The sequence below is a fragment of the Lolium perenne genome, chromosome 2, assembly GCF_019359855.2.
Source record: "Lolium perenne isolate Kyuss_39 chromosome 2, Kyuss_2.0, whole genome shotgun sequence".
In the NCBI taxonomy this organism is placed as follows: domain Eukaryota; kingdom Viridiplantae; phylum Streptophyta; class Magnoliopsida; order Poales; family Poaceae; genus Lolium; species Lolium perenne.
In genome coordinates, this window is record NC_067245.2 from 130164570 (window position 1) to 130236658 (window position 72089).

At 45.1% G+C, this 72089-nt stretch overlaps 1 protein-coding gene and 3 long non-coding RNA genes across 5 annotated transcripts; all 4 read right to left on the minus strand.

Moving 5' to 3' along the window:
- Positions 1–4279: 4279 nt before the first annotated feature.
- Positions 4280–33473, minus strand: LOC127328778 (uncharacterized). Its single transcript, XM_071825463.1, has 4 exons — positions 32503–33473; positions 21963–22126; positions 5432–5485; positions 4280–4565 (listed from the first exon to the last, which is right to left on the minus strand). Exons 1-4 carry the CDS (start codon positions 33471–33473, stop codon positions 4555–4557), a joined length of 1200 nt encoding a protein of 399 aa, XP_071681564.1. The 3' UTR covers positions 4280–4554.
- On the minus strand, positions 9198–10543 carry LOC139835209 (uncharacterized). Its single transcript, XR_011750965.1, has 3 exons — positions 10299–10543; positions 9950–10210; positions 9198–9216 (listed from the first exon to the last, which is right to left on the minus strand). It is a non-coding gene; the product is annotated as an uncharacterized lncRNA (long non-coding RNA).
- Positions 12942–14343, minus strand: LOC127333455 (uncharacterized). The gene is made up of 3 exons (XR_011750966.1): positions 14065–14343; positions 13716–13976; positions 12942–12982 (listed from the first exon to the last, which is right to left on the minus strand). It is a non-coding gene; the product is annotated as an uncharacterized lncRNA (long non-coding RNA).
- Positions 33474–34193: 720 nt separating the features above from the next.
- LOC127333456 (uncharacterized) lies at positions 34194–37884 on the minus strand. Of its 2 annotated transcripts, none has more exons than XR_011751962.1 (4): positions 37231–37884; positions 36118–36378; positions 35332–35385; positions 34194–34465 (listed from the first exon to the last, which is right to left on the minus strand). It is a non-coding gene; the product is annotated as an uncharacterized lncRNA (long non-coding RNA). The 2 variants fall into 2 exon arrangements; XR_007871156.2 differs by lacking the exon at positions 37231–37884 and adding an exon at positions 36467–36711.
- Positions 37885–72089: the final 34205 nt, after the last annotated feature.

The following is a 72089-nucleotide window of genomic DNA, read 5'->3' on the forward strand; positions in this document are numbered from 1 at the left end:
GGGCATTTGCAGATAGTAATAAAACGGTATCCAAGTACTAAGCAATCCATAGGCATGTGTTCCATATTTAGTCGTACGTGCTCGCAATGAGAAACTTGCACGACATCTTTTGTCCTACCAGCCGGTGGCAGCCGGGCCTCTAGGGAATCTACTGGAAATTAAGGTACTCCTTTTAATAGAGCACCAGAGCAAAGCAGTAACACTCCGTGAACACATGTGATCCTCACATCACTGCCTTCCCCTCCGGTTGTCCCAATTTCTGTCACTTTGGGGCCTCGGGTTCCGGACAGCGACATGTGTATACAACTTGCACGTAAGATCATAAAACAATGAATATCATCATGAAACAATAACATGTTCAGATCTGAGATCATGGAACTCGGGCCCTAGTGACAAGCATTAAGCATAACAAGTTGCAACAATATCATCAAAGTACCAATTACGGACACTAGGCACTATGCCCTAACAATCTTATGCTATTACATGACCAATCTCATCCAATCCCTACCATCCCCTTCAGCCTACAGCGGGGGAATTACTCACACATGGATGGGGGAAACATGGCTGGTCGATGGAGAGGCGTTGGTGGTGATGATGGCGATGATCTCCTCCAATTCCCCGTCCCGGCGGAGTGCCAGAACGGAGTTTCTGGTCCCGAGACGGAGTTTCGCGATGGTGGCGGCGCTCTGGATGGTTTCTGGCAACTTCGACTTCCCCCCTCGCGTTTTTAGATCGAAACCCTTAAATAGTCCAGAGGGGGGCGTCAGAGGCTGGCCGAGGCGGCCTCACAGTAGGGCGGCGCCCCCCCCCCCCCCAGGCCGCGCCGGCCTAGTGTGTGGGGTCCTGGGCCTCCCCCAGGCCTGCCCTTCTGGCTCCGTGAATCTTCTGAAAAATAAGCCCTTTGACATAAATTCCGAGGATTTTCCTGAAAGTTGAATTCCTGCACAAAAACGAGACACCAGGGCAATTCTGCTGAAAACAGCGTTAGTCCGTGTTAGTTGTATCCAAAATACACAAATTAGAGGCAAAACAATAGCAAAAGTGTTCGGGAAAGTAGATACGTTTTGGACGTATCATATATCGTCCCAAATAGGCGATTTGAGGCACGCGTAAAGGAGAAGATTCACCTTAGCGTGCCGTCTTGGCGATGAAGCACATGATGCGGTGAAGACCGAAGGTCGCCCCGTATCATCTCCCCCACTTGAAAAAGAGTTGTTCTCGACGATAGCTCTTCATGAACTTGTATAGGAGGTAGATGACAACCACGCTTGAATGTCGCTTCACTTGTCAAGAGCCCTATCAATAGCACAAGAAAAGCCAAGCAACACTAAAAGCATAGCCAATGTTCCACGGGTTTAGCAAGATAGCTCAAGTAGAAGGAGGTCACCTTAGCAAGATGTCGGTGTGCTCTCATTGAGAGATCTTGTGTAGTAGATGTATGGGGTTGAACCCATTCGTTGACGCTCATCCATATGTCACATGTACCTTCACACAACAAAGACCAAGCAAAGTATATGTGTGCGTGATAGAGGAGCATATCATCAACGACATGTCCATTCATGTTCACAACACCATTAGCACAACACAAATTTATCAAGAATAATGCATGTGCAAGGTCAATATGTAAGAACTCCATATGAACATCTTCCAAATGTGGAAACACAAAAACTCCAAATTGTGAGACGACTATGATGTCCATCTCATGTATAAACTCATGTGCATTATTGCACTCAAGGCATCGGAAAGAGAAATTGTTCAACATCCTCGAAGCAATAAGAGGAGAATTTGGCAAAAACACATACGGAAAAGTGTCCAAAATATCATCAACATGTGTGCACACAAACCATTGGAAAGATAAATTGGTCCCTATATTTGGTACAACACACAACATATCATCCAAAAAGTTCACCAAAACAACATTTACACAACCGTGTGTGCCAACAAACCAAATGAAATAGGAATTGGTCAACTTGTTTGAGGCAACACCAACGGTAAGAATCACATCATCATGCTTGCAAAAGAACCAAGAGAAAGAGAAATTGTTCGGCATGTTCAATGCAAAGCATGGGAAAGGTATTAGAGCCGGGTTCGATCTTGAACTCACTTGTATTAAGCTCTCTAGAGCTCTCTTTGTCAACTCGTGCTCAATCGAGGTTGACATTGGCATTCTTGTACCTACACACACAATAGGCAAAGCAAAGAACGTGTGTGCATGGTATATGAACACATCATCCATCGTGATGGTCCATTTCTTTTGCACATCACCAATAGCGTTAAGCAAAGCATCATAATAGATATGGTGAATATGCGGAGTAAACATGGGAACTTGGTCAACATGGATATATGCAAAGTCTCCAAAATTTGAGAGAGCTATGGGGGCAATCTCATTTACAAGCATATTAACATTATTGCAAACCAAGCATTGGAAAGAGCAAGTGTTCAACATTTTGGTTGCATTAATGGGAGAGTATTGCAAACATTTTTCACAAAACATGTTCAAGATTCTATCATTGTTGTCGACAAACCTAGGGAAAGAGCAATTGTTCGGCAAGGTTGTCACAACACAAGCATCATTATCATTATCATTGCAAGCAATACATGGGAAAGAGCAATTGTTCGACATATTGCAAGCAATAGGAGAGAAAGTGAAACTCGCATAGCATGGGATGACCATATTGTCACAAGCAAGTAATTCCACATGATCAACAATGTTATCAAGCAAAGCATTACATGGGAAAACGAAAGAAGCATATGACATAGCAATTGTATCATCAAGATCATGCATGCACTCATAAGTCATCATGTCCACTAGTGGGATCATGGCATCATCAACACCCATATAGGTACCTTTGTAGTCCGACTCATTTGAAGTGGGTGTTGTGGAAGAGGTAGGCTCCATGTGGCCTCCATGTTCATCTTCAATCAAGCATGGTGTGATAGCATCATCTTCATGCACCATGTACATCTTCTTTTCCGTGATCGACGTCTCATCATCCAAGGGACCTAATGAGACACAAGGAAACACACTAGAGGTAGAGGGTAAGTTGTTAGAATTCGAATTGGCCTCACATGACCTATCAACTACCACTCTCATCTCACATGGTGTATCACTCATGCTCTCGAAGTGTATGCACTCAAGCTCACATATAGTGGATGCACTCATCTCACATATAGTGGAGTCGCTCGTCTCACATATATTGGAGTCGCTCATCTCACATATAGTGGAGTCCCTCATGTCACATATAGTGGAGTCCCTCATCTCCATAGCAATGACGTCGTCGTTGTCCGAGCAACCTAGCAAAGAGGAAGACAACACAAGAGGAGTAGAGGTTAATGTGTTAGAAATCAAAGCGTCCTCACTCAACTCATGTGGTGTGTCACTCTTGCTTTCAACGTGTTTGAAGTAGGATTTGCACTCGACTTTGTCTTGGGAGGTCATCTTGGCTTCTCGAGCCTCTAAATTGGCGAAGTAGGCTCTCATCTCGGCCTTTTCTTGTGGGGTCATATTGGATAGCTCTCACTAGGAAGGGTGTGTATGTATGTGGTGGAAGGAAAACTACCAAAAGGTCAAAGCTAGCAACAAAATCGAGAAAATGGTTCAAGTTAGAGAATAACCGATATGTACTCACACACACACTCAAAGCACACGCAAAAGGCTAAGAAATCTATATGGTGGTAGGTGCGGATGTGGATAGCAAACGAAAAGAACCAAAGAAAATGTCTATTGTCAAATGTGGGTAAGATCCAAAGTCAAATATCAAAAGCGGTGATCTATGTCAAGGAAACACGGAAACACACACAAGGAAGAACAATGGGGTTAGCGCGACCAAGGAAGTGAGCAAGTAACAAAGATGGTCCTAACGAAGACTATAAGCTCGGTGTCGCGCCAACACAAGAGAGACCGTAGCTTGGTTGCATATGAGAGAAGAAACTAGATTTGCACAAATGCCACTCTTCTCTTTTCTCTCTTAGTGCTTCAAGCTTTGCACTCTTTTGTATCGGTGGACACACACTCTTTTTGTATTTCTTTTCTTTTTCTCTTTTTTTCTATATGCTTAGAAGCTTTCTTTTTCTCTATGTCACACTTTTTCTTTTTCTCTATGTCACACTTTTCTTCTTTTGTGTATCTTTCTCACCGAGCGTGCTTCGGAGCTTTGCTCAACACAACGCACACACACACACCCTCTCACAGTCGTGACACTTGTGCAATGCTTCGCAACACTCAGAAAGCCACTCCCAATGGGATAGGTACGCAAAGGAAGAAAGGGGCTACATGAAGCGACACAACCTGAATACAGATTGAATCTCTGTGCTTTTCTGTGCTAGTCCCTTGGATCAATCGCTAGCACACACAGTTCGATGAATAACCAGAATAGCAAATGCGTCAATTATTACAACGTATGATCCATGGTATAATTATTACAAAGTGCATAGCTCAAGGCTAGCTGAAAATAAGATAGTTCAAGCAGCAAATAAATAAACGAAGAGCTCCATCACGCCACAGGCGAACATGTTGGGTGTAATCTCGCAACCTACGGTATCTCTTACTCGTCTTCAGAAAAAACCTGCAACATAAAAACGTTGCAGCCCCGAAGGGTCATTACACTTGGAATGGAAATGGCAAGATGTCACTATGGTGGCTTTTTATGGCGCCTATCGCTACATGATATTTGGCAGGTGGAGTTCATATTTGCGTAAAGCCAGTTTTGTTTTCCCTACTCTCAAAACATTTATTTAAAACATAGTATATCAATAAGACTAATTACTACCCATAATCCACCTGGTGCATTAATATTCAGAAATTCGACTGACGAGATCATCCAACAGTTTCAAGCTCTAATTGCTCATAGATGTCCGTAACCGGGGACACGGCTAAGTACTTAGTTTTGACACTCTCGAGAGGCTGTACACATTCCCCACATGACCTAGTCTGTTCTTCTTCCATGATGCGCATTTTGCTCAAATGGACAGATGTCGACTAGGACAAGACCTTTCAGAAGCAATACCTCAACCACAATGGACGCGCTCCGTCCTACCAAAATCTACCACCCTCTGTACATTGGGTCGAGTTCTCGCAACCTATTCAATCTAGCCAGAGCCCATATAGCATGTGGTTGTACTGGAAGCTACTAAAACAAGAAAACCGGGCTAATCTCTTTGTTCCTGGGTGGCCAACCTCAAGTGTGATGCACACGGTGCTGCCATAGAAATGACCCCGGTGCAACCACTCAACATAAACCAAGCATTACCACTTACCACCCAGGGGTGTATTAATTTGACATGGTTGTTTTCATTAAGAGAATAAAACATTTATCTCTCGCAACCTCTCCACTTTGATAATATCCCAGGGCCAGCAATTTGAAAACAGTATGCACATAAAACAGCTACCAATGCATAGAAAACAGTAGGATATTGAGTTTGTGACACTTGCCTTGGTCGGTGTTCAGACAGTCGTCGCAATCACACTCGTTGCAATCCGGGCAATCTAACGCATGCTCTGAAAAGAAATTTGATATCAAACATTTTTATAAACAATTACTTTATGCAGTAAAGGTTTCAAATAGTCATTTAACCATGAACAAAATATATATGTATAAAAATAGTTTCTAATATCTCTTGCAGGCATACTGGTGGATAGGCAATTTAAGTATCTGCAATTTGGCGTTGGATTCATATTAAAATAGTTTACAGAATTTAAAATATACTAAAAATAGTATATACACGATTTTAAATTGCAAAATTCGCAAGTTTCGTAACAGTACAAACTAATAGTACCAAAGTATTCTTCTCATTTTTCTGAATCCAACGATATATTATTTGTTCAAAACCGAGCTACGAAAATATGTTTATGATTTTTCCAAGATTAAACGTTTCGCGGTCTTTTAATAATTTGCTCCGAAAAGTTGTCAGAAAAAGTTTCTCGGATGGAGAAACTTTGTACACGAAAGTTGCAGGGAATTTAATTTCGAACTCAATGCAAAAAAGAATCACCTAAAACGGAGCTATAGATTATTTGATATGGAATTTAGAAGTTAGATTTTAGCTAGCACACATATGAACCGATCGATCGCATGTGCGCGAGGTGAGAAAAGAAAAATACGGTAGACGTGGCCATATGTGATACGATTGTTCTGGTTTAGTGCATTACCCTGCTGCTGCTGGTGATGGTCGATTTGGATGAACCAGACGGCGTGGTGGTCAGGCGTGGACGGCGACGTCGTCCCGGCGTCTCTGGTAGTCCTTGGCGATGGAGACTCGGACGACGAGATGCAGCAGACAACAGCGGTCACAGTAATGTCTCTCCCGTCGTGTCCCTCTCTCTCGGGTGGCAGCTACGGGCGGATGGAGCTCCGGACGATGGTGAACTCCGGCGAAAGCTCCGGCGACCTCTCCCAAGCGTTTCCGTGCACTGCAGTTAGGGAAAAAAGGTTGAGACGAATCGGTCGAGGAAGGGGAACAACATGAAGTGAAGGAGGGGCTCTCTGGGCGACGGGAACCTCCGGTTCTGAGCTTCAATGGCGGCGGCAGATCGGAACTCCGGCGAGAAATTCGCGCAGCCTGGCGGCGCAAAATTTAGGGATTTTAAGAAGCAAAAACGGAGGAGTTTATGCGGTATTTATAGAGGGATTTTCGTGGCAAGGGGGCAAAGAAATCTGAGCGGAATCGAGCGAGAAAACTGGGATATTTCGCAGCCGGTACCAACTCGTACGCGAAACAGACTCCACGCAGAGGTAGAAGATGATTGTGGGTCCCAGCAGCCATTAGTGGAGAAAAAAAAAATGAAAGAATAAGGTGGACGGATACGGAGCTGCTGGCTGCTCGCATGTGCCGGCTGCGCGCGGCCGTACGCGAGTCAGCGTGTACGCATGCTGCCTGCTCGATGGTGAGCTGATTGGTTGCCTTGCCAATCTATTTTTTTTTCTTTATTTCTTTTCTTCTCTATTTTTTCTGAAAACCGAATTAGCTGTAGGTTGCAAAATCTGATGTAAATAAAAATACGAAAATTTGTAAATACTCCCAGTACAGTATCTGGACTTAATGAGCACAGCTCCAATCCAGTAAAACACTTGGATAAATATAGTATGCATATAGATTTAAACAACAAGGTGCAAAACTAGCAATATAAATCACTTTTATGCAAGAACAAGTAAAACATTTTCTAAAACTGAAACTTTGACATGCTGATATGAAGCAATGCAAGAATTTGAAAATGCATAGTTTTTAGGATGTTACACTACAAGGGGGGCAAGTTGTACCTATTGATGTTAGGCGGTGTCAAGCACACGAACTTGCGATGATCGAAGTGGTATCGATGATGGTGTCGAAGTTGCGCCGGAATCCGGGGTGCCAAAGGTATCGTCGCGGTGTTGGTGTAGGCGCGGAAGCGAAATAGACAACCAATGCACTCCACAAAGAAATCCGATCAAATTAAGTCAATGCCCGAAAAGTTGGGTCAAAACGAGCGGTCAAAAGTTAGGCTCAAAAAATCGTCAAAAATTAGATGTGGTCTATGTGGAGTAGTTGGAGGATGTTGTTAAAGTTTGGGGTCAAACGGGCTCCAGAAAGTTGTCAAAATTTGGGGCAAAAAGAGGAGTCAAAACTGGACGAAATTTGAGCCAAAATTGCGCGCCGGGGCGGAACTTCCGGTCTAGTTCCAGTCTTGTTCGAGAAATATCTCCAAACAAACCAGGGACGTTACTGCGAGCTAATTGCGATTTCCGGAACAAAGGCGGATGTTGGGCGGAACTTCCGGCCGACCGGATGTACCGCTGATACTGATCGGAAGTTCCGGTTTGGGAAATTCTGGTGATTTTTCAGCGCGGAATCGGAACAGAAATTAGATGATGGCTTTGGCAATTGGCCTTGGCTGTGCTGCGCACAAATTGATTGGATGCGGCGGCCAGATGGAGCGCGAGCGAGGCAAGTGGAGGCGTGAGCAGCAGCTGCTGCTGTCGGCTTGGAGGAACGCGTGCTGGTTGCAGCTGATTGAGGCGGTGGTTGGCTCGCGCGGGCAGGGGCGTGCGGGCGAGCGCCGCAGATCGAGGCGCGGGGCGAGCGCGGCTGCAGGCCTAGAGTGGTGGGCCTGGCGTGGGGCGTGCTTGGCGGCGGGCTGCAGGAGCCTGTTGGTTGTATGGCGGAGCGTGCGTGGAGCTAGCGAGCGTCTGGTGGTGCACGGCCTGGGCGGGCAGGCGGTTTGCGCGCGAGCGGGTGGCGTGGCTGTGGCGCGAGCTGGCGCTGGTGGTATCGATGCTATGCGGCGTGCGTGGGGCCAGGCGGGGGCGGGCGCTCAAGGTGAATTTCTTTTTTTTTTTTGAAATGGCTCAAGGTGAATTACACTTGGAATGGAAATGGCAAGATGTCACTATGGTGGCTTTTTATGGCGCCTATCGCTACATGATATTTGGCAGGTGGAGTTCATATTTGTGTAAAGCCAGTTTTGTTTTCCCTACTCTCAAAACATTTATTTAAAACATAGTATATCAATAAGACTAATTACTACCCATAATCCACCTGGTGCATTAATATTCAGAAATTCGACTGACGAGATCATCCAACAGTTTCAAGCTCTAATTGCTCATAGATGTCCGTAACCGGGGACACGGCTAAGTACTTAGTTTTGACACTCTCGAGAGGCTGTACACATTCCCCACATGACCTAGTCTGTTCTTCTTCCATGATACGCATTTTGCTCAAATGGACAGATGTCGACTAGGACAAGACCTTTCAGAAGCAATACCTCAACCACAATGGACGCGCTCCGTCCTACCAAAATCTACCACCATCTGTACATTGGGTCGAGTTCTCGCAACCTATTCAATCTAGCCAGAGCCCATATAGCATGTGGTTGTACTGGAAGCTACTAAAACAAGAAAACCGGGCTAATCTCTTTGTTCCTGGGTGGCCAACCTCAAGTGTGATGCACACGGTGCTGCCATAGAAATGACCCCGGTGTAACCACTCAACATAAACCAAGCATTACCACTTACCACCCAGGGGTGTATTAATTTGACATGGTTGTTTTCATTAAGAGAATAAAACATTTATCTCTCGTAACCTCTCCACTTTGATAATATCCCAGGGCCAGCAATTTGAAAACAGTATGCACATAAAACAGCTACCAATGCATAGAAAACAGTAGGATATTGAGTTTGTGACACTTGCCTTGGTCGGTGTTCAGACAGTCGTCGCAATCACACTCGTTGCAATCCGGACAATCTAACGCAAGCAAAACAATTCACAATCAAACACCAAACAACACAAACAGGTATAACACATAATGAAATTATGCATGCATGCTCTGAAAAGAAATTTGATATCAAACATTTTTATAAACAATTACTTTATGCGGTAAAGGTTTCAAATAGTCATTTAACCATGAACAAAATATATATGTATAAAAATAGTTTCTAATATCTCTTACAGGCATACTGGTGGATAGGCAATTTAAGTATCTGCAATTTGGCGTTGGATTCATATTAAAATAGTTTACAGAATTTAAAATATACTAAAAATACTATATACACGATTTTAAATTGCAAAATTCGCAAGTTTCGTAACAGTACAAACTAACAGTACCAAAGTATTCTTCTCATTTTTCTGAATCCAACGATATATTATTTGTTCAAAACCGAGCTACGAAAATATGTTTATGATTTTTCCAAGATTAAACGTTTCGCGGTCTTTTAATAATTTGCTCCGAAAAGTTGTCAGAAAAAGTTTCTCGGATGGAGAAACTTTGTACACGAAAGTTGCAGGGAATTTAATTTCGAACTCAATGCAAAAAAGAATCACCTAAAACGGAGCTATAGATTATTTGATATGGAATTTAGAAGTTAGATTGTAGCTAGCACACATATGAACCGATCGATCGCATGTGCGCGAGGTGAGAAAAGAAAAATACGGTAGACGTGGCCATATGTGATACGATTGTTCTGGTTTAGTGCATTACCCTGCTGCTGCTGGTGATGGTCGATTTGGATGAACCAGACGGCGTGGTGGTCAGGCGTGGACGGCGACGTCGTCCCGGCGTCTCTGGTAGTCCTTGGCGATGGAGACTCGGACGACGAGATGCAGCAGACAACAGCGGTCACAGTAATGTCTCTCCCGTCGTGTCCCTCTCTCTCGGGTGGCAGCTACGGGCGGATGGAGCTCCGGACGATGGTGAACTCCGGCGAAAGCTCCGGCGACCTCTCCCAAGCGTTTCCGTGCACTGCAGTTAGGGAAAAAAGGTTGAGACGAATCGGTCGAGGAAGGGGAACAACATAAAGTGAAGGAGGGGCTCTCTGGGCGACGGGAACCTCCGGTTCTGAGCTTCAATGGCGGCGGCAGATCGGAACTTCGGCGAGAAATTCGCGCAGCCTGGCGGCGCAAAATTTAGGGATTTTAAGGAGCAAAAACGGAGGAGTTTATGCGGTATTTATAGAGGGATTTTCGTGTCAAGGGGGCAAAGAAATCTGAGCGGAATCGAGCGAGAAAACTGGGATATTTCGCAGCCGGTACCAACTCGTACGCGAAACAGACTCCACGCAGAGGTAGAAGATGATTGTGGGTCCCAGCAGCCATTAGTGGAGAAAAAAAAAATGAAAGAATAAGGTGGACGGATACGGAGCTGCTGGCTGCTCGCATGTGCGAGTCAGCGTGTACGCATGCTGCCTGCTCGATGGTGAGCTGATTGGTTGCCTTGCCAATCTATTTTTTTTTCTTTATTTCTTTTCTTCTCTATTTTTTCTGAAAACCGAATTAGCTGTAGGTTGCAAAATCTGATGTAAATAAAAATACGAAAATTTGTAAATACTCCCAGTACAGTATCTGGACTTAATGAGCACAGCTCCAATCCAGTAAAACACTTGGATAAATATAGTATGCATATAGATTTAAACAACAAGGTGCAAAACTAGCAATATAAATCACTTTTATGCAAGAACAAGTAAAACATTTTCTAAAACTGAAACTTTGACATGCTGATATGAAGCAATGCAAGAATTTGAAAATGCATAGTTTTTAGGATGTTACACTACAAGGGGGGCAAGTTGTACCTATTGATGTTAGGCGGTGTCAAGCACACGAACTTGCGATGATCGAAGTGGTATCGATGATGGTGTCGAAGTTGCGCCGGAATCCGGGGTGCCAAAGGTATCGTCGCGGTGTTGGTGTAGGCGCGGAAGCGAAATAGACAACCAATGCACTCCACAAAGAAATCCGATCAAATTAAGTCAATGCCCGAAAAGTTGGGTCAAAACGAGCGGTCAAAAGTTAGGCTCAAAAAATCGTCAAAAATTAGATGTGGTCTATGTGGAGTAGTTGGAGGATGTTGTTAAAGTTTGGGGTCAAACGGGCTCCAGAAAGTTGTCAAAATTTGGGGCAAAAAGAGGAGTCAAAACTGGACGAAATTTGAGCCAAAATTGCGCGCCGGAGCGGAACTTCCGGTCTAGTTCCAGTCTTGTTCGAGAAATATCTCCAAACAAACCAGGGACGTTACTGCGAGCTAATTGCGATTTCCGGAACAAAGGCGGATGTTGGGCGGAACTTCCGGCCGACCGGATGTACCGCTGATACTGATCGGAAGTTCCGGTTTGGGAAATTCTGGTGATTTTTCAGCGGAATCGGAACAGAAATTAGATGATGGCTTTGGCAATTGGCCTTGGCTGTGCTGCGCACAAATTGATTGGATGCGGCGGCCAGATGGAGCGCGAGCGAGGCAAGTGGAGGCGTGAGCAGCAGCTGCTGCTGTCGGCTTGGAGCAACGCGTGCTGGTTGCAGCTGATTGAGGCGGTGGTTGGCTCGCGCGGGCAGGGGCGTGCGGGCGAGCGCCGCAGATCGAGGCGCGGGGCGAGCGCGGCTGCAGGCCTAGAGTGGTGGGCCTGGCGTGGGGCGTGCTTGGCGGCGGGCTGCAGGAGCCTGTTGGTTGTATGGCGGAGCGTGCGTGGAGCTAGCGAGCGTCTGGTGGTGCACGGCCTGGGCGGGCAGGCGGTTTGCGCGCGAGCGGGTGGCGTGGCTGTGGCGCGAGCTGGCGCTGGTGGTATCGATGCTATGCGGCGTGCGTGGGGCCAGGCGGGGGCGGGCGCTCAAGGTGAATTTCTTTTTTTTTTTTTGAAATGGCTCAAGGTGAATTACACTTGGAATGGAAATGGCAAGATGTCACTATGGTGGCTTTTTATGGCGCCTATCGCTACATGATATTTGGCAGGTGGAGTTCATATTTGTGTAAAGCCAGTTTTGTTTTCCCTACTCTCAAAACATTTATTTAAAACATAGTATATCAATAAGACTAATTACTACCCATAATCCACCTGGTGCATTAATATTCAGAAATTCGACTGACGAGATCATCCAACAGTTTCAAGCTCTAATTGCTCATAGATGTCCGTAACCGGGGACACGGCTAAGTACTTAGTTTTGACACTCTCGAGAGGCTGTACACATTCCCCACATGACCTAGTCTGTTCTTCTTCCATGATACGCATTTTGCTCAAATGGACAGATGTCGACTAGGACAAGACCTTTCAGAAGCAATACCTCAACCACAATGGACGCGCTCCGTCCTACCAAAATCTACCACCATCTGTACATTGGGTCGAGTTCTCGCAACCTATTCAATCTAGCCAGAGCCCATATAGCATGTGGTTGTACTGGAAGCTACTAAAACAAGAAAACCGGGCTAATCTCTTTGTTCCTGGGTGGCCAACCTCAAGTGTGATGCACACGGTGCTGCCATAGAAATGACCCCGGTGAAACCACTCAACATAAACCAAGCATTACCACTTACCACCCAGGGGTGTATTAATTTGACATGGTTGTTTTCATTAAGAGAATAAAACATTTATCTCTCGCAACCTCTCCACTTTGATAATATCCCAGGGCCAGCAATTTGAAAACAGTATGCACATAAAATAGCTACCAATGCATAGAAAACAGTAGGATATTGAGTTTGTGACACTTGCCAGACAGTCGTCGCAATCACACTCGTTGCAATCCGGGCAATCTAACGCAAGCAAAACAATTCACAATCAAACACCAAACAACACAAACAGGTATAACACATAATGAAATTATGCATGCATGCTCTGAAAAGAAATTTGATATCAAACATTTTTATAAACAATTACTTTATGCGGTAAAGGTTTCAAATAGTCATTTAACCATGAACAAAATATATATGTATAAAAATAGTTTCTAATATCTCTTACAGGCATACTGGTGGATAGGCAATTTAAGTATCTGCAATTTGGCGTTGGATTCATATTAAAATAGTTTACAGAATTTAAAATATACTAAAAATACTATATACACGATTTTAAATTGCAAAATTCGCAAGTTTCGTAACAGTACAAACTAACAGTACCAAAGTATTCTTCTCATTTTTCTGAATCCAACGATATATTATTTGTTCAAAACCGAGCTACGAAAATATGTTTATGATTTTTCCAAGATTAAACGTTTCGCGGTCTTTTAATAATTTGCTCCGAAAAGTTGTCAGAAAAAGTTTCTCGGATGGAGAAACTTTGTACACGAAAGTTGCAGGGAATTTAATTTCGAACTCAATGCAAAAAAGAATGACCTAAAACGGAGCTATAGATTATTTGATATGGAATTTAGAAGTTAGATTGTAGCTAGCACACATATGAACCGATCGATCGCATGTGCGCGAGGTGAGAAAAGAAAAATACGGTAGACGTGGCCATATGTGATACGATTGTTCTGGTTTAGTGCATTACCCTGCTGCTGCTGGTGATGGTCGATTTGGATGAACCAGACGGCGTGGTGGTCAGGCGTGGACGGCGACGTCGTCCCGGCGTCTCTGGTAGTCCTTGGCGATGGAGACTCGGACGACGAGATGCAGCAGACAACAGCGGTCACAGTAATGTCTCTCCCGTCGTGTCCCTCTCTCTCGGGTGGCAGCTACGGGCGGATGGAGCTCCGGACGATGGTGAACTCCGGCGAAAGCTCCGGCGACCTCTCCCAAGCGTTTCCGTGCACTGCAGTTAGGGAAAAAAGGTTGAGACGAATCGGTCGAGGAAGGGGAACAACATGAAGTGAAGGAGGGGCTCTCTGGGCGACGGGAACCTCCGGTTCTGAGCTTCAATGGCGGCGGCAGATCGGAACTCCGGCGAGAAATTCGCGCAGCCTGGCGGCGCAAAATTTAGGGATTTTAAGAAGCAAAAACGGAGGAGTTTATGCGGTATTTATAGAGGGATTTTCGTGGCAAGGGGGCAAAGAAATCTGAGCGGAATCGAGCGAGAAAACTGGGATATTTCGCAGCCGGTACCAACTCGTACGCGAAACAGACTCCACGCAGAGGTAGAAGATGATTGTGGGTCCCAGCAGCCATTAGTGGAGAAAAAAAAAATGAAAGAATAAGGTGGACGGATACGGAGCTGCTGGCTGCTCGCATGTGCCGGCTGCGCGCGGCCGTACGCGAGTCAGCGTGTACGCATGCTGCCTGCTCGATGGTGAGCTGATTGGTTGCCTTGCCAATCTATTTTTTTTTCTTTATTTCTTTTCTTCTCTATTTTTTCTGAAAACCGAATTAGCTGTAGGTTGCAAAATCTGATGTAAATAAAAATACGAAAATTTGTAAATACTCCCAGTACAGTATCTGGACTTAATGAGCACAGCTCCAATCCAGTAAAACACTTGGATAAATATAGTATGCATATAGATTTAAACAACAAGGTGCAAAACTAGCAATATAAATCACTTTTATGCAAGAACAAGTAAAACATTTTCTAAAACTGAAACTTTGACATGCTGATATGAAGCAATGCAAGAATTTGAAAATGCATAGTTTTTAGGATGTTACACTACAAGGGGGGCAAGTTGTACCTATTGATGTTAGGCGGTGTCAAGCACACGAACTTGCGATGATCGAAGTGGTATCGATGATGGTGTCGAAGTTGCGCCAGAATCCGGGGTGCCAAAGGTGTCGTCGCGGTGTTGGTGTAGGCGCGGAAGCGAAATAGACAACCAATGCACTCCACAAAGAAATCCGATCAAATTAAGTCAATGCCCGAAAAGTTGGGTCAAAACGAGCGGTCAAAAGTTAGGCTCAAAAAATCGTCAAAAATTAGATGTGGTCTATGTGGAGTAGTTGGAGGATGTTGTTAAAGTTTGGGGTCAAACGGGCTCCAGAAAGTTGTCAAAATTTGGGGCAAAAAGATGAGTCAAAACTGGACGAAATTTGAGCCAAAATTGCGCGCCGGAGCGGAACTTCCGGTCTAGTTCCAGTCTTGTTCCAGAAATATCTCCAAACAAACCAGGGACGTTACTGCGAGCTGATTGCGATTTCCGGAACAAAGGCGGATGTTGGGCGGAACTTCCGGCCGACCGGATGTACCGCTGATACTGATCGGAAGTTCCGGTTTGGGAAATTCTGGTGATTTTTCAGCGCGGAATCGGAACAGAAATTAGATGATGGCTTTGGCAATTGGCCTTGGCTGTGCTGCGCACAAATTGATTGGATGCGGCGGCCAGATGGAGCGCGAGCGAGGCAAGTGGAGGCGTGAGCAGCAGCTGCTGCTGTCGGCTTGGAGCAACGCGTGCTGGTTGCAGCTGATTGAGGCGGTGGTTGGCTCGCGCGGGCAGGGGCGTGCGGGCGAGCGCCGCAGATCGAGGCGCGGGGCGAGCGCGGCTGCAGGCCTAGAGTGGTGGGCCTGGCGTGGGGCGTGCTTGGCGGCGGGCTGCAGGAGCCTGTTGGTTGTATGGCGGCGCGTGCGTGGAGCTAGCGAGCGTCTGGTGGTGCACGGCCTGGGCGGGCAGGCGGTTTGCGCGCGAGCGGGTGGCATGGCTGTGGCGCGAGCTGGCGCTGGTGGTATCGATGCTATGCGGCGTGCGTGGGGCCAGGCGGGGGCGGGCGCTCAAGGTGAATTTCTTTTTTTTTTTTGAAATGGCTCAAGGTGAATTACACTTGGAATGGAAATGGCAAGATGTCACTATGGTGGCTTTTTATGGCGCCTATCGCTACATGATATTTGGCAGGTGGAGTTCATATTTGCGTAAAGCCAGTTTTGTTTTCCCTACTCTCAAAACATTTATTTAAAACATAGTATATCAATAAGACTAATTACTACCCATAATCCACCTGGTGCATTAATATTCAGAAATTCGACTGACGAGATCATCCAACAGTTTCAAGCTCTAATTGCTCATAGATGTCCGTAACCGGGGACACGGCTAAGTACTTAGTTTTGACACTCTCGAGAGGCTGTACACATTCCCCACATGACCTAGTCTGTTCTTCTTCCATGATACGCATTTTGCTCAAATGGACAGATGTCGACTAGGACAAGACCTTTCAGAAGCAATACCTCAACCACAATGGACGCGCTCCGTCCTACCAAAATCTACCACCCTCTGTACATTGGGTCGAGTTCTCGCAACCTATTCAATCTAGCCAGAGCCCATATAGCATGTGGTTGTACTGGAAGCTACTAAAACAAGAAAACCGGGCTAATCTCTTTGTTCCTGGGTGGCCAACCTCAAGTGTGATGCACACGGTGCTGCCATAGAAATGACCCTGGTGCAACCACTCAACATAAACCAAGCATTACCACTTACCACCCAGGGGTGTATTAATTTGACATGGTTGTTTTCATTAAGAGAATAAAACATTTATCTCTCGCAACCTCTCCACTTTGATAATATCCCAGGGCCAGCAATTTGAAAACAGTATGCACATAAAACAGCTACCAATGCATAGAAAACAGTAGGATATTGAGTTTGTGACACTTGCCTTGGTCGGTGTTCGAACAAATCGTCGCAATCACACTCGTTGCAATCCGGGCAATCTAACGCAAGCAAAACAATTCACAATCAAACACCAAACAACACAAACAGGTATAACACATAATGAAATTATGCATGCATGCTCTGAAAAGAAATTTGATATCAAACATTTTTATAAACAATTACTTTATGCGTTAAAGATTTCAAATAGTCATTTAACCATGAACAAAATATATATGTATAAAAATAGTTTCTAATATCTCTTACAGGCATACTGGTGGATAGGAAATTTAAGTATCTGCAATTTGGCGTTGGATTCATATTAAAATAGTTTACAGAATTTAAAATATACTAAAAATACTATATACACGATTTTAAATTGCAAAATTCGCAAGTTTCGTAACAGTACAAACTAACAGTACCAAAGTATTCTTCTCATTTTTCTAAATCCAACGATATATTATTTGTTCAAAACCGAGCTACGAAAATATGTTTATGATTTTTCCAAGATTAAACGTTTCGCGGTCTTTTAATAATTTGCTCCGAAAAGTTGTCAGAAAAAGTTTCTCGGATGGAGAAACTTTGTACACGAAAGTTGCAGGGAATTTAATTTCGAACTCAATGCAAAAAGAATCACCTAAAACGGAGCTATAGATTATTTGATATGGAATTTAGAAGTTAGATTGTAGCTAGCACACATATGAACCGATCGATCGCATGTGCGCGAGGTGAGAAAAGAAAAATACGGTAGACGTGGCCATATGTGATACGATTGTTCTGGTTTAGTGCATTACCCTGCTGCTGCTGGTGATGGTCGATTTGGATGAACCAGACGGCGTGGTGGTCAGGCGTGGACGGCGACATCGTCCCGGCGTCTCTGGTAGTCCTTGGCGATGGAGACTCGGACGACGAGATGCAGCAGATAACAGCGGTCACAGTAATGTCTCTCCCGTCGTGTCCCTCTCTCTCGGGTGGCAGCTACGGGCGGATGGAGCTCCGGACGATGGTGAACTCCGGCGAAAGCTCCGGCGACCTCTCCCAAGCGTTTCCGTGCACTGCAGTTAGGGAAAAAAGGTTGAGACGAATCGGTCGAGGAAGGGGAACAACATGAAGTGAAGGAGGGGCTCTCTGGGCGACGGGAACCTCCGGTTCTGAGCTTCAATGGCGGCGGCAGATCGGAACTCCGGCGAGAAATTCGCGCAGCCTGGCGGCGCAAAATTTAGGGATTTTAATGAGCAAAAACGGAGGAGTTTATGCGGTATTTATAGAGGGATTTTCGTGGCAAGGGGGCAAAGAAATCTGAGCGGAATCGAGCGAGAAAACTGGGATATTTCGCAGCCGGTACCAACTCGTACGCGAAACAGACTCCACGCAGAGGTAGAAGATGATTGTGGGTCCCAGCAGCCATTAGTGGAGAAAAAAAAAATGAAAGAATAAGGTGGACGGATACGGAGCTGCTGGCTTCTCGCATGTGCCGGCTGCGCGCGGCCGTACGCGAGTCAGCGTGTACGCATGCTGCCTGCTCGATGGTGAGCTGATTGGTTGCCTTGCCAATCTATTTTTTTTTTCTTTATTTCTTTTCTTCTCTATTTTTTCTGAAAACCGAATTAGCTGTAGGTTGCAAAATCTGATGTAAATAAAAATACGAAAATTTGTAAATACTCCCAGTACAGTATCTGGACTTAATGAGCACAGCTCCAATCCAGTAAAACACTTGGACAAATATAGTATGCATATAGATTTAAATAACAAGGTGCAAAACTAGCAATATAAATCACTTTTATGCAAGAACAAGTAAAACATTTTCTAAAACTGAAACTTTGACATGCTGATATGAAGCAATGCATGAATTTGAAAATGCATAGTTTTTAGGATGTTACAAACCTAACCCCCTTAAGATGAATCTCGCCCTCGAGATTCGAAGTGGCTAGCAAATAGGTGTGGGTGGTCTTCTCGAAGATCATCCTCTCTCTCCCAAGTTGCTTCCTCCTCTAAATGATGATTCCACTGAACCTTGCAAAATCTGATCGTCTTGGTGCGAGTAAACCTCTCTGCTGTATCAAGAATCTTGACAGGCTTCTCCTCATATGTAAGATCACTTTCTAGTTGAACCTCATCCAATGGAATGGTGTCTCTCAACGGTGTGTCTGCCATCTCCGGATGACACTTCTTCAACTGGGATACATGAAACACGTTATGAACTGCTGATAGTGCATCTGGTAATTCTAGCTCATATGCAACCTCTCCTTTGCGTGATAGAATTTTATATGGTCCGATGAATCGTGGTGCTAACTTTCCTTTAATTCCAAACCTCTTAATGCCACGGAGCGGTGAAACTCTAAGGTATGCTCTATCTCCCACTTCATATGTAATCTCTCTACGCTTGGAATCTGCATAACTCTTCTGTCTCGATTGCGCTACCTTCAGCCTATCGCGAATGAGTCTAACTTTCTCCTCAGCTTCCTTGATCACATCAGGTCCAAAGAAACTACGCTCTCCAACTCCATCCCATAACAATGGTGTCCTGCACTTCCTACCATACAATGCCTCAAATGGAGCCATCTCAATACTAGACTGATAGCTATTGTTGTAGGAAAACTCCGCATATGGTAAATTCTCATCCCAACTAGATCCATAATCAAGAGCGCAAGCTCTAAGCATATCCTCCAAAATCTGATTTACTCTTTCTGTTTGTCCATCAGTCTGCGGATGAAAAGCTGTGCTAAACTCCAATCTGGTTCCAAGTGATTCATGCAATTTGCGCCAAAAGTGAGAAGTGAATTGAGTACCTCTATCAGAAACAATTCCCTTCGGAACTCCATGGGAGCACACAATCTTGCTCATATAAATCTTGGCTAACTTGGCGCTTGTGTATGTGGTCTTTACTGGTATGAAGTGAGCTACTTTGGTCAAACGATCAACAACTACCCAAATTGAATCATACCCCGATCTAGTCTTGGGCAATCCTGTGATGAAATCCATACCAATTTTGTCCCACTTCCAATCAGGTATAGGCAACGGCTGTAGTAATCCTGCTGGTTTCTGATGTTCGGCTTTCACTCTGCTGCATACATCACATAATGCAATATACTCTGCAATCTCCCTTTTCATGTTAGCCCACCAAAATCTCTCTCGCAGATCCATATACATCTTAGTGTTACCTGGATGAATAGAATATGGCGAATCATGGGCCTCCTGGAAAATCAACTTCCTAATCTCCGGATCATTGGGCACACATAAACGCTTCTCAAACCATAGCGTTCCTTGTTCATCCAAACGAAAACCTTCAGCTTTACCTTTCTCCATATTCTCTTTTATTTCATCCATCTCATCATCTCCCTTCTGAGCTTCTCTAATTCTATCTAGCAACGTTGGCACCACTTCCATCGATGCTAGGTATCCCTTTGGTACTATTTCCAACCTAAGGTCCTTGAACAGTTCACATAAACCCGATGGTAACTCCCCTGCGGTTAAACCATTCACATAAACCTTGCGGCTCAATGCATCAGCTACAACATTAGCCTTTCCTGGATGGTACTACAAATCCATATCATAATCCTTTATCAATTCCAGCCATCTCCTTTGTCTCATGTTCAGCTCTTTCTGGGTAAATATGTACTTCAAACTCTTGTGATCAGTAAACACATCACAATGCTTTCCCATTAGATAATGTCTCCATACCTTAAGTGCATGCACGACGGATGCTAACTCCAGGTCATGCGTTGGATAATTCCTCTCATGATGCTTGAGTTGGCGCGAGGCATAAGAAACCACTCTTCCATCTTGCATCAATACACTACCAAGTCCTTGATGAGAGGCATCACAATATACTTGAAAATCCTTCTGAATATCAGGCAGACATAAAACATGTGCACTTACTAGGCGTTGCTTCAATTCTTGAAAGCTGGCCTCACACTCCTCAGTCCAAGTGAATTTCTTCTCCTTCTTCAATAATTCAGTCATCGGTTTGGCAATCTTGGAGAAATTTTCTATGAATCTCCGGTAATATCCTACAAGTCCTAGGAAACTCCGGATTTCCCCTGCATTTTTAGGCGACTCCCACTCAGTTACAGCTGCTACCTTACTTGGATCAACTGGCACTCCTTCTGCTGAAACAATGTGTCCAAGAAATCCCACTTTGTTCAACCAAAACTCGCATTTGCTGAATTTAGCATACAACTTGTGTTCCCTAAGTTTCTCCATGATCAAGCGCAAATGCTTCTCATGCTCATCTTCATCTTTAGAGTATATCAATATATCATCAATGAATACCACTACGAATTTATCCAAGTACTCCATAAATACCTTGTTCATCATAGTCATAAAATATGCTGGAGCATTTGTTAGTCCAAAAGGCATAACTGTATACTCATATAAACCATACCTAGTAGTGAACGCAGTCTTAGGTATATCCTGCTCTCGAATCTTCAATTGGAAATAACCCGATCGAAGATCGATCTTAGAGAACACCTTTGCTCCTTTCAATTGGTCAAACAAGTCGTTGATATTGGGCAGCGGGTACTTATTCTTAATGGTCACCTCATTGAGAGAGCGGAAATCCATAACTAGTCTCTTAGTAGAATCCTTCTTCTCCACAAATAAAACAGGCGCTCCCCAGGATGATGAACTAGGCCGAATAAAACCCTTTTGCAGTTGCTCCCTAAGCTGTTTCTTAAGTTCCTTTAATTCCTCTACATCCATCTTATATGGCCTCTTAGCTATAGGTCCAGTTCCAGGCATTAATTCAATAAGAAACTCAACATCTCTATCAGGTGGCATTCCTGGTAACTCCTCTGGAAATACATCCGGATAATCTCTCACTATGCGCACATCCTCTATGCTAACCCCCTTAAGAGAATTGATGTTGGATCCCTTAAGCTCAAACGTGGACTTAAATCGAATGCGCTTCTTCTCCGGGGTTGTAAGCATTATTGCTCTTTTAGCACAATCTATGACACCTTCATATTCCGTCATCCAATTCATGCCCAATATTATATCTAAGCCTTGTGACTCCAAAACAATCAGACTAGTGGGGAAACTATGTGCTCCAATCTCTAAGGTTAAATGGGGACACCCATAGGTCGCAATCATCTCTCCCCCAGGTGAATTTATTTTAATAGGCCTGTTTATGGTACTAGTAGGTATCTTATTTCTATCCACAAATACCCTCGATATGAATGAATGTGATGCTCCAGTATTGAATAGTACGAGCGCTGAAAAATTATTGAGCAGAAACGTACCAATCACGGCGTCTGGCTCCTCATAGACTTCCTCCACGTTGACATGGTTGACATGTCCCTTCTGAAACGGGGCTGGCTTTGCATTCACATCCTTCTTCTCCGGGCAATCACTAGCATAGTGCCCGGTCTTCCTGCATTTGAAGCACTCCACTTGGCTGATATCCCTGCTGTAAGGGTACATTGCCCCTATGTGTGGTTTTGGTAATTAATGACAACCCCTATGGACTAATGTTTTCATTGAGTTTATATGAAGGAATATTCCATAGGTACTACTTGCTCTCCATGTGTTGGATTCAAGTATGGATGCCATGAAGATAAAGGTATATCTTGTGTATTGGCATCAAGATCATCGGTATGAAGATATATATGTGATATGATCAAGAAGAGGAAATGAAGATGGAGTTCTTATGTGGAACTCAATATTAGCCATGCTCTATCTCAAGTGAGTATGAGAAGATACAAGGTTGAGTTGGGCAAGTTCAAGATGAGCATCTTGAGTGGATCACATGCTTGAAGCTTGCCGTCCATTTGGTGATAGTGGACATGTGAAGATGTGCATCAATAGAGCTTTCCCATCATAGTGTATGGGGGAGCATTTGTGAGTATACACGAAGCGACAATGATCAAGTGATGGGATGCGCAAGGCAAAGGTATGACCTTGATAGGTTTTCCTTTTACCGGTCTCGAGGTGGTTGATGGGAGACCGGATTATAGGATAGATAGCCGCACTATCAAGAGGGGCTTTCGGTTGGTTAACTTGATCACATCGTCTTAGGGAGCTCAATCCTTGCATGTGTTGCATATTCTTATTGCTTCTTGGTATTTCTCGGTGTGAGGTTCTTGAGCTTGTTGCTAGCTTTACAACAAGCCCAAGTTCATCGAAAACGGAGTTCACATGCATCTTCTATTGCGTTTTCGAGGTTGGGTGATTTTACCGGTTATTCATGATATAAGGTTCTACCTTTTATATTCATGATAAAATCCCCTCCTACAGATTCTTGGGTTTTCACTTTCTATAAGATAGCATTTGTTGTTATCTTCCAAACAAAATTGGTTTCATGCGATTCGGAGTTCGGGAGCAATAGTTATTAAAGAAAAGGGAAAAAGGAAAAAGAATAAAAAGAAAAAGAAAAAAAAGGGGAGGGGCAGCCGGTCGGCCGGCCGGCCTGCCGGGCCACACGCCGGCCCACCCGGTCGTGACCGGCCCGGGCGCCATTGCCATCCGGGCGACTTCCAGTGGGCCTGGCGGGATACTCTGGCCCAGGCGCCGGTTTCCTACCGGGCCGCCGGTGGAGGCCCCGGCCGAACCGGCCTCTCCGCTCGGTGGGCTTCAAGCCCAGCGCGGCCCACCTGCCCCACGCTCCTCCCGCTTATCCGCCGCCCAGCGCGGCTGCTGCCCAGTTCGGTTGCTGGGCCGGTCGGACCGGGCCGCCGACCGGGCTCCTCAGTGCCCAGGCCGGTCAGCCGGCCTGGCAACCGGCTGGGCTCTTTTTTAGCTCGTTTTTTATCCGTTTTTCACCTGGTTTTTTTCCCCAACGGTTATTTTTCTCCCTAGACTATAAATAGCCCTTCTTCCACCTTGAGCAATAAGTTCTTCCCATTCTCTCACCTCCATTGTTGCTATTTGAAGAACTTGCTCTCCCCCTTGATTCCTCCAACTATTCTTGCTCATATTTGAGGATTTGAGAGAGGAGATCTAGATCTACACTTCCACCAAACCGTTTCTTCTCTAAGTGAGGGAATCTCTTGGGATCTAGATCTTGGAGTCTTTGGTTGACTTTCCCCCTTGTTCTTCCTCTCCAATCTCATCCTAGCATTCGTTGCTTTGGTGGGATTTGAGTGTGAAGGACTTGAACACCTCCGGTGTTCTTGCTTTGCATCATTGCATAGTGTTGAGCTCTCCACCACGATTTGTTCGAGTGAGAGACCGTGAGCTTGTTACTCTTGGAGGGTGACCTCCTAGTTGGCTCTGTGATTGGTGCTCCGGTGATCTCTTCAAGAAGATTGTGAAGAGGCCCGGGCTTCTCCTTCGTGGAGCTTGTGAAGTGGTTGTGGAGCTTGCCATCTCCGGAGCGGAGGAAAAGCTAACCATAAGGAAAGGGCCATTATCCTTCGTGGGTGTGGTTCGGAGAATAGGGTGAGCCTTCGTGGCGCGGGGAATCCTTCGTGGGACCTCCACTCCTCCAAACGTGACGTACCTTGTTGCAAAGCAAGGGAACACGAGAATACATCCTCGTCTCCGCGTGCCTCGGTTATTTCTATACCCGAGCTCTCTTTCCTTGTGATAGCCATCGTGCTTGAAGTACATATATCTTGCTATCACTTGTGCTACATATATCTTGTGCCTATCTTGCTTAGCTCTAGTTGCTATTGTTACACTTAGTTGAGCTTAGCATATTTAGGGTTTGTGCTTGTAAACTAAACGATAGTTTAATTCCGCATTCATACAAGACAAATCCGCAAGAGTTTGTAATTGCCTATTCACCCCCCCCTCTAGGCGACATCTCGATCTTTCAATTGGTATCAGAGCAAGGTCTCTCCTTATTTTAGGCTTCACCGCCTTGAGAGTAAAGATGTCGGCTAGTTTAGTGCACAATGACACAATTATCTTTGTTGGCACAAATTATCATTTGTGGCGAAATTGCTTGCTTTGTAAACTTCGGACCTTGTGTCCAAACATTGAGCAATTTCTAGATGTAGGTTTTTCTCCTCCGATGGATCCTCAAAATCTATCTTTAGAGGATGAGAAAAACTTACATCTTGAAGCTCAAGTATCTAATGAGCTTTTATTCTCTTTGAGACCCGATTTTCGTAGGTTCTTGATATATATAAAGCGAAAATCATCTCATGAGATGTGGATCAAGCTTAAGGAAATGTTTGGTGGATCCACTTCTCAATTGGTCGGTGGTGACTCCGAGGAGCTCTCTTCCCCTTCACATCATGAAGAGCTCCAAGTGGCTTCCACCTCCGGTCGTGATGAGTTATCATCTTCTTTCACTTCACCAACGTGTAGCAAGACACGAGGTAATGATATGGTGAGTGGTGAGGAAAATTGCAATGTTGATATTGTGCTCAATAGTGATGATTCTTCATCTCTATCCCATTGTAATGCTTCCTCTTTGGACTTAAACACATCTAGCATTGAAAATGACCTACATGCTTGTGTTGATAGTCCTTGCATATCATGTGTAAATTGCTTACATAGATCTCATGAAGATATGCTTACCTTGTCTTGCCCCCATAATCAAAATGCTTATGTTTCCTCTAGTTGTTTGTTGACTAACAATGTAGAGGAAACCGAACACTATATGGATCAAGACATGTTTTCAAATGAGGATTCAAGAATATCTTCATCTTCATTCTCCGGTATGCACATGTGCCTTATGGCAAATGGATCAAAGGTATCTCCTACTTTGACTCCTAACACTTCCTCTAATGATGAGAGTGATGATGATGATAATGATGAAGAATATAATACCTTGGTGCATAATATGGCAATGATATATGCTTCTCTTCATGGTAATAAAGAAGCTCGTGCTAATCTCGAACACTCTATGGATATCTTGCATAAATATAAGGAAACCATGGTGAAGTTGGAGTCTCATGTTGAAAATGAGGAAATGAGATTCACTCTCCTCAAGCATGAGCTAAAAGATGAGAAGCATGCTAATTTTATGCTTACACAAAAAATTGAATCCTATATGCATGAAAATGAGAAAACTATTGTTGATGCTTGTGCTACTAACTCTAATTCTTGTGAAGCATCTACCTTAAAGGAGAATGTTGAGCTAAGGGCTCAACTTGAGTTGCTAACTAGCAATTATAGGGAATTGGAAGAAAGTCATAAAAAGCTCTCAAGCTCTCATGATGAACTTCTAATTTCCTATGATGGGCTAAAGTTAGCTCATGAGGCAAGTATCACTAAGGTAACATCTTGTGAGCCTCATATGGATGTTAGCACAATCTCTACTACAAATGCTATATTGCCATGTGCTAGTCCTTGTAATCCATCTAGTCAAACTAGTGATACACCTTGTGTTGGATTACTCACTTTGCCTTGTTGCTCTAACAATGAAGCTTCTACTTCCTCTAGTACTTGTATTTCTACTAACCATGTAGAGGAAATAAAAGAGCTCGAGGCTCAAGTCCTTTCTTTGAAGAAAGACTTGGAAAAGCGTCATGAAGGGAAATCCGCACTTGACAAGATGCTAAGTGTACAACAATCCCCCAATGACAAAAGTGGACTTGGATTCAACTCCAATAACAAGAACAAGTCCAAGAGAAAGAGCAACAAGAAGAAGGGCCAAGACAAAGTCAAGGATCCGGCCAAGTTGGTTTGCTTCAAGTGCAAGGTTGAAGGGCATCATGTTAGATCATGCCCATTGAAGAAAAAGAAGCACTTGAGTGAGAAACAACAAGGGAAACGGCCACAAGGTCAAGGTCAAGCTCATGCTCGACCTCAAGTTGAAGATAGGGCACTTCCCAAGAAGAATCAAGATATTGTTCCCCAAGAGAAGAAATCAATAAAGAAGAGAAAGGGGAACACTTGCTACTTATGCCGCGAGAAGGGGCACTTTGCTTCTTCTTGCTTAGGTGGTACCTTATCTAACCCTATAATTGTTGATGATGATTATTCTCTAGGGAAAGATAAGAATGGCAATGTGTTTGCCAAGTTTGTTGGAACTCAAAGTGGTTTCAAGAAAAGAACCATTTGGGTTGCCAAGCCTATTGTGACTAACCTCTTAGGACCCAACTTGGTTGGGGACCAACAAGCTCAAATTTGATCAATAGGTGTATATGGAGGTCATTGGAGATTTGGCTACTTCATGAAGAATTAAGGGATCTTCATATATTAAACTTTGACCAAGCCAAGTCATATGGATCATCATCTATATCTTATATCCAATGTTCCTCCTTGCGGTAACTTATACTTCAACTCTTCATGTGTATTGTAAGTTACTTGCCCCCTTTTGCATGTTTGGTTTTGTACCAAATGTGTGTATGTATGTGTTGTGTCTTACTTGCTTATCTTGTGTGTTCAAGTATATTTGTTTGACTCACCATATACTTGTGTATTGTTTTGAGCCTAATGCATCTTGAAGATATCTTATTTGGCTCTCTTGAAGTGATTAATGGAACATCCCATTTTGGGGGAGTGATATGCTTTGTGCATCTCTCTTTCTTTAAAAATGTGTGTACATGGGTATCACCACTTAGTATTGATATTGCAAGATTATCTAGTCACTATGAGGTGTGCCATACTCATGAGAAATTCAAATTCTAAATATCCATTAATCATCTCTAGTTGAATTTTAGTTGCCTCTTATTTAGAAGAAATGTTTTATCACATTATGGGGGAGTAATATGTTTTGTACATATCACAAGCCTAGAAAATGTGAACATATGAGGTTATGCCACTTAAAGTTGATGCTCTTAATTATCTTGTTCCTAGGTGGCATGTTTGCTCAAACAAGCTCCATTCCTAATAAAAATATTTTATTACTCACCTTGTGGGCTTTTGTTTGAATATGAAATTCTTGGTGCGGTTTTTCCTCAAATACATATCTCTATATCTTATTTGGGACACCGTTTGCTTCAAGTTATTCTAATCATTGCCGTGCGTGATTGTGTGACTAGTTGAAGCTATCAAGAATCTTCATCCGTGCATAGTGCTCGATTCTATATACTTATCCTATGCCTTTTACTGTGAAGTTGATCCTTTCTAACATTGTCAATACTCCACCGGAAATTATTTCCAATATACTCATTGTCTTTGACAATTGATAACCTTGTATGTGGTTGAATCTTTGGATCATCTTCACCTTGGATTGTTTCTTATTGCCTTATTTTACTTCCAACAAATCTTTGTTGCTCCCATGTGTCTTCCTTGTCCCTTTGAAAAATCTTTTGATAAATTCTCTTGATTCATATCAAGTGTTTGTTTTGGAAGACAAACCTTTTCCTTACGGTACATTGTGCCATTGTGAAAAGTTTATAGGGTTTGGTTTATTTTGTTTGAACCTTGCTCTTTTGGGGAGTTTGCTATCTCATTCTTTCTTACATGATTTATTTGCTTGAATGAGATAAATCTTTGAGCATGTTTGCTTTATTTCATCCTCTATGCTCAATGGTTTCTTCATAGTTTATTTGTTGAACTTTGTTGAACAAATCTTTTGAGATTTGCTTCTTAGATATAACTTGGACAACAAATTTGTTTTGTGGCACCTCTATGCCTTATCTAATTCTTTTGGTGTTTTGTCCAAAGTATATCTTTCTTGGATCTTTAAAGGTTTTGGTGCATGCTTATATGTAATTTGTTTATACTTGTAGCATGCTTGCTTTCTTTTGATCCATTATGTAGGATATACTCCATCAAATCCTAAATGGCTAAGATGTGCATGAAATTCAAACTTCATCTAAATATGCACATGTTTATGTGGAGTGTGTCCTATATATTGTGGTTAGTCTAACCATGTTGGACCCAATAAGTTTGGGGACCAAGATGTACTTGAATAATGTTTTAGGTACATTGGAGATGCAATGGAGGCTTGTCTCATCTATAAGGAAGGTGTTGTCACCATATGAGAATTGGAGTCAAGCTAGGATGATCGATGAACTCTTATCTACTACATCAAGCCATTGCTATCTCGGTAACAAGTATCTTATTCATGCATTCTCATATAGCATCCAACCTCTTGTAGGTTGTATCTTGGCATGAAATTATTTATTTCAAAAATATTGCGGTTCTTGAAAAACCCTTTTAAAGTAAAACTTCTTATTGAACATTTGAGTAATTTGAGAAGATGCATGTGATAGGTTATACATATATATATCATATTTTATGATTCACCTATCACAAATATGCCCTCTAGCAATTTATTGCATATCAATTCCTCAAAGAGCTCTTGTGTGCAATATTGATGAATTTGTGAAATAAATCCGTATTTGTGATACTTGTTGCCTTTCTCAAAACACTCCAACTAGCTCTACTTCCCTTATTGTTAGTTGTAATGCTTTTGAGATTTAACTTGGTTGAAGTTCATTCATATATACCATAAGTGAAAATTGGAGCCATTGGCTATATATGCTTCTTAAGCAAACATCCTTTGGTATATTTTATGACTTCTTCTTGGATATCTTGTTTTATCTATTTTGTTAACCTCCTGTGTGTGCATGTTTCTTTATGGATCACTTTGTCCACTTTAGAAACTCATATACATAAGAGTGTTAATCCATCACCTTGATATCCTTGATCTTTGCCGACCACCTTTTACCCCTTTTGTTTTTAGTGGGTTGGTAAAGAAAATTTATGAGTGCTTGGTTTATTTAGTTTCTTCATGCACTCATATCTCGTAATTGTTGGACTCAAGTTGTTCTTGATAAGCATACTCTCTTTATCTTGGTTGTGTTCTAAATGATATATAGGGAGTGAGGATTCCATGTTTGTGCATATTGTATTCAAATGCAAACATTATAAATTGTGCACGAACCTTGGGGAGCTTTCTTATTTTTAGAGCACTATATCTTTCTTATCATGATATCTTTGTTTGTCCAATTGGATCTTTGATTGCTTGCTTTATTTGTTGAAGCTCACTTCACCATGTTATCTTTATGCAATCTTTGATCCTCAATATAGTTTGATTTCCTTCAAGTATTCATCATTGGATATGTGCACTTGATTCCACTCAAATTATGAGAAGTGCACACTTTGGGGAGGAACTCACATTATATTGGCCTTCTAAATTTTTAACCCATTTTGACAATCGATGCCAATGGGGGAGAAGTTTAGAGGGTTTAAGGGAATGGTTTTATACTTAAGTTTGGTTTGTGCTTAAGTGTTTTGCCTCTCATGCATTCCATATTTATATGTCTTGCATGGTTGTATATATATAGTGGAAACTATCCCAAAGGTTAATCTTGACAATGTATGCAATGAATTCATGTTCATCACACGTGCATACATTGTGGGGGAGTTTTCTCTATATATATTGGTTCTACTCACATCCATTGCATTTGTTGTAGTTGTGTGAGTAGAGCCGGTTTTGATATGGGCTAGTAGCTTTGTGTTACTTGACCATATCAAATACAACCTCTTGTATACAACTTATTCTCGGATAAGTTGCGTACTTGTCACTAATATTCATTATATAAACCCTCTTATTGTGGTTGTCATCAATTACCAAAATGGGGGAGATTGTAAGGGTACATTGCCCCTATGTGTGGTTTTGGTAATTAATGACAACCCCTATGGACTAATGTTTTCATTGAGTTTATATGAAGGAATATTCCATAGGTACTACTTGCTCTCCATGTGTTGGATTCAAGTATGGATGCCATGAAGATAAAGGTATATCTTGTGTATTGGCATCAAGATCATCGGTATGAAGATATATATGTGATATGATCAAGAAGAGGAAATGAAGATGGAGTTCTTATGTGGAACTCAATATTAGCCATGCTCTATCTCAAGTGAGTATGAGAAGATACAAGGTTGAGTTGGGCAAGTTCAAGATGAGCATCTTGAGTGGATCACATGCTTGAAGCTTGCCGTCCATTTGGTGATAGTGGACATGTGAAGATGTGCATCAATAGAGCTTTCCCATCATAGTGTATGGGGGAGCATTTGTGAGTATACACGAAGCGACAATGATCAAGTGATGGGATGCGCAAGGCAAAGGTATGACCTTGATAGGTTTTCCTTTTACCGGTCTCGAGGTGGTTAATGGGAGACCGGATTATAGGATAGATAGCCGCACTATCAAGAGGGGCTTTCGGTTGGTTAACTTGATCACATCGTCTTAGGGAGCTCAATCCTTGCATGCGTTGCATATTCTTATTGCTTCTTGGTATTTCTCGGTGTGAGGTTCTTGAGCTTGTTGCTAGCTTTACAACAAGCCCAAGTTCATCGAAAACGGAGTTCACATGCATCTTCTATTGCGTTTTCGAGGTTGGGTGATTTTACCGGTTATTCATGATATAAGGTTCTACCTTTTATATTCATGATAAAATCCCCTCCTACAGATTCTTGGGTTTTCACTTTCTATAAGATAGCATTTGTTGTTATCTTCCAAACAAAATTGGTTTCATGCGATTCGGAGTTCGGGAGCAATAGTTATTAAAGAAAAGGGAAAAAGGAAAAAGAATAAAAAGAAAAAGAAAAAAAAGGGGAGGGGCAGCCGGTCGCCGGCCGGCCTGGGCCACGCGCGGCCCACCGGGTCGTGACCGGCCCGGGCGCCAGTGCCATCCGGGCGACTTCCAGTGGGCCTGGCGGGATACTCTGGCCCAGGCGCCGGTTTCCTACCGGGCCGCCCGGTGGAGGCCCCGGCCAGACCAGCCTCTCCGCCGGCTGGGCTTCAAGTCCCAGCGCGGCCCACCTGCCCCACGCTCCTCCCGCTTATCCGCCGCCCAGCGCGGGCTGCTGCCCGATCCGGTTCTTTGGGCCGGTCGGACCGCCGACCGGGCTCCTCAGTGCCCAGGCCGGTCAGCCGGCCTGGCAACCGGCTGGGCTCTTTTTTAGCTCGTTTTTTATCCGTTTTTCACCTGGTTTTTTTCCCCAACGGTTATTTTTCTCCCTAGACTATAAATAGCCCTTCTTCCACCTTGAGCAATAAGTTCTTCCCATTCTCTCACCTCCATTGTTGCAATTTGAAGAACTTGCTCTCCCCCTTGATTCCTCCAACTATTCTTGCTCATATTTGAGGATTTGAGAGAGGAGATCTAGATCTACACTTCCACCAAACCGTTTCTTCCCTAAGTGAGGGAATCTCTTGGGATCTAGATCTTGGAGTCTTTGGTTGACTTTCCCCCTTGTTCTTCCTCTCCAATCTCATCCTAGCATTCGTTGCTTTGGTGGGATTTGAGTGTGAAGGACTTGAACACCTCCGGTGTTCTTGCTTTGCATCATTGCATAGTGTTGAGCTCTCCACCACGATTTGTTCGAGTGAGAGACCGTGAGCTTGTTACTCTTGGAGGGTGACCTCCTAGTTGGCTTGGTGATTGGTGCTCCGGTGATCTCTTCAAGAAGATTGTGAAGAGGCCCGGGCTTCTCCTTCGTGGAGCTTGTGAAGTGGTTGTGGAGCTTGCCATCTCCGGAGCGGAGGAAAAGCTAACCATAAGGAAAGGGCCATTATCCTTCGTGGGTGTGGTTCGGAGAATAGGGTGAGCCTTCGTGGCGCGGGGAATCCTTCGTGGGACCTCCACTCCTCCAAACGTGACGTACCTTGTTGCAAAGCAAGGGAACACGGGAATACATCCTCGTCTCCGCGTGCCTCGGTTATTTCTATACCCGAGCTCTCTTTCCTTGTGATAGCCATCGTGCTTGAAGTACATATATCTTGCTATCACTTGTGCTACATATATCTTGTGCCTATCTTGCTTAGCTCTAGTTGCTATTGTTACACTTAGTTGAGCTTAGCATATTTAGGGTTTGTGCTTGTAAACTAAACGATAGTTTAATTCCGCATTCATACAAGACAAATCCGCAAGAGTTTGTAATTGCCTATTCACCCCCCCCCCTCTAGGCGACATCTCGATCTTTCACCTGCCGGTGAAGTTGTTGGGACGGTTTCGGCCATTGCTATCTCCATTGTTGAGGCCATTACCTCTTCCAGAGTTGTGGTGAAGATGCTTCTGGCCATTATGGTGGTGGCCATTTCCTCCTTTGTGCTGATGTCCCTTCCCACCGTGGTGGTTGTGTCCACTGCCTCCATGCTTATGCTGTCCAGAATTTCCATTACCATCATGGAATGTGCGGGTCCTCTGATGCGGCGCTGAGTTGTTGTGGTTATTGCTATGCTTCCTCTTGCGGTTCTCAGCCTGCTTCTGCTTTCCCTCAAGAATTGTTGCTTTGTCCAAAAGTGTCTGAAAATCAGGAATATGCACAATGGACAATTGAACAGCAAGATCATCATGCAAACCATCCAGGAATCTCTCCTTCCTCTTTGCATCAGTATCCACATCTTCCGGTGCATAGCGCGCCAAGTTGCTGAACTCCTCTATGTACTCGGCCACAGTGCGGTGGTTCTGGCGCAGGTTTCGGAACTCCCTTCTCTTCAAGGTCATCACTCCAGTTGAAACATGAGCTGTGCGAAACCCTTCTTGAAACATTTCCCAGGTGATTCCGGCAAGGGGGTGAGTTATCTGGTAATTATCCCACCATGATGCAGCTGGTCCTTCAAGCAAGTGAGCAGCAAACCTCACCTTCTCAGCTTCAGTACATCCCACTGTCACTAGGTCCTTGTCCACAGCACGCAGCCAGTCCAATGCTATCATTAGCTCAGGTGCAATAGAAAACTTGGCAGGCCTCAACCTCAGGAACCTTGTGAGCATATCTACCCCCGGAGGTGGATTGTTGTTGTTGTTGTGGTGGTTGTTGTTCTGGTTCTGGTTCGCTATGAACTGATTCATGGTCTGCATGAGTTGTGCCTGTGCGTTGATCAGCAGCTGCACATCGGGATTGGGGTTGTTGTTTCCAGTGTTGTTGGTCCCGGTTCTTGCACGTCGAGGAGGCATCTGTTGGTTCAGCAAAGTAAGTATAGATAGATAGAAACTAAAGAAAACACTACCCATACTAATACACAAACATCACAGAACCAAACAATCATAGCAATTGACATAACCACAAACAAGTACCGTTGAAAAAAAACATGACAGATTCTGTCCAGATTTCGTCTACTGTAGTAACGGAATTTATTGGGCATCCAAATCACGTCGGAATCGAACGCCAATTTTTGTGCATGTACTACAGGAAATTCCGCATTTTAATATATTTTTTTCAGATTTTTCTGACGTTCCAGGAATTTATGAAAAATCGCGCAGTATAGACTATCAGCAGAAAAACTGTAGCGCGCACAGACAACAACTTTTGGTAAAAACGAATCTAATACTGATTTATAAACCTCACGAAAATTCCACACAATCATAGTTTAGAGAAAAGCAAATCCTAAACATAAACTTGCCATACCACATGTTTTGGTATGACATAAATCTAATGCGATATCGATTTCCTAACGAAGACTAAATTGGTGGGCAGTCCTAATTAGAACTTGAAGCGCTTGATGTAGTCTGTGCTCCTCTGGCACCGGCGCTTCTTTGGGCGAGCATCCATGGCCGGTGGTTCATCCTCTCACAGTTGTGACACTTGTGCAATGCTTCGCAACACTCAGAAAGCCACTCCCAATGGGATAGGTACGCAAAGGAAGAAAGGGGCTACATGAAGCGACACAACCTGAATACAGATTGAATCTCTGTGCTTTTCTGTGCTAGTCCCTTGGATCAATCGCTAGCACACACAGTTCGATGAATAACCAGAATAGCAAATGCGTCAATTATTACAACGTATGATCCATGGTATAATTATTACAAAGTGCATAGCTCAAGGCTAGCTGAAAATAACATAGTTCAAGCAGCAAATAAATAAACGAAGAGCTCCATCACGCCACAGGCGAACATGTTGGGTGTAAGCTCGCAACCTACGGTATCTCTTACTCGTCTTCAGAAAAAACCTGCAACATAAAAACGTTGCAGCCCCGAAGGGTCATTACACTTGGAATGGAAATGGCAAGATGTCACTATGGTGGCTTTTTATGGCGCCTATCGCTACATGATATTTGGCAGGTGGAGTTCATATTTGCGTAAAGCCAGTTTTGTTTTCCCTACTCTCAAAACATTTATTTAAAATATAGTATATCAATAAGACTAATTACTACCCATAATCCACCTGGTGCATTAATATTCAGAAATTCGACTGACGAGATCATCCAACAGTTTCAAGCTCTAATTGCTCATAGATGTCCGTAACCGGGGACACGGCTAAGTACTTAGTTTTGACACTCTCGAGAGGCTGTACACATTCCCCACATGACCTAGTCTGTTCTTCTTCCATGATGCGCATTTTGCTCAAATGGACAGATGTCGACTAGGACAAGACCTTTCAGAAGCAATACCTCAACCACAACGGACGCGCTCCGTCCGACCAAAATCTACCACCCTCTGTACATTGGGTCGAGTTCTCGCAACCTATTCAATCTAGCCAGAGCCCATATAGCATGTGGTTGTACTGGAAGCTACTAAAACAAGAAAACCGGGCTAATCTCTTTGTTCCTGGGTGGCCAACCTCAAGTGTGATGCACACGGTGCTGCCATAGAAATGACCCCGGTGCAACCACTCAACATAAACCAAGCATTACCACTTACCACCCAGGGGTGTATTAATTTGACATGGTTGTTTTCATTAAGAGAATAAAACATTTATCTCTCGCAACCTCTCCACTTTGATAATATCCCAGGGCCAGCAATTTGAAAACAGTATGCACATAAAACAGCTACCAATGCATAGAAAACAGTAGGATATTGAGTTTGTGACACTTGCCTTGGTCGGTGTTCAGACAGTCGTCGCAATCACACTCGTTGCAATCCGGGCAATCTAACGCAAGCAAAACAATTCACAATCAAACACCAAACAACACAAACAGGTATAACACATAATGAAATTATGCATGCATGCTCTGAAAAGAAATTTGATATCAAACATTTTTATAAACAATTACTTTATGCGGTAAAGGTTTCAAATAGTCATTTAACCATGAACAAAATATATATGTATAAAAATAGTTTCTAATATCTCTTGCAGGCATACTGGTGGATAGGCAATTTAAGTATCTGCAATTTGGCGTTGGATTCATATTAAAATAGTTTACAGAATTTAAAATATACTAAAAATACTATATACACGATTTTAAATTGCAAAATTCGCAAGTTTCGTAACAGTACAAACTAACAGTACCAAAGTATTCTTCTCATTTTTCTGAATCCAACGATATATTATTTGTTCAAAACCGAGCTACGAAAATATGTTTATGATTTTTCCAAGATTAAACGTTTCGCGGTCTTTTAATAATTTGCTCCGAAAAGTTGTCAGAAAAAGTTTCTCGGATGGAGAAACTTTGTACACGAAAGTTGCAGGGAATTTAATTTCGAACTCAATGCAAAAAGAATCACCTAAAACGGAGCTATAGATTATTTGATATGGAATTTAGAAGTTAGATTGTAGCTAGCACACATATGAACCGATCGATCGCATGTGCGCGAGGTGAGAAAAGAAAAATACGGTAGACGTGGCCATATGTGATACGATTGTTCTGGTTTAGTGCATTACCCTGCTGCTGCTGGTGATGGTCGATTTGGATGAACCAGACGGCGTGGTGGTCAGGCGTGGACGGCGACATCGTCCCGGCGTCTCTGGTAGTCCTTGGCGATGGAGACTCGGACGACGAGATGCAGCAGACAACAGCGGTCACAGTAATGTCTCTCCCGTCGTGTCCCTCTCTCTCGGGTGGCAGCTACGGGCGGATGGATCTCCGGACGATGGTGAACTCCGGCGAAAGCTCCGGCGACCTCTCCCAAGCGTTTCCGTGCACTGCAGTTAGGGAAAAAAGGTTGAGACGAATCGGTCGAGGAAGGGGAACAACATGAAGTGAAGGAGGGGCTCTCTGGGCGACGGGAACCTCCGGTTCTGAGCTTCAATGGCGGCGGCAGATCGGAACTCCGGCGAGAAATTCGCGCAGCCTGGGGGCGCAAAATTTAGGGATTTTAAGGAGCAAAAACGGAGGAGTTTATGCGGTATTTATAGAGGGATTTTCGTGGCAAGGGGGCAAAGAAATCTGAGCGGAATCGAGCGAGAAAACTGGGATATTTCGCAGCCGGTACCAACTGGTACGCGAAACAGACTCCACGCAGAGGTAGAAGATGATTGTGGGTCCCAGCAACCATTGGTGGAGAAAAAAAAAATGAAAGAATAAGGTGGACGGATACGGAGCTGCTTGCTGGCTGCTCGCATGTGCCGGCTGCGCGCGGCCGTACGCGAGTCAGCGTGTACGCATGCTGCCTGCTCGATGGTGAGCTGATTGGTTGCCTTGCCAATCTATTTTTTTTTTCTTTATTTCTTTTCTTCTCTATTTTTTCTGAAAACCGAATTAGCCGTAGGTTGCAAAATCTGATGTAAATAAAAATACGAAAATTTGTAAATACTCCCAGTACAGTATCTGGACTTAATGAGCACAGCTCCAATCCAGTAAAACACTTGGATAAATATAGTATGCATATAGATTTAAACAACAAGGTGCAAAACTAGCAATATAAATCACTTTTATGCAAGAACAAGTAAAACATTTTCTAAAACTGAAACTTTGACATGCTGATATGAAGCAATGCAAGAATTTGAAAATGCATAGTTTTTAGGATGTTACACTACAAGGGGGGCAAGTTGTACCTATTGATGTTAGGCGGTGTCAAGCACACGAACTTGCGATGATCGAAGTGGTATCGATGATGGTGTCGAAGTTGCGCCGGAATCCGGGGTGCCAAAGGTGTCGTCGCGGTGTTGGTGTAGGCGCGGAAGCGAAATAGACAACCAATGCACTCCACAAGGAAATCCGATCAAATTAAGTCAATGCCCGAAAAGTTGAGTCAAAACGAGCGGTCAAAAGTTAGGCTCAAAAAATCGTCAAAAATTAGATGTGGTCTATGTGGAGTAGTTGGAGGATGTTGTTAAAATTTGGGGTCAAACGGGCTCCAGAAAGTTGTCAAAATTTGGGGCAAAAAGAGGAGTCAAAACTGGACGAAATTTGAGCCAAAATTGCGCGCCGGAGCGGAACTTCCGGTCTAGTTCCAGTCTTGTTCCAGAAATATCTCCAAACAAACCAGGGACGTTACTGCGAGCTGATTGCGATTTCCGGAACAAAGGCGGATGTTGGGCGGAACTTCCGGCCGACCGGATGTACCGCTGATACTGATCGGAAGTTCCGGTTTGGGAAATTCTGGTGATTTTTCAGCGCGGAATCGGAACAGAAATTAGATGATGGCTTTGGCAATTGGCCTTGGCTGTGCTGCGCACAAATTGATTGGATGCGGCGGCCAGATGGAGCGCGAGCGAGGCAAGTGGAGGCGTGAGCAGCGGCTGCTAACGTCGGCTTGGAGCAACGCGTGCTGGTTGCGCTGATTGAGGCGGTGGTTGGCTCGCGCGGCAGGGGCGTGCGGGCGAGCGCCGCAGATCGAGGCGCTGGCGAGCGCCGCAGCCCAGAGTGGTGGGCCTGGCGTGGGGCGTGCTTGGCGGCGGGCTGCAGGAGCCTGTTGGTTGTATGGCGGCGCGTGCGTGGAGCTAGCGAGCGTCTGGTGGTGCACGGCCTGGGCGGGCAGGCGGTTTGCGCGCGAGCGGGTGGCGTGGCTGTGGCGCGAGCTGGCGCTGGTGGTATCGATGCTATGCGGCGTGCGTGGGGCCAGGCGGGGGCGGGCGCTCAAGGTGAATTTCTTTTTTTTTTTTGAAATGGCTCAAGGTGAATTTTTGATGGTGGCGAGCGGAGGCAGGGGGAAAATAATCCTATGAGACCGGGTCTATGGACCCAGCAATTTAGACCAACTCCAGAGCGTGCCACGTGTGCTCGTGAATCTCAAAGCAGGCAGACTTCTTCTTCCCCAAATCATGTCAAATCTTTGTCGCCGCTCAGCCCTGCATCTGGGAATTTTTTCTGCTATAACACGGAGGTGGTGTCAGCCCGACATTAGATTGGCAGCGCCAGCTGCATAACTCGTCCAACACTAGCGAGGGATGGCAGTACATGCGACCATGAGGCCTGAGCCACATTGAGGCGCTTCCTCATAGTATAACTAAATCAATGTTTGCCCAATTACCATCAGCGTGACTAGAATCCATACCGTGGCATTGACAAAGCTCTCTACCATGGCCACGCCGGTTAAGATCTCTCCATTCTTACGCGACCGACAATTTAGGGTCGGAACAAACAGGACAACTACCTAGCTAGGCAGCCGCGCCATGGCAGAAATATGCTGCGGCAATTTAAGGTAGCAGCCATCCAGGGGAGACTGCATCGGCGAAACTTCGCCGGCCATTAACCAGAATCACATCAGAACTTGCTAGAAGGAAATTCCAATTATTTGGGGAAGAAGAGGTCGAATGCTTTGAGATTGGTGTGCACACGTGGCACGTTCTAGAGTTGGTCTAAATTGCTGGGTCAATAGACCCGGTCTCATAGGATTATTTTCCGAGGCAGGGTGGTTGCCAGCGAAAACAGCGGCGGCGCGTTTGGAGGAAGATGATGACCCAGAATTTTGGGAAAATTTTGGCGAGCGGAAGTTCCGGGGCTAGACGGCGGGCGGAAGTTCCGGAAATACAATTTTCTCGACCAGATCTGGATCTGCGTGACGAACAGCACGAACACGGAAAAATGGAGCAGAAAAATGATGGATTTCGCGAGGATTTGATGGAATCGGGCGGAGAAAAGTTGGGAAATGATAGATCAACACCAAAGACAACAGATCCGTGGACCAAAACCACAAACAACGCAACAAATCCTGAGATCCAAATTCGAGCTATTTTTTGGGGAAAAAATTTTGGGCAAAATTTTGGGCGAAATTGGTGGAATCGGAGGGTCAAATCCGTGGCAACGTTTGCTCTGATACCATATTATGCGGGCTAAGCCCGAGGGTGTGCCCAATCTTCACGGTTTGACCCGGGTGAGTGTGATTGCGGATGGGGATTCGCGGGGAAGTGGATGAACGCGAAGAACTCGATACAAACACACGCACACACACAAATCGGTTATCCTTGTTGGCCCGAACCACGAACCGATAGAATCGCGAGAGAAAGACCAAAGGTAGAATCTCTTACAAAAGATCGACAAATCCAAATAGAATTCTCAAAGAGTAAAAGACCAACTAAGAATAGAATTGCAAAGCAAGAGATTCTCAATTGATAGAATTACTAGAATGGGAAAAGATCCGGATAAGGAGGGATACAATAGATGGGTAATCTAAGGTGGGGGTTTCCTAAATCCACTAAGGGATAATAGAGGCATAAGCCAATTCATCTAAACATCATCTCTCCCTCATGAAGGTGGGGGTAGGTTCCTATTTATAGGTAGGGGCGAAGGGGTAAGTTACAAACCAATGGGGGCTGAGATCTAGCTGAGGTTCGACAGGGCGGAAGTTCCGGCTCCTGGAGGTGGAAGTTCCGGCCATCAGGGGCGGAAGTTCCGGCTGCATCTCCACTGTGCGAGCATCTTTGGTCTTGGCAGCATCTGGGCGGATGTTCCGGCGAGGTCGGGCGGAAGTTCCGGCCTGGGGCGCGTCTGGGCGGAAGTTCCGGCGAGGTCGGGCGGAAGTTCCGGCCTGGAGCGTTCAGCTCCTCTTTCTCCTTCTCTTCCATGCTTCCGTGGCATCGGTTATACGGGGTGGCCTTCGGACACCGCCTCCTCAAGACCGACAAGCCCTCCTCGTGGTCCAATGACACGAGCTCGAGCCCAAGCCCTACACCAAGAGGTGAATTCGCTCCTTTCCACGTATGCATTTGATACCCCTTTGGATGGCGTGCTACTTCATGCAAATACCCTATGTTCAATCAGGTACATCGACCAAGGCGCGAGCCATGGAGACCAAGCCAATGTAGAGGGAGCTGGAAATGATGAAGATGGAGCTACAGCGCCGAGGCTGGAACTTTCGCCCCCCAGGACCGGAACTTCCGGCCAGATGCCTTCCAAATGCCTTCCAGCGCCCGGAGAAATGGATCAAGCCGGAACTTCCGCCCCGAGGGACCGGAACTTCCGCCCACCGGAACTTCCGCCCAAGTTCCGAAATTGCGCCAAAACGCCCATGGATGTTACTGCAAGGAAATGGGCCATTTCCGGAACTAGGCCGGAAGTTGGCCGGAACTTCCGCCCCGACCGGAACTTCCGGCCCACAAGACCAGAACTTCTGCCCGTGACCGGAACTTCCGCCCAGGACGGCCGGAACTTCCGCCATGTCGAACTTCAGCACAACATCACTTTTCAGCGTGTAACTTATCCCTTCGCCCCCCAACTATAAATAGCCTTGTTGGCTCAGATCTGAGATTAGACTTGATGTGAAATTAAACCTGAGCTTAGCTCACCCTTGTGGGAACCCTACCTAGATCTTTGATCTTGTACCCACCCGGGCTCCTTATTGACTCGTGAAGATCTCTTTGGTGACTTCTACCGATTTGTTGGTCTTTTGCTTGCACTTCTACCTATTTGGTCTTTTGCTTGCACTTCTATCAACCTTCCGGTCTTTTCACCCTTCTAGATCTCTCGGGATTCGATTTGTCGATCTCTTTGCGGGACTTCTACCGGAAGGTCTTTTCCTGCAACCTCTATCGAGTTGGTGGTTCGGGCCAACGAGGGAAAACCGATTTGTGTGCGTGTGTGTGTTGTATCCCCACGATTCCCCTCCGCGTTCTTCGTGTTCATCGCGTTCCTCCACTTCCCCCACGAATTCCACCCAAATCTGTGAAGATCGGGCACATCCTTGGGCTTAGCCCTTATCATATGGTATCAACAGCTCTTTGGTTGCCACGGATTTGACCCCCACAACCCCCAATTCCACCAATTTCGCCCAAAAAAAATTCCAAATTTTTTTTTTCCCAAAAATAGCCCCAAATTGGCCTTGGTTCGATCTCGCGATTTGTTGAGTTTTTAGTGGTTTTGCTCCAATAGAAACTTGTCTTTGGTGTTGATCTGCAATTCCCCCAGCTTCCCAGAGCTTTTAGTGCCAAATTTTCCTCGAATTCGAAGGATTTCGGACCGGATTTCCACCCAAATCGACGAACAACCCGCAGATCTGACTGCGACCGGAAGTTCCGCCCGGGACCGGAATGTGATGACCCAGCGTACCACTGCATGGTGTAGTACACAAGTCGTTGACATAACACAAGTGAAACACCGTTCCACTCATATTACATCTCTCAGAGTGGTACAACAGAAACATATGCGAGTCCAAGGTATGTCTATAGAAGTACACACGAACTGTTTACATAAGATCACAGAGCCTCCTACTTTACAGTGAGGTAAAACTTCAAATAAAGCTCCAGAAGAACAACTCGTAGTCTAACTTGTTGCTAACTCAAGCTTAAGAGCTACTTGGCTTGCTATAGAACTCTAGCTACTTAGGTGCTAGGATTAGGGAAAGGTTCCCTTCTATTACTAGTCTAGGTTTCCACTTTAGCTGATGCAGAAGTTGACTCCATTGACTTCTTTGATTGGATTCTTCATCTTGTTGCAGTTGACTCCTTTGTCTTAGAGTTCCACGGTAGTTTCTCCTTCAGTGCCTTGATCTAAGAAGGGGGTTCAAATGGGATAGAATGAGTACGAGCGTACTCAGCAAGTTCATATTAGGAAATAGGTGTATCATGCACTAGCTACAGCCATAGAACAGAAAGTCATAGTCCAATGCAAGTTTTCATAAACATTTCTTCAAAAGGTTTATTTTATTTTGAAAACTATGCCCGTCAGTCTTCACAGGTTGGCCAGAACTTCGTGGAGTTCCTTTCCTGCCGCGTTCGCAGTTCCCTTCCCGGAACAGGGAGTGACAGTCACAATTTGATACACTCTGCAGAGGTGCGTTACTTTTCCCATAAGAGAACTTATCCTTGATACCAACCGGGTGTACTTTCCCGTCCACACTTCCTTGGTGTGGGGCCAGGTGTAAGGTCCAAGCCAATCACTGCCTTCTCCGCGACTGCAAACCCACCCTTTTGTCCACCCGTACACCCCCAGTAGCTCCCGATAATACGGCTTTACTCACGGTGCACTTTGGACAATCCATCATAGATCGTAGAGCCCAACATCACTAATGGATGGGGATTTAAAAGGCTATCCCAACCTACGGTAGTGCCTCCAACACCCCGCGGCTCTACCAATCCGTTGGCGTGCAGAAGGGAAAAGATACAGCTGACTTCCCCAGAGCCATTATAGATCTTATGGTCAACGCGATATGTACGGCGCTAGAATCACTGGACGGCATTGGTACTTAGTCCTAGATGAGTAGTACCCATGCAATGGAACCTCCACCATATCAACACATACCATGGTTCCATTGCCCACCACATAGTCATATTCATAATTGTAAAATAATACTTTGCTTTTCAATGCATGAGTGATAAGTATAGTACTTTGCATATAGTTTGATACAAATAATCAAATGACATGAGCAAGCGATGAACTTGCCTTTCTTGACTGCAAGATTATGCAGGCAAAAGCTTCGATACGTGATAACTCCAAATGCTGAAATACCATCATCGTCCGGTAAGGACAATGTTTAAAGAACTGGCAAAGATGTTATAATGCATAGTATGAGATGCAATCGTCCCGAGCGTAACCTAACCTCGATGATTTAGGATGTCTGAGTTGTAAAGATTTCTTTTAGGGTTAGTTGCACTTTTAGAATGATTCTCAAACAAGGTTCTTATTAGCATCATATCCAAGTGATATAAGACATCATAACAATCATACACATAAAGAATAGTGATGGAATAATATGTAAAGAACAGTTGTCAATTTTAAGTTCTACAGAACATGGTTGATGATTACTTATACTATACTTCAAAAGAATAACTTTTGCAGAACATGTTGTTTAAGAAATATTTAGTATTTCAAAGAAGGATTAGGGCTTCTAAGGTTTGCTTGTCATTTGTACTTCAAAAGAATAACTTTTGAAGAACAGGTTAAAATAAGAATATGAACTACTATATATAGGTGCTATGGCTTCTAGGGTTTACTATTGGATTCATTTAGTTTCACTAATAGGAACTAGTTGGGTTCTTAAATAGAATTGGTCTATATGTAGCAAGTATTAGCAGGTTTATTACTAAGGTTGATTATGGGTATCATATCAAAGAATGATGGTCAAGGTGTTGCTATGAGTTAGGGTTTACTATGGTTTCACAACTACTTAACTAAGTAATCTCTAATGGTTGCCCAGCTAAGTGGTTTATCATTTCCTAAGTAGGGTGTAGTGGAATAGGAGCATGTGATGTGCATTACTACACAAGATTGGTATTAGGGTTTATCATTATGGTGCTACTAGGGTTTGATGATTGAGGTTGACCTTAATGGTATGGTATATAGGATAGTGGTTAGTGGTACTAATTCCATTCACAAGTTAGGGTTTATACTTAGGTGGCACTAGTGGATCATATAGGTTTTAATTAAGAATAGGGACATGGAATGATAATCTCATGTGACTTGGTTTTTATGCTAGTGGATCATAAGCATGCATTCAATTGTTGCTTATTAGGGTTCTATATGTTAAGTGAATCCCACATGATCACATGTGACACAAAATTAGGGTTTCAGAGTTGCTTCTAAAGTGTAATGATCACATGGGTTAAATCTTTAGGGTTTTAGAATTGAAACAATTTGAGATGATCACATGAAATAATGGAATCAAGGTCTTACTCAAATTGAAACTAGGGTTTCTAAATTATTGTATAACTCCTAAAATGATGATTGGTAATAGAGTTGTGGTTACTAATTACTTTGAATCAAAATTAGTAATGGTTTAACATTTTATTAATTTTTACAAGATTTAATAATTAGAGTAATTCTTATTTAGGTTTAATTAAGAATCAGGGTTTAATAATTGTTATTAGGTTTAAAGTATTTAACTTATCGACTTAATATGTTTAAGTAAACAATTATTGGGCTATCAAAATAATATTGGCTTTTAATATTTTCTTGAGTTAGTACTATTCAAAGAAAATAGGAAATAGTAAATTGCAAATTAGGGTTTATGAATTACCACTAAAAATTAAGTTAATGCAAATATGATAAATAAAATTAATCTTAACATTTTACTTAGTTACTAAATAGTTAAAATTTAATCTTTAAACTTAACTATTTATTGAATTCAAATTGTATTTTAAATAATTGAAATGGCATAATTAATAAGGTTAAAAATAAGTGACTTTTTATTTTGACACACATTTTTGTTCTATATTTTATTTGAATAGAGTTTATTTTTGTGAGAATTTTGATATATTATTCATAATTTTCTGAGTTGAAATGAATTTTACATGATTTTACAAAGTTTCAGCATTTTTCTGGAATTTGAAATAAAACTAAATACTAGATGTACCGGTTCACTGCCTAACCCGAGACACTGACTGGTGGGCCTACTGTCACGTTGGATGCCACGCAGGCAAAGACCGGTCAAAGCGGACCGAGGCTGTTGACCTCACCGACGTTTAACCGCCGCTGGCCAGAGCACGGTGGCGCCGCCGCTACAAGGCCTCCCTGGATGCGTGGTTGGTACTAAACGAACGAGAAGAAGACAAGGAACACGATGGTGGTGGTGGCTTGGCGAGGGGATAACCGGAGCTACGCCGGCGACCATGTCCCGCGGTGGTTTACTCCGGCGAGCACACGAACTACGGCTACGGTTGATGCCAGGAAGCAATAGATGGGTCCAGAGATGCGCAAGCTCACCCTGGTGCCTCCCAGATAGTCGCCAATGTTGATTGGAGAAGGAATCGAGCTCAACTTCGCCGATTCCGGCGATTTACTATGGAAGAAGATCTTGAAATTGGCCGCACTCAGACCTCCCCTGGATGTTCGGCTTGGCCTGTAGAACGACGACGTCGAGGCGCACCTCCTCGACCATCTCTTGAGCTCCAGGGTGGCTTCTATCGACGGCTAGCCGGAGAACTGGCCGGCCATGGTGGGGTTCCAGTGAGATATAGAGAGGGCTAGAAAGAGAATGGATGGGCGGCGAAGAACAAGGAGATCACAGCAGTTCTGTAGCTCCTATTTATAGCTCTGGGCGAGGTCCGTATCGGCATTTCACCGGCGGCAATGGCCGGGATGCCTCGCTGACAATGGAGGTCTCTAGGGCGCGAATCTTGGTGCTAATGGATAGGACGGACGCGAGAAGAGTTGGGCGTAGCTCTGGGTGTCTCTGCGGCGTCCAGCTTCATCCCTATCGCCAACGGTGAGGTGGCCGGCGAGCTCCATCGCGCTGTCGCTCGCCAGGAGGAAGACGAAGACCTTTTTCTTCCTCGACGAAACGATGCGATGGTTTGGGTCATTTTCTTCGTGGGCTGGGCTGGTGTTGGGCTTGGTTGACGTGGTGGTGATGGGCTGCGGTGGCCTGCCAGGTAAGGTTTCCCTCTCTTTCTCTTTTCAAATTTTCTATTTATATTTTTCTGTTTTGTGTTTTCTGGTTTGAATTTGGTATTTGAATTCACATTTGAATTCTGTTTTGTTTTACAGGTTCTAAAATACTTGAGTATCAAACTAATTTGATAATCATGCTTACTGCATGGTTTCATTATTTTAAACAAATAGTTTGGTTAGGATTTAATTGAGATCTTGTGAGACTTGAATTAAATAGAAATGGTTTAATGGTTTATCTCAATTCTTTAAATTTGGGAACCAAACCTATTTTGAATGGTTTGAAGTTTATAACCAGTGCTTGGTAAACATGTCATTAAGTTTTGTTATTACTTAACAATATTGATTATTCCCATGTATTTTATATCATGGTTAGAGTTTAAATTAAATGGTGTTGAGAATGGAATGGTTCATGATTTTATGTGAAGAATTGTTTTCTAAGGTTTAAGAAAATGGTTGAATCAACTCTATATTCACTACTCTTGCTTAACAAACTCTTGTTTGAATCATTTAAAATGAATCCTAAACTCAGCATGATTAACTCAACTACTTATCTGAATACTATTTCATTTGGTTCACTAAACAAGGAATTTGGATAGCAAAGTGGAATAGGGTATTGGTTTCATTTTACTCACCAAATGACATTTAGGTCTTAGATATATATGGCTTGATTTATTACTTGTGATCCATGATACACAAGTTAGGACAACATTTTATGTGGAGTGAATTCTATGTGATAAGGTTTATAGTTTTGGTGATGCTTCATTAATTGAAGTATAAAATAGGCATGAGGCATGGCAGGGTTCTATTTATAATCCCAAGTAATGCTTGGATTGGAATTCAAATATGGCCTAGGGTTTTAGTTATGATCACCAATGTGATACACAAATAGGATTAAGATATGGTATAAGCTTTGATCATGTTTTAGTGGCTAGGGTTACCCTCCTCACTTAGGTAGATTTCTTGTATTAAAGCAATGCTAGGTTTGTCTCAAGTGTTTGGGTAGGCAGGTTTAAATACAATATCATTACTACTCTATACAAGGCATGAGTATTGGTCTGGATTAACTACTAATGATTTACTTATCATTTCATGTGAAGAATGAGATCAATGAATCACATATATAGGTTTAACTTATCATCTCAATTTATAAAGTAAGATCATGCATTAGACTTGATCCACTTATTCCTCACTAATCACTCTTCTTTAATACTTCTCTCAACACACTCACTTAGATTCTTAGGGTTTATGATCATCACCCAATTTGTAATGATCAAAGTATTGGCCTCCTAACCTTTCATTGGTGAATTATAGTTCTCTCTCCAAGATCAAGTTTAAGTCCATATACTTAAGTATACCTCTTTAGGTTGAGCTCTTCTGAATATGTAGGGTTCCTCTAGGGTTTAGGATCATTACCAAGTTGTAATGATCACAACAATTGCCTCTCTTGAATCTCTAGTCAAATAGGTACTTACTTATCAACAAGTGTTATCTAGGTCAAGTAGGGTTTAATACTGGACTTGTACTCCTTATAGCATTGATTAGTATTCACAATTACCTCCCTTGGATAAGGTTTAAATATTTAGCTAGGTTCTATTGAATGCATAATATAAGCATATGAATAGTTCTCTCCTTTCTCTTGGTTTAATGGTAGGAGTTGAGAATCAAGGTTGGAATGGTCAAAGTTAATGAAGAATGAATATGGATGTCCTTGGCTTGGTTCAAGTGTTGTCGTTGAAAAGATATACCATGTGACTCATGGTAGGAACATTTATTTAGTAGAAAACATGGATAAGATAAGTATAGAATAATTTCTTAATTAATTGTGTTCTTTGATTTAGGATTGAATATTATTCATGTGTTGTGGTAGGGAATGTCATTTTGAGATCCTTTATAAGATCTTGTAGTGGATCCTTACTTAAGGTGTTGTTTGTTGCAAATCTACTTCTATTTGATCTAGCCCATAGATCAAATCATCTCTACCCAAAATAAGGTTTTAGCAAAGATCACAGTGAAGTTTATAGCGCTTGACTTGATGATCTACTTCAATTCCAGCAAGTCAAGTGAAACTTCAGTTACTGTGGTAAGTTTTATTTGAAAGCGCGAAAATTCCCCGGATTTTCTATGCATGAATGCAATGCACAGCTTGGTGTTCTCTCATTTTATTGCCTCTAAACCTGGGATATTACACGGAAGTACCACCCCTCAGGACCGGAAGTTCCGGCTGGCCGAATTTTTCACAGCTACCTTCGTTTTTCGTTTTGGCACTAACCCCTTGTGTTTGGACTTCTGTTTGTGTGCCCTTTCAGCTACCACAAAGATTCCGCAACATCATCAACGACGACGGCACCCCGAGGATCCAAGCGGTTCATTGGACACCTCCACCACCATCGCAAGTTCACGATCATCGACCACCATCATCAAGTGGTATAACTTGCTCCTAACTTGTAGCCCTAGTCTCTTTTGCGTACCTTTCCTATCGAGAGTGGCTTTCTAGTGTTGCGAAGCATTGCGCAAGCGTCCCGACCGTGAGGGTGTGCGTGTGTTGAGCAAATCTACGAAGCAAGCTCGTGTGAAAATATAAGCAAAAGAAGTGTGACATACTCACATAGATAGTAGTATCCTTACATAGTGAGAAAAAGAAAGAAAAAAATACAAAAATAAAAAGAAAAAGAGTGTGAGTGACACCTATACACAAAAGAGTCCAAAGCTTATAAGCAAAAGAGAGAAAAGAGAAGAGAGGCGTCTTGCGCAAATCTTGTTGCTTCTCAATTTTGCAACCAAGCCACGGTCTCTCTTGCGTTAGCGTGACACCGAGCTAGTAGTCTTCGTTAGGACCATTTTTGTTCGTGCTCACAAGTCGCGCTAACCCCATTTTGTCCCAGGCGTGTGTTCCTCCTTGTGTATGCCTTTTGTGATCACCGCCTTTGACTTGTGACTTTTGGATCTTACCCACTTTTGACAATAGACTTTTCGTTTGGTTCTTCCATTTGGCTTTCCACATCCATACCTAACACCATATAGAGTTTTTGGTTTTGTGTGTGTGCATACATATCGGTTGCCCTCCGCCTTGAAACACCTTTTCGATTTTGGTTTGCAAGTTTTGACACTTTTGGTAGTCTTTCCTAACCACCCACCACATAGTTCTTGTTATAGTTGTAACCATGTCTAGTGGAGAAGGGAACCAACTACCGATGACGCGACACCAACATTGGATAGCTACTCAAGCCGTCCATGCCAAGCTCAATCAATTTGAAGCCATGATCAAGGATACCAACGTCCGCTATGAAGAAAGAGCTCAAGTGCAAAGGATAGACCTCAACAACCAAGTTCAAGACCTCAATGAGAAGATTTAAGCTCAACGCAACGAGTTGAAGGCAACTCTCGCCATACAAGGTCAAGAGACAAGAGAAATGAAGACGGCGTTGGACAATATCCTTCATACACTCAACCGTCAAGAAGATAGAAGACACCACTCAAGGTCTTCGAGCTCTCATAGTTCAAGATCATGAGCTCCTACACCGTCTCACCATGATTCCAATGAAGACCCACGCCACCATAATGTGGATGTTCAAGTGCTTCACCAACAAGCTCAAGAAGCGGAGAAAGCTCGACTTCGACTTGTCCAAGAACGTCAACGCCTTGAAGAAGAGCGCCTTCTACAAGAGAATCTCCATGCTCAATTCCAACAAGAGCAAGAATGCCTTCGACATGTTCAAGAGCTAGTTCGTGCAAGGGAACAAGAGCGTCTCCGCAATGAACAACAAGCACTTGAAGAACAAGAACGGCAACGATAAGTACAAGAAGCTCAAGCTAGAAGACAACGCCTTCATGAAGAGGAACAAAGGCAAGCGCACCAAGAGCGCCAAATCATCAATGTTGTTCATCCTCAACGCCCTCAAGGTCAAGACAATCGCCGCCATCATGATGATCGACCTCATGCTAGAAGACCACCTCCAAGGGTGAGACATGAAGAATCAAGTCATCACCAAGCATCAAGTGAAGAAAGTGTGATGCCTCGACATCGCCACAACAATGATGATCAAGATGAAGGTCATGGAAGACCACCTCCTCATCAACAACATAGCAACAACAATAGAGGTGCTCAAGGTCCACAACACCTTCCTCATCAACGTCAAGACTTTGGTGAAGAAAGACCACCTCCTAGATGCAATGACCGCAACGAGGAAGAAATCTTTGGGAAGCTCAAGTTCACCATGCCTAAGTTCCACGGAGAGGAAGACCCCGATGCATACTTATCTTGGGTACTCAAGGTTGACAAGATTTTCCGCATACACAACTTCTCCGAAGCAAAGAAAGTGGCCATAGCATCACTTGAGTTTGAAGGATATGCAAATGTTTGGTGGGAAGAAGTGAACAAGAAGCGTGACAAGAAAGATCTAGAGCCCATTGACACATGGGAAGAGATGCAAGAAGTCATGCACAAACGCTTTGTGCCCAACCACCATAAACGCGACCTCTTCAACAAGCTTATTCAACTCAAGAAAAGCTTCAAGTCCGTTGAGGAGTACTACAAGGAGATGCACATGACCATGATGAGTGCCAATGTGGATGAGCGAGAAGAGCAAACAATGGCAAGATTCTTGAATGGATTGAACATTCCCGTCAAGAGGATAGTGGAGTTCTTGCCTTACACCAACATGGTTGAGTTGCTTCATCAAGCTACAAGAGCCGAGCGCCAAGTGCGAGAAGACATAGAAAGTGCAAAAACAAAGTCCTTCTTCGCCGCGAGAAATGCAACAAACACCTCCTCAAGCATCAAAAACACAAGTGCTATTGCCTCCAAGGATCCTCCCAAGCAAACGAAGAGTGCCTTCAAGACAACAAGCTTTAAGCCGGATCAATCAACTATGTCCTCCAAGGCTTCCACGGGATCTAGTAACATCACTTGCTTCAAGTGTGGTGCTCAAGGACATAAATCCTTTGAATGCAAGAACACAAGAGTTATGATAACTCGAGATGATGGAGATGTGGAGTACTTGAGTGAAGGTGAATATGAAGCCTTGGTACAAGCCGCAACCAATCATGAAGATGGTGACTTGGAAGACGAAGAGCAAGTCCTATGTGTGCATGATGCAAGCCCATCTCTTGTGGTGACCAAAGCGTTGACAACCCATGCACTCCCCAATGAAGATCAAAGGTGCAACATCTTCCAAACAAGAGCCGGAATCAATGGCAAGTCAATAAAGGTTATCATCGATGGAGGGAGTTGCCACAATCTTGCAAGCACCGAACTATGCTCCAAGCTCAACCTCACACTCTGGAAACACCCCCACCCTTACCATGTGCAATGGCTAAGTGACAATGGAAACGTCAAGATACAACACACCGTCTCCCATCCTTCAAGATTGGCGCCTATGAAGACACCGTTGATTGTGATGTAGTACCCATGACGGTGTGCCACATGCTACTTGGTCGCCCTTGGCAATATGACAAAAGAGCAAGCCATGATGGCTACACAAATGCCTATAGCTTCAAGGTCGGCGACAAGACATTCATCCTACACCCAATGACTCCTAGCCAAGTAATTCGGACAATGCAAAGGCTTTAGCAAGGGCTAAGGAAGCTACCATCACTAGTGAGATGAGTGGTGAGAGAGTGACCCACCAAAAAGAAAGTGAGCGCCACAAGCCATATGTGAGTGAGATGTCCTCATAGCTACCAAGAGTGAGATGAGAGAATTGCACCACAACCCATCCACCATATTGCACTATGTGCTCATTTGCAAGGGGCCATCCTCGGAGACTAACAACTTAACAACACTTCCTTCGTCTTTGTTGTCTCTTTTGAAGGAGTTCCAAGATGCCTTCCCCGACGAACTTCCTCATGGACTACCGCCGCTTCTAGGGATTGAGCACCGCATCGACCTCATACCCGGTGCCCCTCTACCAAACCGCGCCGCCTACCGCACCAACCCCGAAGACACAAAGGAGATCCAACGCCAAATACAAGACCTCCTCGAAAAAGGGTATGTTCATGAAAGCTTAAGCCCTTGTGCGGTTCCCGTGATTCTTGTTCCTAAACCGGATGAGACGCAACAAATGTGTATGGATTGTTGCCCCATCAATGCCATTACCATTCGATACCGTCATCCCATTCCGCGTTTAGATGACATGCTTGACGAATTGAATGGTGCCACGATTTTCTCTAAGATTGATTTGTGTAGTGTCTACCACCAAATTCGCATGGCAATAGGTGATGAATGGAAGACGGCATTCAAGACCAAACTTGGTCTCTATGAATGGCTTGTCATGCCATTTGGTCTTTCAAATGCTCCATCTACTTTCATGCGTCTCATGAATCACATCTTGTGACCTCTCATTGGCAAGAGTGTGGTTGTCTATTTCGATGATATTCTCATTAATAGCAAAAATCTCGAGGACCATGTGCAACATGTGAGAGAAGTCTTATGCATCTTGCGCCGTGAAAAGCTCTTTGCAAATCTTCCAAAGTGCACCTTTGCACAAAACAAGTTGGTTTTCCTTGGATTTGTGGTTTCCGCTAATGGTATTGAAGTTGATTCTTCCAAGGTTGAGGCCATCCACAATTGGCCCACTCCTACCAATGTTGGTCAAGTTCGAAGTTTTCATGGACTTGCCGGTTTCTATAGACGCTTTGTGAAAGATTTTAGCACCATAGCTTGCCCTTTGAATGAGCTTATGAAAAAGAATGTTCCATTTGTGTGGGGCAAGGCTCAACAAAAAGCTTTTGACGAGTTGAAAAAGAGACTTACCGAGGCTCCACTCCTTGTTCTTCCGAACTTTTCCAAAACTTTTGAGATTGAATGTGATGCAAGTGGACTCGGTATTGGTGGAGTTCTTATGCAAGATGGAAAACCCGTGGCATACTATAGTGAGAAGTTGGATGGCGCACGCCTCAACTATCCTATATATGACAAGGAACTTTATGCTTTGGTTCGTGTTCTTGAAGTTTGGCAACACTATCTTTGGCAAAAAGAGTTTGTCATTCACTCCGACCATGAGTCTTTGAAGTATTTGAAAAGTCAACACAATTTGAACAAACGACATGCAAAATGGGTTGAGTTCATTGAGTCCTTTCCATATGTAATCAAATACAAGAAGGGCAAGGACAATGTTGTTGCGGATGCTCTTTCCCGCAAGCTCACCCTCTTACTCACTCGTTTGGGTGTCCATGTTTTGGGTCTTGATGAAATCAAAGACTTATATGCTTCCGATACTTTCTTTGGCCCAATATTTGCAAAGTGTTCTAGTGATAAGGGCATCGATGATTTCTATTTGCACCAAGGATTCTTGTTCAAGGGCAACAAACTTTGTATTCCCATGTCTTCGCTTCGCCTTTTGCTCTTACAAGAATCGCATGGTGGTGGTCTTATGGGACACTTTGGACGAGAGAAGACATATGCCATGCTTTCCACTCACTATTATTGGCCAAGAATGTACCGCGACGTGGAACGCCTTTGCCGACGGTGTACAACATGCTTACAAGCTAAGTCCACTTCCAACCCCTATGGTCTTTATACACCATTGCCTATTCCTCATGCTCCTTGGTCCGATATAAGTATGGATTTCGTCCTAGGATTTCCTAGAACCAATTATGGTCATGATTCAATTTTTGTAGTGGTTGATCGATTCTCTAAAATGGCTCATTTCATACCATGCTCCCGAACGGATGATGCTTCACACATGGCCTCCTTGTTTTTTAGGGAAATTGTGAGACTCCACGGTGTACCAAGAAGCATTGTTTCGGATCGAGATGTCAAATTCATGATTTACCTTTGGAAGACACTAATGGCCAAGTTCAACGTCAAGCTTTTGTTCTCGTCATCCTCACACCCACAAACCAATGGGCAAACCGAAGTGGTGAACCTAAGCCTCTCCACACTGCTCCGCGTCCTTGTCAAGAAGAATTTGAAGTCATGGGAAGATTGCATCTCGCATGCGGAGTTTGCCTACAACCGCGCCAAGCACTCTACAACAATGAGAAGCCCATTCATGGTTGTCTACGGGTTTGAACCACCTACGGCGATTGAACTCCTTCCTCTCCCGCTACATGAGCAAGTGAACATGAACATCGACAAGTGAGCACAATACATGAAGAAGCTACATGAAGATACAAGGGCAACAATCGAGCAACAAGTTCTTCGTCACGCCACATGACTCAACATGAAGAAAAAGGCACGGATCTTCAATGAAGGAGACATAGTGTGGATACATCTTCGCAAGGACCGTTTCCCTCAAGAAACAAACTCCAAGCTCAAGCCCCGAGGCGATGGTCCCTTCAAGGTCCTCAAGCGCATCAACGACAACGCCTACGACATCGACATACCAACATCCAAGTACTTGGTGAGCAACACATTCAATGTGTCCGACCTCTCACCCTATCATGGCGATGAGGAGAACATAGAGTCGAGGACGACTCTTTCCCAATGGGGGGGGAGATGATACGGGGTGGCCTTCGGACACCGCCTCCTCAAGACCGACAAGCCCTCCTCGTGGTCCAATGACACGAGCTCGAGCCCAAGCCCTACACCAAGAGGTGAATTCGCTCCTTTCCACGTATGCATTTGATACCCCTTTGGATGGCGTGCTACTTCATGCAAATACCCTATGTTCAATCAGGTACATCGACCAAGGCGCGAGCCATGGACACCAAGCCAATGGAGAGGGAGCTGGAAATGATGAAGATGGAGCTACAACGCCCAGGCCGGAACTTCCGGCCTGATGCCTTCCAGATGCCTTCCAGCGCCCAGAGAAATGGATCAAGCCGGAACTTCCGCCCCGAGGGACCGGAACTTCCGCCCCGAGGGACCGGAACTTCTGCCCACCGGAACTTCCGCCCAAGTTCCGCCCAAGTTCCGAAATTGCGCCAAAATGCCCCTGGATGTTACTACAAGGAAATGGGCCATTTCTGGAACTAGGCCGGAAGTTGGCCGGACCTTCCGCCCCGACCGGAACTTTCGGCCCACAAGACCACTTCCGCCCGTGACCGGAACTTCCGCCCAGGACGGCCGGAACTTCCGCCCTGTCGAACTTCAGCACAACATCACTTTTCAGCGTGTAACTTATCCCTTCGCCCCCCAACTATAAATAGCTTTGTTGGCTCTGATCTGAGATTAGACTTGATGTGAAATTAAACCTGAGCTTAGCTCACCCTTGTGGGAACCCTACCTAGATCTTTGATCTCGTACCCACCCGGTCTCCTTATCGACTCGTGAAGATCTCTTTGGTGACTTCTATCGATTTGTTGGTCTTTTGCTTGCACTTCTACCTATTTGGTCTTTTGCTTGCACTTCTATCAACCTTCCGGTCTTTTCACCCTTCTAGATCTCTCGGGATTCGATTTGTCGATCTCTTTGCGGGACTTCTACCGGAAGGTCTTTTCCTGCAACCTCTATCGAGTTGGTGGTTCGGGCCAACGAGGGAAAACCGATTTGTGTGCGTCTGTGTGTTGTATCCCCACGATTCCCCTCCGTGTTCTTCGTGTTCATCGCGTTCCTCCACCTCCCCCACGAATTCCACCCAAATCCGTGAAGATCGGGCACATCCTTGGGCTTAGCCCTTATCAATCGGCCTTGCGTCCTCGGGTCTCCATGGCATCCTCTCCTCTCCCCGTACTTGTCGCCGAGTTCCTATCATCAAGATATGACGGGGTATGAAGTAGTATATCGTCCCAAATAGGCGATTCGAGGCACGCGTAAAGGAGAAGATTCACCTTAGCGTGCCGTCTTGGCGATGAAGCACATGATGCGGTGAAGACCGAAGGTCGCCCCGTATCAGACTACTAAGCTATTTCCTAGCACTGTTGTTGGTGTGTGAGTGCTCGAAGCTATTTTCTGGTGCCGTTGCCGGGGAGGTAAGGTCAAAGGTATTCACATCCTCCGACTACTAAGCTATTTCCTAGCACTGTTGCCGGTGTGTGAGTGCTCGAAGCTATTTCCTTTAGATTCTGCAATTATATCTTTTTGTTTCTTGTTTTTATTTCACTAGTTAGGCTTAATGGAAAACAACAACAAAAATAGAGATCTTTATGAAATTTATCTTGAGTTAGGACATGAGGTGTTTGAAGAGAAAATTAAAAAACCTATGAAACTTTATATGCATGCTAATGGCAATGTTATTAGTATGAATGCTTTAAACACCATTGTTGCTAATGCTATGGAAAATTCTAAGCTTGGGGAAGCTGGTTTTGACGAGCATGATATTTTTAGTCCCCCAAGCATGGAGGAGAAAATTTACTTTGATGATACTTTACCTCCTATATATGATGATTACAATAATGACTATCATATTTTCAGTCCACCTACTATTGAGGAGAAAATTAATTATGATTACAATATGCCTCCTATATATGATGATTATGGTGATGAGAATATTAATGATAGCTATTTTATTGAATTTGCTCCCACTAAAATTAATAGTAATGACTATGCTTATGTGGAGAGTAATAATTTTATGCATGTAGCTCATGATAAGAATGTTTCATGTGATAGTTATATTGTTGAGTTTGTTTATGATGCTACTGAAAATCTTTATGAGAGAGGACAATATGGTTGTAGGGATTTTCATGTTACTAAAACACCTCTCTTTTTGCTGAAAATCTTGAAGTTGCGCTTGTCTTGTTTTCCTATGCTTATTGCATTATGCTTACATGACTTGTTTATTTACAAGATTCCTTTTCATAGGAAGTGGGTTAGACTTAAAAGTGTTTCTTATTTTCTTTTGATGCTCTCTTTTGCTTCAACTCTTATTTCTTGCGACAGCATCATTAAAATTACTGAGCCCATCTTAATGGCTATAAAGAAAGCACTTCTTGGGAGATAACCCATGTTTTTATTTTGCTACTGTTTTGTTGTGTCTTGGAAGTTGTTACTACTGTAGCAACCTATCCTTATCATGTTTATTTCGTTTTTGTGCCAAGTAAAGTCTTTGATATAAAGTTGACACTAGATTTGGATTTCTGCGCAGAAACAGATTTTTAGCTATCACGGTTTTGAGTTTTTCTCTCTGTAGGAAAATCGTAAAATCTTGAAACAAACTCGTGAGTAATCCTCAGATATGTACGCAACTTTCATTAAATTTGAGCTTTTTCATCTGAGCATGTTAAGTGCCTCGAAAAAATTCGCCTTTACGGACTGTTCTGTTTTGACATATTCTGTCTTTTATTTCGCATTGCCTCTTTTACTGTGTTGAGTGGGTTTCTTTGCTCCATTAAATTTCAGTAACCTTGGGTAATGTCCAGAAGTGTTGGGAATGATTGTGTCCTTGCTGAACATGTGAATTTTTGATTATGCACTAACCCTCTAATGAGATTGCTTTGAGTTTGGCGTGAAGGAAGTTTTCAAGGATCAAGAGAGGAGGATGATATAATATGATCAAGAAGAGTGAAAAGTCTAAGCTTGGGGATGCCCCCGTGGTTCATCCCTGCAAATTTCTAGAAGACTCAAGCATCTAAGCTTGGGGATGCCCAAGGCATCCCCTTCTTCATCAACAACTTATCAGGTCACCTCTAGTGAAACTATATTTTAATTCCGTCACATCTTATGTGTTTTATTTGGAGCGTCTGTGTGCTTTTATTTTTGTTTTGTTATTTTCATTCCCTGAATAAAATCGGATCCTAGCAATCCTTGTGTGGGAGAAAGACACGCTCCGCTTTTTCATATGAACACCGGTGTTCTTCGTTTTACTTTTAATGTTCATGGCAAAAGTTGAAAGCTGCTGCATTTATTGCTATTTGGTTGGAAACAGAAAATGCTTCATGTGGTAATTGGCATATTGTCTTGAATAATTTGATACTTGGCAATTGTTTTGAGCTCTCAAGTAGATTAGGTTTAAGCTCTTGCATCATGTAGTTTAAACCTATTAGTGGAGAACTACCGTAGAGCTTGTTGAAATTTGGTTTGCATGATTGGTCTCTCTAAGGTCTAGATATTTTCTGGTAAAAGTGTTTGAGCAACAAGGAAGATAGTGTAGAGTCTTATAATGCTTGCAATATGTTCTTATGTAAGTTTTGTTGTACCGGTTCATGCTTGTGTTGCTTCAAACAACCTTGCTAGCCAAAGCCTTGTACTGAGAGGGAATGCTTCTCGTGCATCCAAAACATTGAGCCAAAACCTATGCCATTTGTGTCCACCATAACTACCTACTATGTGGTATTTCTCTGCCATTCCAAGTAAATACTTCATGTGCTACCTTTAAACAATTCAAAACTTTATTACTCCTTATTTGTGTCAATGTTTTATAGCTAATGAGAAAGTATGTGGTGTTTTATCTTTCAATCTTGTTGGGCAGACTTTCACCAATGGACTAGTGGCTTCATCCGCTTATCCAATAATTTTGCAAAAAGAGCTAGCAACAGGGTTCCCAGCCCCAATTAATTAACTTTCATTAATAATTCTCTTCACATGTTTTGCCCTGATTCATCAGTAAGCAACTTAATTTTGCAAATAGACACTCCTCCATGGTATGTGAAATGTTGGAAGGCACCCGAGGATTCGGTTAGCCATGGCTTGTGAAAGCAAAAGGTTGGGAGGAGTGTCATCCATAAATAAAACTAAAGTACATGAGTAAACAAAAGAGAAGAGGGATGATCTACCTTGCTGGTAGAGATGACGTCCTTCATGGGAGCCGCTCTTTGAAAGTCTGTTTGACAAGGGGGTTAGACTGCCCACTACCATTCGTTGACAACAACAAACACCTCTCAAAACTTTACTTTTATGCTCTCTATATGATTTCAAAACTTGAAAAGCTCTAGCACATGATTTAATCCCTGCTTCCCTCTGTGAAGGGCCTTTCTTTTACTTTATGTTGAGTCAGTTTACCTACTTATTTCTATCTTAGAAGCAAACACTTGTGTCAACTGTGTGCATTGATTCTTACATACTTGCTTACTTGCACTCATCATATTACTTCGTGTTGACAATTATCCATGAGATATACATGTTGAAACTTCAAAGCAACTGCTGAAACTTAAATCTTACTTTGTGTTGCTTCAAAACCTTCTATTAAGAATCTATTGCTTTATGAGTTAACTCTTATGCAAGACTTTTTTATGCTTGTCTTGAAAGTACTATTCATGAAAAGTCTTTGCTATATGATTCAATTGTTTAGTCATTATCTATTTGTTAACAAACTATAGACCATTGCTTTGAGCCACTTCATTCATCTCATATGATTTACAATAGTATTGATCAAGATCATGTTGGTAGCATGTCACTTCAGAAATTATTCTTTTTATCGTTTACCTACTCGAGGGCGAGTAGGAACTAAGCTTGGGGATGCTTGATACGTCTCAAACGTATCTATAATTTCTTATGTTCCATGCTAGTTTTATGACAATACCTACATGTTTTATTCATACTTTATATCATTTGTATGCATTTTCCTGTACTAACCTATTAACAAGATGCCGAAGCGCCAGTTCCTGTTTTCTGTTGTTTTTGGTTTCAGAAATCTTACACATGAAATATTCTCGGAATTGGACGAAACAAAAGCCCACGGCCCTATTTCCACGGAGGATTCCAGAACACCGAAGAAGAGTCGGAGGCGCCCAGCAGGGGGGCCACCCCATAGGGCGGCGCGGCCCTAACCCCTGCCGCGCCCAGGTATGGGGAGGACACCCCCTGGCTCCCCCGACGCTGCCTCTTTGCCTATATATTCTCCCAGAAGTAAAAACCCTAGAACGATCGGTCTTCCGCCGCCATCACGAAGACAAGTTTCGGGGGACAGAATCTCTGTTCCGGCACGCCGCCGGGACGGGGAATTGCCCTCGGAGTCACCTCCATCGACACCACCGCCATCTTCATCGCCGTTGCTATCTCCCATGATGAGAAGGGAGTAGTTCACCTGATGCGGGGTGGCCTTCGGTCACCTCCACACCAAGACCAACAAGTCCCCCCAAGTGGACCAATGACGCGAGCCCGAGTTAAAGCTCTACATGATGAGGTGAACTCGCTCCTCACCACCCTTGATCTTGGTACCCCTTTGGACGGAATGCTACCTCATGCCGATGTGTTATGTGTCATTAGGTACAAGGCGCATCAAGACCCCGGAGAGGAGGACAAGCCAAGGTCAAGGGAGGGAGAGAAGCAGCTGGACATGGAGATGATCATGAAGCCGAAGCCGACGTCGCTCGAAGCGCTCCAAGGAAGAGACGGACGCTGGCCGGTCCAGACCTGGGCCAGATCGACCCACAACCGGACGCCCGGTCCACAGGCCCGGTCAACCGGGCGCAAACCGGGCCAGCTCCCTCGTACTGGACGACGACCGGACCCAGGACCGGATTCTTCGCAGATTCCCGGTTTGCGCCCGGTCGACCGGACCCATGACCGGACAGCCCGGTCACAGGCCCGGTCAGACCGGAACCATGACCGGACAGCCCGGTCACAGGCCCGGTCAGACCGGACCCAAACCGGATCTGACGGGAATGCCCCACCAAACTGCCTTAACTTATCCATTCGCGTACCTGTTCACCCTTGCTGGCCATGTGTGCCTATATAAGTAGCTGGAACCCCTCCTTTACTCTTTAGACTTGTTTTGAACTCAAACCTACCTTTGAGCTTAGTCTCCCTTGGGTATCATCCCTCTGTAATCAAGGCACCTTGGTTGTTGACTTTGATCTTGTTGAGATTCTAGTACAAGTTACTCTCTCTCCCTCACCAAGCTCTTCCTCTCCAACCCCAATCTCTCTCCGGGAATTCTGCCACGTGCCTCTTCCTCGGAGATTCTATTGGCATGGTCCATCGAGCCACGGAGGTAAGCATCGGGTGTATTGGGTTGGTGTGCATGCGTGAGTCTCGGCGTTCTTCGTGTTCTTCTTGTTCCTCGCGTTCTCCCACCTCTCCCCTTGGTTCTCGGGGTCAAACCGCGAGATCGGGCCACTCCCGGGATCTTAGATCCTCATCATATGGTATCAGCAGCTCTTGGTTACCGCGGATTTGACCCTCCACCCACCCGATTTCGTTTCTAGAAAATTTTCCAAAAAATCCCCAAAAATAGCCCCAAATTGCCTCTTGACCGATCTGTGATTTGGTTGCGTTTTGAGTGGTTTTGGTCCGTGGATCTGGTGTTGTTGTGCTTGATCTACTATTTCCCCAACTTTGAGCCTCCAATTCCATTGTTTTCCCGTCGAATTGCTCTTTGGATTTGGTTTGGGGAAGAACAGGAGAGAGAAATCGCGAAACCCGGTTGAGAATCCGGTCAACCGGACCCCAGACCGGACGTGCCGGCCCAGAACCCGGTCGACCGGGTGGCAACCGGATCCGCCGGTCCTCGGTCTGGTCCAACCGGCCCCCAAACCGGGCGCTGCTCCGCGCCCTCCTTCGAGCTCGTTTTCCAGCGACATCCACCACCACCACCACCACCATCATCGCAGGTATAACTTGCAGCTGTCCCCTTGTAACCCCTCTTCCTTTTGCGATCTATCCCATCGAGCATGGCTTGTTTAGTGTTGCGAGACATTGCACGTGGCCCCGCATTGTGAGGTGTGTGTGTCGTGTTGAGTAAAGCATCCAAGCAAACACTCGTGTGGCAAGATAGCAAAAGCGAGGCTAACGCTAACATAGTGCGTGAAAAAGCCCCAAAAACACAAAAAGAGTGCGAGTAGCACCATACATCCATACATCCATACATCCATATACCCATACATACAAAAGTGTGGAAGTGCCACCAAATATACAAACGAGTGCAAGTGCCACCATATACAAAAGAGAAAAAGCTTTTAAGCAAAGAGAGATAAGAGAAGAGAGGCTGCGTGTGAATCTTGTTGTCTCTTCCTTTGCAACCGAAGCTTTGGCTCTCCTTGTGTTAGTGTGACACCGAGCACTTATACATACACTTTTCCGCTCACTTTTGGTTGCACTAACCCCGCTTATCCCGTGTGTGTGTTCCACAACTTTTCCGTGTTTATAGTGATATTCACATTGACATTTGGATTTTTGGACCTTACCCACTTTTAACAACATACTCGATCTTGGATTTGTCTTTTGGCTTTCGACAACACTCGCCTAACACCATATTTGCTAGCTTTTGCGTGTGGTTTTGCGTGTGTCCCGATACACTTGATCTTGCTTTTCGGCTTGGTTGATTGCCTCAATACTATCTTACCTTGGTAAGAGTGCGAGGTAGTCTCCTTCCACTAACATACACAACATAGTTCTTGTCTTGCAATCATGGATAGGAACGGAGACGACTCAAGGGATGGAGAAGTCCTCCGCAACACCGAGAGGTTGGCTACTCAACACAACCTATGGACACAACGCCAAGAGTTCAAGGAGCAACTCGCTCTCTTCGAGACGTGCATCGATGAACAATACGAGGAAGTGGCTCACAACTTCTCCACCGTGAACCAAGACTTGGCTCTTCTTCGTGAAGCTACGGACAACTTGAATGGCCAAATGGCGGCCAATGATGCGAACATGGAGAGGCGCATGGATAGCCTCGAGCGCGCCATCACCAACTTGGGTCGCCATCGCCGACACCGCTCTACTTACTCTTCATCAAGCTCGCCACAAGATTACTACTCTCATGGTGGCCTTTCGTCCTCAAGCTCTTCCTCAAGGCATGAAGACCATCTTCGACCTCATCGCCCACATGCTCGTCATGAAGACTCTCGCTCCAACTCTAGGCGTGGAGAAATACATCGCCATGCTCGTCCACATGAGCGTCCTCCACAACACCAAGACCTACAACAAGATCGTCACCAAGCGGATCTCCATGCCCACCATGGGCGTGACGACCAACCCCAAGACCAAGGTCCTCAAGATCAACCTCGACGAGATCTCCGCCGCCACCCTCGCCATGACCAACGTGGAAGAGGAGAGCCACACCATGATCAAGATGAGAGACCCAACATTGAGCATCGTCAACAACCACGACAAGATCTTCAACCACATCCTCACCGAGAACCAAGTGAAGCAAGTGTTCATCTTCAACGCCAACCCAATGCTATGGTTGGCCGTAGAAGACCTCCTATTCCTCCTCTAGCCGCAAGAGATGAAGGCGCTCCTCCTCGTAGAAGAAACTTGGAGGATGAAGAAAACATGTTTGGAAGGCTCAAATTCACCATGCCAAAGTTCAAGGGTGAAGAAGATGTCGAGGCCTACCTCTCATGGGCACTCAAGGTTGACAAGATATTCCGCATCCACAACTACTCCGGTGCCAAGAAAGTGGCTATGGCATCGCTTGAGTTTGAGGATTACGCCAACACTTGGTGGGAGCAAGTCCCCACTCTTAGGGAAGAAAAGGGTGAACCCCCAATTGACACTTGGGAAGAGATGAAGAAAGCATGCTCGCTTTGTCCCAACTCACTACATGACCGACCTCTTCAACAAGCTCCAAAAGTTGAAGCAAGGCACCAAGACCGTTGAGGAGTTCTACAAGGAGATGGAGCTCACTATGATGCGAGCCAACATCCAAGAGTCCGAGGAACAAACCATTGCTCGTTTCTTCAATGGCCTCAACTACCCCATCAAGAGAATTGTGGAGTTCCAACCATACTCCAACATGGTTGAGTTGGTCCACCAAGCATCGAAGGCCGAGCGCCAAGTGATTGAGGACATCAAGTACTCCAAGGTCAAGACCTACTTCTCCTCCAAGCTCGCTTCATCAACTCCTCCGACTACATCAACTCCTCCTACTACAAGTGTCAAGGCCGACGCATCCTCTACACCATCCAAGAAACCGACTATCCAAAGTCGTATGAAGCAAACGGTCTCCTCCACCGCCTCCTCTAAGGCATCCACGGGACCCTCTAGTGTCACTTGCTTCAAGTGTGGCACCCAAGGTCACAAATCGTTTGAGTGCAAGAACACCAAGGTTATGATCACTATGGAGAATGGTGACATCGAGACGCTAGATGAAGATGAATACGAGGCCCTTGTGCAAGCCGCCGTGGAAAGTGAAAAAGCTTATGAGCAAGAAAGTGGAGAAGATCCTCTCTTATGTGAGCATGACCCAAGTCCCTCACTTGTGGTCACAAGGGTGCTAACAACACAACCTCAAGCTATGGAAGACCAACGGTGCAACATCTTCCAAACCCGTGCCGGAATTGGTGGCAAGTCGATCAAGGTCATCATAGATGGTGGAAGTTGCCATAACCTTGCTAGCACCGAGTTGTGTGAGTAGCTCAACCTCACTCTCCGCAAGTGATGTAGCCCCGGTCACCGACGTTGCTACACCAAGACCATCAAGTGCAACCCCGCCTATCGTCGACGCTACACCATGGCCAAAGAGTCCCCCAAGTGGACCTTCAACCCTAAACCACGCCACACGCGACAAGGTGAACTCCTTCCTCTCGATACTCGACCTCGTCAATACCGTGAATGGAATGCTACCTCATATCGGTGTGCTACATATCATTAGGTACAAGAATCATCAAGGAACCGGAGAGGAGGAACACCCATGGTGCAAGGAAGCGAGGGAAGGGAAGAGGAGCCATTCATCATGGTGCAAGGAAGAAGGAAGAAGAAGCAGAAGAAGGAGAAGGGCTCCAGCCGCCAGCCACGACAAGGCCGGCACTGCCGCTTCACCGGGCCGGCATCGCCGGTGGGCACACCCCGGCACTGCCGCCCCCCTGACGCCGGCACTGCCGGCCCAACCTGCTGAAGACGCCACGGAGACCAGGCCGGCACTGCCGCCCCATCTTCCCCGGCACTGCCGGCCCCACCGGCACTGCCGCCCCAAACACGCCGGCACTGCCGGCCCCCCTCGAAGTCAACTTCATCCCAGCCGTCTATTTATCATCTATGGTCACCATTCCTTTATTGTAATGCCCCTTTTACCCCTGGACGGATCTGGGCCTATATATACCTCTCTCCCCACCTCATTTAGGTTTAGACAAGATGATAGCTTAAACATGGATATGAGCTTTGTCTCCCTAGGGTTTCATCCCTCTGTAATCAAGGCAACCCTTGTTGTTGATCTAGATCTGTGAGTGAGATTCTAGTGCGAGCACTCTCTCTCCCTCTCCGATCTCCTTCTCCAACACCGGTCTCTCTCCTCGGAATTCTACCGCGGTCTCTTCCGTAGGAGATTCTATCGGCGTGGTCCATCGAGCCACGGGGGTAAGTAATCGGTTGTATCGGGTAGGTGTGCGTGCGTGAGTTCCTCGTGTTCTTCGTGTTCATCGTGTTCTTCGCGCTCTCCCTCTCCTTCCCCTTTGGATTTCGGGTCAACCGCGAGATCGGGCCACACACGGGGTCTTAGACCTCATCATATGGTATCAGCAGCCTTTGGTTTCCGCGGATTTGACCCTCCACCCACCCAATTTCGTTTCTAGAAAATTTCCCAAAAAATAGCCCTAATTTGCCTTTGGTCGATCTGTGATTTTGTTGCGTTTTGAGTGGTTTTGATCCATGGATTTCGTGTTCTTATGGTAGATCTACATCCTCACCAATTTTCCCCGTCCAATTCCATCAATTTCTGCCAGAATCGACGATTTTCTGATCCAATTTCCGCCCAGTTCATCGAGCTGTTCGTCCAGTTCGTGCCCGACCGGCACTGCCGGTCCTTCCCAGCGGCACTGCCGTGCTCCCGGCACTGCCGGTTCGTCGTCAGCGGCACTGCCGCCCGCCTCTATCTTCCTCCTCACGCGCAGCACTACAACGCCATCAAGCCGCTCGCGCCGCCCATCACCACCTTCGCATCACCTGCGCCCAACGCCACCAGGCCACAATCGTGCAGCAGCTCGGTCGCTGCCCCGCCCCACTCGCCCCCGCCTCGCTCCCCCCCGCCCACGATTCCCATGACCACCACCACCCGCCCCCGCCCCGGCTCCCACAGCCGCACGCCTTCGCCCAGGCCACGCCCAAGCCACCGCGCGCCGCCTCCACCGAGGCCCAGCCAGCCGCCGCCCGCACCAGGCCCAGCCAGCCGCCGCCGCAGCCCACGCACCCACAAAGCTCCCGCGCAGCAGCTCCCCGACCACCTCCGCTCGCCGCGCTGCAGACCCGGCCCGCGCGGCAGCTCTTCCGCTCGACCAGCAACAGCCCGCCCGCCTTGCTGTTTCGCTCCACGCGCGGCCAAGCCAAGCAGCCCCAGGCCACAGCCGCGCGCACGCCACCAGCTCCACCTCGCGCAGCTGCCCAGTACCAACCGGCACTGCCGGCCGAATTCCAGCGGCACTGCCGCCGACCCCACCCCGGCACTGCCGGCCATCCCACAGCGGCACTGCCGGCCATATACATCCGCTGTTTCAGTTTCGCTCCATTCTGACTCACATTTTTGCCCCAAATTTTGACAACTTTCCGGCGTCCGTTTGACCCCAAACTTTCACAGCTATCCATTTTCATATTAACTCTAATTTTGACACCATTTCCCAAATTTTTGGACTCCGAAATTTTGACACCTTCGATCGCTCGTCGTGACCCAAATTTTCGGGCATTGACTTATTTTTGCTCGGTTTCCGTTTCGGAGTGCAAGGTTTGTCCAACAACCTTCCGCGTCTACATCAACACCGCGGCGACACCTTCGGCACCCCGGACTCCGGCGCAACTACGACACCACCGTCGCCATCATCGCAAGTTGTGTGTTCCGACACCGCCTAACATTTTCATCTAGGTATAACTTGCTCCTAACCTTGTAGCCCCTCTTCCTTTTGCGATCTATCCTATCGAGCATTGCTTATCAAGTGTTGCGAGACATTGCACGTGGCCCCGATTGTGAGGTGTGTGTGTCGTGTGGAGTAAAGCTTCTAAGCAAAAACTCGTGTGGCAAGATAGCAAAAGCGAGCTAACGCTAACATAGTGCGAGAAAAGGCCGCCAAAACACAAAAAGAGCAAAAGAGTGCAAGTGCCACCATACATACAAATACAAAAGAGTGTCAAGTGCCACCAAATACAAAAGAGAAAAAGCTTTTAAGCAAAAGAGAGAAAAGAGAAGAGAGGCCGCGTGTGAATCTTGTTGTCTCTCAAGTTGCAACCAAAGCTTTGATCTCTTCTTGTGTTAGTGTGACACCGAGCACCCTTGCTTTTGGGTTCTTACACTTTTCCGCTCATTCCTTGGTCGCACTAACCCCGTTCATCTCGTGTGTGCGTTCCATATCCTTTCCGTGTTTATAGTGATCACCATTTGGACATTTGATTTTTGGAGCTTACCCACTCTTAACAACAAACTTGATTTCAGATTTTGACTTTTGGCTTTCCACCATCCTAACCTACCACCATATTTGCTAGCTTTTGCGTGTGTCTTTGTGTGAGTACCCGATACAATTGATTTTTTTTTCCCTCGGCTTGTTGGATCGCCCCGATCTTATCACACCACGGTAAGGGTGCGAGGTAGTGTTCTTCCACTAACATCCACCATATAGATATTGTCGTGCTAACATGTATAGCGACGGAGACGACACGGAGGACTACATGGAGCACTTCGAGGAGGATACCTCCTCAAGCACCGCGGATGTGGAGGAACATGTGGAGCTCTACACCGACTCTTACTCCGCAAGCACCATCGACATGGTGGAGCACCACCTTGAGGACGACTTCGACAAGCTCTACTTCGACATTGGCTCAACAAGCACGGACAACATGGTCGAGCACCACCTTGAGGACGACATCGACGAGCTCTACATTGACAATGGCTCACCACTCACGGACGACATGGTGGAGCAACGCCACGAGTACGACATCGACGACATGGTGGAGCAACACCACGAGTACGACATCGACACCATGGCGGAGCCTCACCTAGTCTCCACACGGAGCAAAGACGATGCGCCCTCGCATCCATACTTGGCCAAGGGAGCTACATATGAAGATGGAGGACCTCCACGATGGCGCCATCATATGGTTCACCAAGAGCGTCCTCAACATGAGCGTCATCGACACACTACTCCGAGCTCCACAAGGCACCACCATGAGCGTGCTTATGCACAAGATCGTCGACCTCAAGTACATCATATGGAGCATCAAGAGCGTCCCCAACATGATCGTCGTCGACACTCTTCTCCAAGCTCCACAAGGCGCCACAAGCGACATGCCAAGCCACATGAGCCATCATCTAGGCATGTTGAGGATCGTCATCGACACACACCATCACATGATCGTCGTCGACCACCACCATCTCATGGATCCCATCGACACATGTCACCACGTGATCTTCACCGACACAAGCCACTCCATGAGCGCCATCGACAAACATCTTCCACGGATCTTCGACGACACCACTCAAGCCATGGTGATGATGCCCGAAGACGAGAGCCTCGACATGAAGACGACCACCGCCACCATACGGTGTCTACCACTCCGAGGATGGCAAGTGCACATCGTGCATACCTTCCTCATACGGCGACTTCCACCTCTAGTGCCACCACCACAATGGCCTCTACCTCGTCACATGCCTATGGACTCCGATGCTACAAGTGCAAGCAACAAGGCCACCCTCCACGGGAATGTCCCAATCTCCTATGTGAGGTGTGCAAGGCCAAGGGTCATGAGGCATGGCAATGCACAACGCCAAGCGCCAAGACGCTCTACTTCGACGAGCTACAAGCCCAAGCCACCAAGAAGCCTTCGACGCCCACACTTCAAGATGAAGATCACCAAGGTGAACTCAAGGATGTTGTGGATACGAGCCTAGCTCTCCACGACACTACGGCGCCACCGATGGAGGACGACTTGGGAGGCGATGGAGATGAGAAGGGTGAGCATGGGATTTTCCCTTCACCTATGGAGGCGCATGGAGATGAGAAAGTCGAGCCTACTCCCATATGCTTGATTGATGAGTTGGTACCAATCCCATGTGAGCATGAGAACCACCTAGCCCACTTGAGCGAGAGTGATAGTGAGTTGAGTGACTACTACTCCACATGTGAGTTTGAGTGCTTCCAATTGGAGGACATGAGTGATACACAAAGTGAGTTGAGAGAGGTAGATGATAGGTCCATGGAGGACATCGCATTTGCTAACACATTAACCTCTCCCTCGTTTGTGTCTTCTTATGTTGCACTAGGTTCCACGGAGGACGAGTTCCCGCTCATGGAGACGATGTACATGGTGCATGAAGATGATGATATCTCACCATGCTTGCTCCAAGATGGACATGTCGACCACATGGATCCTCCTACTTCCACAACACCTACCTCAAATGAGTCGGCCTACAAAGGTAACAACATAGGTGTTGATGATGCCATGATCCCACTAGTGGACATGATGACTTATGAGTGCATGCATGATCTCGATGATCCATTTGCTACTTCACATGCTACTTTCACTTTCCCATGTGATGCTTTGCTTGATAACATTGTTGATCATGTGGAAGTGAGTTCTTGTGATACCATGACCATGCCATGCTATGAGAGCTTCAATTTTCCCACCATTGCTTGCAATATGTCGACCACTTGCTCTTTACCATGTATTGCTTGCAATGATAATGACAATGATGCTATTAGCTTCCGCATGCTTTGCCCCACATGTTTACACTATTCCATGATCCTTGCTTCCAAGATTGCGAACAATTGCTCTTTCTTATGCTTGGTATGCAAGAATGCTTATTTCATTGTCCATGAGATGGCCCCCATAGCCTTCTCAATTTTTGATGATCATGAGTTACCACATGCCATGAATGCACCTTCTTGCCATATGCACCATCGCCATGCATTTCATACTATCTTGATTGACACTAATGGTGATGTGCACAAGACATGGAACATCATGATGGATGATGTGTTCCTCTACCATGCACACACGCTTTTGTTTTCTCTTTTGTGTGTATAGGTACACGAATGACAACTTCCACCGCTACGGAGCATGAGCTCACGAAACGCGCAATTGAGAGCTACCCCAACACGGACGAGATACATGATCCAACCCATGGGATTCACGCCAAAGGGTATGTTCCCAAACGCCTTCGCCCTCGTGTGTTTCCGGCTTGTCTTGTCGAGCTTCCGGTTTGGACCAATGCCTCGTCACCTCTTTTGCTTCTTATGCAACATATCTTGACACATCTTGTTGGCACAATGGTTGTTGTATGTCTTGATGCTTTCATCATACACTTCGAGAATCTCAAGGACCATGTTAAACATGTGAGAGACACCTTATGCATCTTGTGCCACATGTCATTCATAAAGTTGCTCTTCTTTGGATTTCTCATTTCATCTTTGGCAATTGAAATGGATTCTTTGACACTTGAGGATACCCATACTTGGCTCACGCCAACCATACTTTCCCAAGCTAGAAGTCTCCATAGCTTTGCCATTGCACATAACAATTTTGCCCCAAATTTTGCCGCCGATACTTGCCTTTTGTTTGTTCCACTTGTTTGGGACAATGCTACACCACACATTTTTGACACCTTACAACTCTTACATGCACAAATTTTTGCCCTTCCACATGTTGGATACACCCACACTCTTTTGGTTCCCATTTTTGCCAAATGCCTCTTGGAGCTTTCCCTTCGCAAGTGGTTTTTCTCCAAGTTCTTCTTCGACCGCGACTACCCAACTCTACAAGGGACAACCGTCATGGACTACCTCTTCGATGAGGAGGAAAAAGAGTCGAGGACGACTCTTCCCCAAGGGGGGGGAGATGATGTAGCCCCGGTCACCGACGTTGCTACACCAAGACCATCAAGTGCAACCCCGCCTATCGTCGACGCTACACCATGGCCAAAGAGTCCCCCAAGTGGACCTTCAACCCTAAACCACGCCACACGCGACAAGGTGAACTCCTTCCTCTCGATACTCGACCTCGTCAATACCGTGAATGGAATGCTACCTCATATCGGTGTGCTACATATCATTAGGTACAAGAATCATCAAGGAACCGGAGAGGAGGAACACCCATGGTGCAAGGAAGCGAGGGAAGGGAAGAGGAGCCATTCATCATGGTGCAAGGAAGAAGGAAGAAGAAGCAGAAGAAGGAGAAGGGCTCCAGCCGCCAGCCACGACAAGGCCGGCACTGCCGCCCCCACCGGGCCGGCACTGCCGGTGGGCACACCCCGGCACTGCCGCCCCCCTGACGCCGGCACTGCCGGCCCAACCTGCTGAAGACGCCACGGAGACCAGGCCGGCACTGCCGCCCCATCTTCCCCGGCACTGCCGGCCCCACCGGCACTGCCGCCCCAAACACGCCGGCACTGCCGGCCCCCCCCCGAAGTCAACTTCATCCCAGCCGTCTATTTATCATCTATGGTCACCATTCCTTTATTGTAATGCCCCTTTTACCCCTGGACGGATCTGGGCCTATATATACCTCTCTCCCCACCTCATTTAGGTTTAGACAAGATGATAGCTTAAACATGGATATGAGCTTTGTCTCCCTAGGGTTTCATCCCTCTGTAATCAAGGCAACCCTTGTTGTTGATCTAGATCTGTGAGTGAGATTCTAGTGCGAGCACTCTCTCTCCCTCTCCGATCTCCTTCTCCAACACCGGTCTCTCTCCTCGGAATTCTACCGCGGTCTCTTCCGTAGGAGATTCTATCGGCGTGGTCCATCGAGCCACGGGGGTAAGTAATCGGTTGTATCGGGTAGGTGTGCGTGCGTGAGTTCCTCGTGTTCTTCGTGTTCATCGTGTTCTTCGCGCTCTCCCTCTCCTTCCCCTTTGGATTTCGGGTCAACCGCGAGATCGGGCCACACACGGGGTCTTAGACCTCATCAGCAAGCATCCTCACCCTTACCATATCCAATGGTTGAGTGACAAGGGCAACGTCAAGATACAACATACCGTCACCGTAACTTTCAAGATTGGACCTTATGAGGACACTATCGAGTGTGACGTGGTACCCATGACGGTGTGCCACATGTTGCTTGGCCGCCCTTGGCAATATGACAAGAAGGCTATACATGATGGACTCTCCAACACATACACCTTCAAGGTCAACGACAAGAAGTTCGAGTTGCGCCCGATGACTCCTAGCCAAATCATCGCGGATAATGTGAAGGCTTTAGCGAGGGCACAACTCCGCACCCACCATAGTGAGATGAGAGGAGAGGGAGCGACCCACCACAAAGATAGTGAGCGCCACAAGCCATATATGAGTGAGTCTAAGAGTGTCCTTCTAGCCACCAAGAGTGAGTGGAGAGAGGTCCAAGAAAACCCATCCACCATATTGCACTACGTGCTCATATGCATGGGACCCTCGTCGGCGACTAACAACTTAACCAACATTCCTCCGTCTTTGTTGTCTCTTTTGCAGGAGTTTCAAGACGTCTTCCCCGACG

Excerpts from the sequence above, each read along its gene's own strand:
- LOC127328778 (XM_071825463.1), bottom strand. The coding sequence starts at position 33,473 with ATGCCTCCTCGACGTGCAAGAACCGGGACCAACAACACTGGAAACAAC. Across the intron at positions 22,127-32,502 it reads CCCAACAACTTCACCGGCAG|GGATATCAGCCAAGTGGAGT; the intron begins GTGAAAGATCGA and ends CCCTTACAGCAG. Across the intron at positions 5,486-21,962 it reads GGAGCCAGACGCCGTGATTG|ATTGCCCGGATTGCAACGAG; the intron begins GTACGTTTCTGC and ends AGCATGCGTTAG.